This window comes from Marmota monax, unplaced genomic scaffold (genome assembly GCF_021218885.2).
Source record: "Marmota monax isolate L192 unplaced genomic scaffold, Marmota_monax_Labrador192_F-V1.1 WCK01_AAM20220418_F8-fsc00096, whole genome shotgun sequence".
NCBI classification, from domain to species: Eukaryota; Metazoa; Chordata; class Mammalia; order Rodentia; family Sciuridae; genus Marmota; species Marmota monax.
In genome coordinates this window covers 90218-153798 of record NW_026695236.1, presented here as the reverse complement: position 1 = coordinate 153798, position 63581 = coordinate 90218, and the positions used below count along the sequence as shown (strand labels likewise).

The window sequence follows — 63581 nt, the reverse complement described above, 5'->3', positions numbered from 1 at the left end:
CTGCCGCTGCTTGGAAAATCCTTGGTGCGCCATGACCGGCTCGCGCACGTGGCAGCCGCTGCACCAATTCATGCACCCTCCGGTAACAAAAAGTATTCAGTAATAGCATTTTGCTGCAACTTTTTTCCTGATAATCCTTCTTCTTCTGAACTTTCTTTTTTCTTTTTGACTAGAGTTCCTGGGCTCTTATCAACACATGCCCTAACTATTCTTGGTTCCACTGGGGTGCCTCCTTCCCTTAGTAATTTACTTCTCACACCTTCCATATTTCGTCACAAAGACAATACAACATTTCAAGACAAAACAAGACACAAACATACTGTATCAATCTTCTCCATTTTTTCAAAATGGCCATTTTTCCTCTCGCCCTATCTGTCTAGGGACGAGCAGGTTTGCTCCTGTCCTATCTTGGGACGGGCAGCTTTTTTTCGTCACTTACCCCCGAGTGTCTTGGGGCTCTCTGTATGGGCCACCATCTGCCGGAGTCCAGCTGCAGCAAAATAACGGGGGGGGGGGTGACGAACAACTTGTGTACATTGATACAGCAGGAATGGGAGCCCTTTATTGTAGGACAGGAGGGATATATATACATTACACACAGCTTATCTTAATTAACATAAACTAGATACAGCAGTCAACCAATAAGGAATCTCCATACTTAATGGCTAGCTGGCATTACTTCACAAACCACTGCCTCTGGCAAAATGCCAGGCACCATCTTGACTTGTTTACAGACCCTAACACACTGTAGCCTTAAAGGCTGTGGTGGGGTGTTTTCCTCCCCGCTGGAGGGCAAAGAGGTTTGCCGGACAATCAATTGTCAAACCCACCACTGGGTTTAGGACTCCAGGAAGGGAAAACTCACCAATTGAAGGCCAGAGGTGGATAGACTTTTGGTGGTCTAAAAAAATGGGTTCAGGCTATCCAGTGAATGGCACTTCTGAAGGAAGAGGGACCCAAAAGTGGGTTTTAAGTCTCTTCCCGGGTTTTGGCATCAATGAAAGGAAAGTGACCACAACATTCGGAGTGACCAAGAGATCTTTATTGCAACAGTGCAACAGAGGAGAAAAGAGAGAAAGAGAAGTGGGGTGGGGTGGCTGGGAAGGCTTTTATAGCCCTTCTGCTGTGCTGCCTAAATCTAACAGCTTCTCTGGGTTTGCAAGCTGCCTTGTTGGCACACAAGGGGGTTAAGTGCTCAGCCTTGAGCAGCAGGTTGAGTGTTCAGCCTTGAGCAGGGGGTTGAGTGCTCAGCCTTGAGTGGGGTTGAGTGTTCAGACTTGATGCAAACAGGTGATAAAGGACCAGACAGAGGGGGTGTGAGTGCGTGGGCTATCCTGCAGCTAACATTTGTTCAGCCTGCCCTTCAGAAAACATAGTTCAGCCTGTCCTGCATCTAACAGAAAGAATAGGATGTGTTGAGTTATAACAAAGCAGGTTAATGTAAAAGGAAGAGTTACAAATTGAAAAAGAATATCATTGATACAATGCTGAGAAAGGCGTTATATGAAGGACACACTGTGAAAAACAGATATTCAAGGAACTAACTGAGATGGTGAATTAGTAGCTGAAAAGAAAACCTGTGTGTAACAAAAGTAAGCAAAGCAATGATAAGAGCATAAATGGAGTGCTTGCCCTGAGCCCTCAATGTCACCAGCAGAATCCAGTTTATTGCTCCAACTGTGGCTGAGGGTACTGTGGACTTGGAGGAACATCTTCCCACTGTTCTGCTGTCATGTTCACTTTGGTTTATTACTAATGACCAATGATTCAGGATTATGTGTTAAGGATACGGGATAATAGAAACTGTACTACTTTCAAATCAGAAAATGTTATTTTGGCTTCCAGATAAACTACTAATTGTATGTGTTACTGGGGTACAATTTCCTTATTTCTCTTTTTTTTTCCTTATATCTCTGGATGTTGTTAAATAAAATACATCAGAGGACATTGATTTGGACTGAGCTCCTACACTAACCCTAACAGACCAAGCATGGTGCTGTTCTGCATGCTGGTAATCCCCGTGGCTCAAGAGGTCTTCAATTCTCAGGGGATATATATATATATATATATATATATATATATATATATATATATATATATATATATATAATCAGACTAAGTTTACAGAGTTTCACCACAGTATCTGAGCATCAGGTAATCACAGAATGCTCTATAACTCAGTAACCAATTAAGTTGTCTCTATATCTCACTTCCATCTTCTATAAATGCTGTTAGATAAAGTCCTGGGCTGGATTTCCCTGAAATTGTTTTAGTCTAGGGACTGTCTGATTTGAAAACTGCTTTTGTTCTATTATGCATTGCACTGTTTTATTGATAATTGCTCACGTAAATACTTTTGAATTTAATTAAGATTTTTCTTTTGATTCATAGAAAGGCCAAATTTCAACAAATTTGGTCAAATAATCTAATTCACTTTATTTTCAACTCATGAATTTTATTTCATTTGTAAATAGAGAAGTGTAAAAATAAATGAAAACACAGAAATAGAGAAGCACTCTGCTAGGTCTAGCAGATCAATTGGTTTTTATAAGGTAGTTTGAGCAGAAGCTAGGGAAGGGCATAAGAAAAAGTGAACTGATTAACATCACTTTGCTTTCTTTGTAAGGGTGAAAAGAACTGTTAATGTTAACAGAACATTATCTTACTGTGTTGGATAAAACTTGCTTGTTTAGGTGATTGGCCATTCTTTCCTGTTTTATCAAAAGATCTTTTGAACAACTTGTTTTTCATTTAGTGAAGTAGAACATTAGCATAATTGGCTCTATTTTAGTTTCGATTGTTGAGGACCAGTTCAAATAAGGAGACTGCTATCCATTTTATTTTTTTAATTTTTTAATTGATTTTATTTATTTAAATACACAACAGCAGAATGTATTACAATTATTTTTACACATATAGAGCACAATTTTTCATATCTTTGTATATAAAGTGTGTTCACACCAATTCATGTATTCATACGTGTACTTTTTTTCACATTACAATTCTTATTACACATATATAGCACAGTTTTTTATATCTCTGTTCGTATATAAAGTATGTTGATACTTACTTCGTGTCTTCATACATGTATTTTGGATAATGATGCCTGTCTATTTTATTTAACAAATACAATATATATTTTTAAATGTAATTATTTATTATGTACCACTATACCAATTAAAAATATGAGAAAATATTCAAGTGTCAAATTTCTATGGTTTTATTAGGTTAAATTTCCCATATTGGATTCCTGTGATCTTTCCTTTGAAAGGCTGAGGAGGAAAATAATGCTGAGGCCAGTCACCAAGGCATATAATTTTTTGAGACCTCAAAATCTTTCAGTTCAGAACTCAGCACTTTAAAAGGATGCCTTTGGTTTAAGTTGGAAGCTTAAAGTCAGCATTTTCTTAATTGAGAAAAATCTAAGGAAGTACCATTTTGAGAGGAAAAAGAGAGAAGTGGAACTGGAGGAAAATATAATGTGGAAAAGAGATCAATGATAATTATTTCCTTTATTAATGATTATTATTTTTTTGTACCAGGGATTGATCCAAGAGGCACCCAACCATTGAGCCACATTCCTAGCCCTTTTTATTATTATTATTATTTTTAATTTTGAGTCAGATTTGCTTAGGCTGACTTTGAACTTGCAGTTCTCCTGCTTCAACCCCCTTAGCAGCTAGGATTACAGGCATATGCCACTGGTCACTGTTCCTTCAGTACAGTTTTGGAGAAATATCATTTGTTCACTCATGTGTTCCCATACACCATCCCCTTGGATGAATATCTTTCATCTTCTTTGTGCATTGTTATTCCATTTCCAAAGAAATCTGGGAAACATTCATTTCTAAAGATATCTGGGAAACACCCATAAGTAATTTTATATTTCCATAATTCTATTAATAAAGGAAAGAGAAAAAAATCTCTGTTCATGGTTTATTACCATCTTTACTCTGAGGTCAACTTTATTTTCAAGATTGTATATTTGTTTTCATTGCCTGAGGTCCTTTCTTCCAAGTGATTCAGTCTGTTGGTGATGTTATGTATTGAGTTTTTTTAATTGGCTTATTGTTTCTTTCATTTCATGGGTTTCTGTTTTTTGTTTTTTTTTCCCCTCAATATCTCTATCTCTTTCTGGAAGTACTCTCTTGCAACCTGTATTTGCTCTCTTATCTCTTTGTTGGTGTGATCTATCTTTGCCTGTACTTGTTCTCTTATCTCTTTGTTGCCTATATCTGCTTACTTAGGTCATTCTTTAACTCACAAATCATTTTAGTTATGTATATTCTGAACCCCTTCTCTGACATTTCACCTACTGCCCTATCTATGGATTCTATTGTAGCATCTTGGTTTGGTTGGGGCACTTTCCTCCCTTGTTTTTTCATGATGTCTATGTGTCTTCCTCTCTTGCAGTGTAGATCAAAGGTATTACAGCTTCTTCCCTATTGTCTTATGGTGTCCCCATAGATTACCAATACCTCACTTCTAAGGGAGAGATCAATATCACAGCACTCTGCCGAAAACTAAAAAATAAATATTAAAATTCTCTCTCTCTCTCCTTTAAAAAAAAAAGGGGGAGGGGGGTTGGGGATGTGGCTCAAGCGGTAGCACACTTGCCTGGCATTCGTGAGGCCTGGGTTCGATCCTCAGCACCACATACAAACGAAGATGTTTTGTCCGCTGAAAACTAAAAAATAAATATTAAAATTCTCTCTCTCTCTCCTTTAAAAAAAATATCACAGCACTCAATTTACCCAACGTGCAGTCATATATCATTTAGCTTCTATTTTTACATTTACAGTTTTGTCATTCTAATAAAAAATGATGAGTTTGGTTACCTTCTACCATATAGTTGAAAGGTTTGCATAATGGTTTACAGTTTCCAATGATGGAAGGGGAAATGTGGGGTTGGCTGAGATGTTTATGAGATAAAATGGTGAGAATATTGAGTATTAGATTATATAAAAAGTGAGAGGGTAATCATGAGAAGTTGGCTATTAGTAGGAGAAACAAGAGACAGGCAACCCCATGCAAGACCCTATGTTACCTCAGCAACAGGATAACTGTTAGCACCCCTAGTAGAGAAACCTCTGGTGTAGCCAGGTCCCCAGGGACCTTGGTGATGTATTACCAGGTCCTTATTGTTATCCCTTGATAGAAGTGGTGATATCCCAGTTTTGTGGTGATGGCAGCTTCAAGCCTATATGTACCCTGATGTTGGGCTGTGGAGCCACGTTTTGGTGAATAAGGAACCCCAGCATGGGTGGCTCTCCATGTATGGACATGACCTCTCTTCAGGTCTCCTGGTGTGGGGTGGCAGGGCAGGCAGGTCTCTCCTCTGGATCCAAGCATCTCTTCTTTTACTACTTCTATTCAACATCATCCTTGAAACTCCTGCCTGAGCAATTAGACAGAGAAAATAAATTAAAGGGATATGAATAGGAAAAGAAGAACTCAAACCATTACTATTTGCTGATGACATGATCTATATTTAGAAGATCCAGGAAATTCTGCCAAAAATCTTCTAGAACTAATAAATAAATTTGTCAAAATAGCAGGTCATAAAATCAACACCCTTACATCAAATATATTCCTGTACATCAGTGGTAAATCTACTGAAAGAGAAGTTCGAAAAACTACCCTATTCCCAATAACCTAAAGAAAAATACTTGTGAATCAATCTAATAGAAGAGGTGAAAGATCTCTACAATGAAAACTGAAGAACAATAAAGAAATTGAATAAGACTTTAGAAGATGGGAAGACCTCCCATGCTCCTGAATAGGCAGAATTAATATGATCAAAATGGCCATACTATCAAAAGGGCTATATATATTTAGCAAAATTTCTATTAAAACCCCAGTGACATTCTTTATAAAGAAAGAAAAAGCCATCATAAATTTATTGGGCAAAATAAGAGGCACAGAATAACCAAAACAATCTTTATCAGGAAGAGTAAGGTAGGCACCATCACAATACCAGAACTTAAATTATGCTAAGAGATCACAACAAAAATGGCATGGTATTGGCAACAAAACAGACACATAGGCCAATGGTTTAGAATACAAGACAATGAGTCAAACAAACATAAATATAGCTATCTCATACTAGACAAAGTTTCCCAAAGTTTTCACTGGAGGAAAGATAGCCTATTCAACAAATGGTGCCAGGAAAATTGAAACTCTATCAGTAACAAAATGAAATTAAACACCAATCTCTCCCTCTATGAAACTCAAAGAGGATTAAAGATTTAGGCTCTACAGAGACCCTATGCTTAATAGAAGAAAAAGTAGGTCCAAATCTTGACCACGTTAATCTAGGCTCTAAATTCCTTAAAAAGACTCCCAAAGCGCAAGAAGTAAAGAATTAATAAATGAGATGTATTTAAATTAAAAAGCTTCTTAGCAAATGAAACAACCATGAAGATGAAAACAAACATGAAGAGAGAGGCTATAGAATGGAAGAAAACCTTTATCATATGCACGTCAGATAGAGCTTTAATCTCCAGGATATGAAAAAAAAAAAAAAAAAACTCAAAAACTTAACACCAAATAAACAAATAACACAGTCAATAAATGAGCTAAAGAACTGAACAGACACTTCACAGAAGAAGAAATACAAATGATTAACAAATATATGAAAAAAATGTTCAACATCTCTAGAATTAGAAAAACGCAAATCAAAACTAATCTAAGATTTTATCTCACTGTAGTCAGAATGACAATCATCAAGAATACAAGCAAAAATAAATGTTGGTGAGGATGTGGGCAAAAAGGTACACATACATTACTGGAGGGTATGTAAATAAGTGCAACCATTATGGAAAGCAGTATGGAGATTCCTCAGAAAACCTGACATGGAACCACAATTTGACCCAGCCATCTCACTCTTTGGTTTATACACAAAGGAATTAAAATCAGCATACTAAAGTTATATAGCCATATAAGAACTCAACTCTCAGGAGCTAAAGGATGGAAACAACCTAGTTGCTCTTCAACAGATGAATAGATTTTAAAAAATATGGTATATATACACAATGGATATTATTCATCCTTAAAAAATGAAATTACAATTGCTGGAAATGCATAGAGCTGGAGAATATCATGCTAAGTGAAATAAGTCAATCCCCCCCAAAACAAAGCCCAAATATTTTCTTTGATATTAGGATAGTAATTTACAATAAGGGGAGGGGGCTGATAGAATGGATTAGGCAGAGAGGAGTAAAGGGAGGGGAGGGCATATGGACATAGGAAGATCAATAGAATGAATTGGATATTATTACCCTATGTACATACATGACTACTCGACTGGTGTGATTCTACATCATGTACAACTAGAAGAATGACAAGTTATACTCCATTTACATATTATGTGTCAAAATGTATTCTACTCATATATAACTAACTAGAACAAATTAAAAATTATTTAATTAATTCCTGTAGAATGAGTGATTCCAGATTTCAGCAGAGGAAAAAAAGAAAGTTATTCTCATTCCATGGGATAAATAGAGAAAAATCATCACATCTCACTTGCAATATGTCCCTTGTTGTAATTTATTTACTGTTAGTAATATATATATATATAAAGTGAGTCCTTCTGATTTGAGTTTATACTCCTTCTGATTTGAGTTTATACTTGCCTTTCATCTGCTGGTTTTGAACTATTCAAAATCTTCACCTACTCTTTCATTCTATCTACTGCAAAATATCACTGAACCTATTAAATAAAACTAAAAAGGACAAGCATTATACCTCTTAAAGGATGATGTATCTCAAGGCCTTAGAAAAACCAGAAGAAACAAAACCTAAAGTGAGTAGATAGAAAGATATAATAAAGATCAGAGCAGAAATAAATGAAATAGAGATTAAAAGAACAATACAATATATATATGGAGCAAAGAGTTGGTTCTTTGAAAATGTAAACACAATTGACAAACTTTAGCTAAATAATCAAAAGAAAAAGAAAATACCAAAATAAATAAAGTTAGAGAAAATGGAAACATCACAACAAGATGCCACTGGAATTCAAAGGATTACTACAAAATATTTTTTTAAGTTATATGCCAATAAATTGGAATATCTTAAACAAATTTCTGGAAACATGTCCTACCAAGATTGAAACAAAATAAAGGGTAGCTATAAACACTGTGTGAAATAGAGATGGAACTTTCCACATAAAGACCACCCAGGAACAAGGATCCTAAACTGGTATTAGTAAAATATCAACTGAGAATGTGTAAATAAACCTTGAAAATTTGATTGTGTAGATTTTGGTCAGTCTTAATTGCCCCCTCCATCTGGTATTCCCACCCTTATCCAACAGACACACTGGAGAAGGCCTGAGTTTAAAACTGTCAGTTTGGAGTTTTACTTTGAAAGATAATGAGACCAGAGTCACACTACTTTATGACCTGCAAAATAATAGCACTGATATAAAGAAAATATATCAAAAGAAGGCAAAATTCATCCAGATGTGCTAGTGTACACCTTTAATCCTAGTGGTTTAGGAGGCTGAAGTTAAAAAGACCACAAGTTCAATGCCAGCATCAGCAACTTAAGGAGACCCTGTCTTTGAACAAAATATATGAAAGGGCTGAGTGTGTGCCAATGATTGAGCACCCCTGGGTTCATTCCCTGGTACAACAAAACAGCAACAAGAACAAAAAAATAATGTAAACTTCAAAGCAAAATTACTTTCATCTTACCGAACTCTCCCCTTGGAGCCACCTTTGGATAGTTTGGAGTTTACTTGACTTAGTAAAGCCAACATACTTTCTATTCTACATTTGACTAGAAGTTTGTCCAGGAATACAGTGACACAAGAATTAACTTATTTCCCCATTACTGAAATTAAATCTTTTATACAGACACATTAATAAAATCATAACTGCTCTTTTATTGTTCATTGTGTAGAAAATGTATGCTTTCCAGGTAAATAGACACATTTAATTGTTTGTTTGGTGGTACTAGGGATTTAAACCAAGGGTATGCTACCTCTAGGCCTTACCTATTTTTTTAAAAATTGATATAGGATCTTGCAGATATCTGAAACTTGTGATCTTATAGCCTCTGTCACCCAAAACATTGGACTGCAAATGTGTGCCACTGCCACTGGCTCAAATATATAACAAAAAAATGTGTCTATGTTCAAGTCTTGGAGAGTTTTAATCATAAAAAAATTGTCTCTAAATACATCTATAAATTGAAAATATTTCAGAGTCTGTATCTTTTTATTCTTATTTTAGTTGTTTTTATTTTGATGCATGAAATGCAATAAAATAAGCCAAATATAGAAAGACACCAAAATACCCTTCAAGAATCTCGAGTCTGAGTATAGTCCAAGAAGATATTATTGTTGAAAGAAGTTTTAATGAAATGAAGCTACATTATTATTATATTTAGTTTTTTGAAAGTTTGACTAGTTATACTCTCCAAATCTTGCTGAACATATAGAAATGTTGTAGGTATTTGCATACAACAAAAATGTGTCTTTCTTTAATGTATAAATTCTATAAAACTTATCACCAATCACATTATAGGCTGACAGAAAGTTATCACACCATGAAATTCTCCCTTACCTCACAAAAAAATTTATTAGTGAATGGTTTGAAAAAGGTTATTTTTATTATAAATGAGAGATTCTAGGTAGAATTTTTCAAAATCTTAATTAAGGTAGTTTTAGAAAACAGATATTACACATTCAAATTTTTTATCTTTTTCATCTCTATGACAGGGTCTGCTTGTTCACTACACCTTATTATTGAGCATTTATTTATTTATTAAGTTTTAAGAACCATTCTATGCATCAGTGAAACAATTCATATCAATAACTAAATAAACAACAAAACGAGTTAAGCCAGCAGTTTTCAAAACTCTGTGGTTGTTTAGTGGGTGTAGTAGGGTTGTCCAAGAAACCAAATAAGTCTATATCTCTATGTTCAAATCTATATCCATATGAATATGTATATAAAAATGTTAACTAGGTTAGATTGACTTATTAGATTAGATTGACATATTAGATTATATTAGATTTATTACATTAGATTGATTTATTAGATAAGATTGACTTATTAGATTAGATTGATTAATTTCCTTTGATCTGATCACTAAATATTGTTTTTCTTTTTCCCCTCCTTAGGTAATAGGGAAGAAAGCATTAACTGAATTACGCTAAAATAAGAATAGTTGGATAATATCATGATTCAAAGATTATTAACAGATGAAGAAATTTTTTTTTTAATGGTCATTAAGCCCTCTGTAATGGCACACACCTGTAACTTTAGCAGCATAGGAAGCTGAGGAAGAAAGGTCACAAGCCAGCCTCAGTAAATTAGCAAGGACCTAAGTAATATAATGAAACTCATGTTAAAACAAAAAATAAAGATTTGGGTATGTGTTTTTGTGTTTAAACACTTCTGGATTTGATGTCTACTTAAAAAAAAATTGTTAATAAATTTTAGAGAAACAAAATTTGAAGCAGCATAAATTTAAAAAGAAATCACTTGACCATTTTACATTGGTACTAATATTACCTGTATTATTTCTTTTTCTCCCAAATTCATACCCTCCTTATTGTTGCTTTTCAATCTTCCATTCTGTGCAATCACCATTTTCATATTTCCAAAATGATATTCACAGTTTATGTGAGGGGGCAGGGAGATACTAGAAATTAAACCAAGAGGTACTTTACTACTGAGTCACATCCTGAGCCCTTTTTTATTTTTTGAGATAGTGTGTCTTGCTAAGTTGCTTAGGGCCTCTCTAAGTTGCTGAGGCTGGCTTACTCTTCCTGTTCGGCCTCCTGAGTTGGTGGCATTGCAGGCATGTACCACCATGCCCAGTTTCATGTGTTATCTTTATACAGAATGTGGTTCCAGGATGAGCAAATTTTCTCTGGAGTGGAGAAACCATTTGCATTGTCAAATTTGCTGGGCAGATGATTTCATATTCTTGGACCAGATGGACAAATCCAATGTTAGTTTTGATAAGAAACATCTTTTTTGAACATAATATGCACATATGTTTCTGCCCTTCATTCCAAATCTTTACTCAATGCATGCAGTAACAAGGGTAGCACTCTGGAGATCCCTGCATTTTCATCGTCAAGGACTTTTCCTCCAGTTAGCAAGCTGCCATCAATAAATAGTTTAGGCATGGGGGAAAAAGTTTCTATTATCAACTGGATATCTGGAATATACAAGACTATATAGCTGAATAATTGTTGAAAGCTTGTTTAATAAAACATGCTTCAAGGCTGGGTTATGGCTCAGCGGTAGATTGCTCGCCTAGCATGGGTGAGGCCCTGGGTTCCTTCCCTAGCATCACATAAAAATAAATAAATAAAGATATTGTGTTCAACTGCAACTAAAAATAAAAAATAAAAAAAAAAGCATTGAATTAAAAAAATGCTTCAATATTTTACTATATGCATCTATATGAGTTAGTTTCTGTTTCTGTAATATAGATAGCTTGCTTTTCATAGCAAAAAATTGTGATACAAAGAACATCTAGGTAAGCATTTCTGCACCTCTCTCTTAATGAATGTAGTGTACTGCTTGGAGTCTTCTTTGTACTCTGGGAGACAGAGGAACCCCAACTTTATCTTCTTCATGGTTCTGGCCTGCAGGCTTGCAGTGGGGAGGGAAGGTGAGATCTGGCAGACTAGACCCTTCACCCTCCATCTTCTGACAGAAAGAAGGGCAGGCAGAGAGGAAGACTGACCTGGGACGGACAGCCTTACAATTAATGCTGAAGGTACTTTAGTCCAGAGACCCCATGGAGGTGACAGCAGAGAAGAGGAGGGTTAGCAGGCGGGCGCCTTGCTGCTGGGATGTTACAATCTGCCTCTTCACAGTCACTGTCCAGGCCTCAAGATCTCTCATAGGCACAAGCCTATTGTTGTGTGTCTATTAATATTTTTCCGTGCTGTTTGGGAGATCTGCTACTGAAAAGATCGTTATCCTTTTGGATATCCTTTAAGATTTCTAAATCTTTATTGGAACAAGGTTTAACCCAGACATAACTATTAACCATTTCTGAGGCAAATATTTTATTTTATCCTATAAAAGTTATGAATATTTTCTAATAATATATATTATTTTGTTAGAAGATACTATCATATACCAAGGAAAGGATGATAGTAGAAAAATTAGTAAAACAATAGAAAATAAATTTGGGGGGTCATTTTTAAAAATTATGGTCCCCAGGAAAGATGAGTTTTGCCTTTGGAATCCAAGATAATTTGTTAAAAGCACAATTGTTCAAACCCAATACAATCATTCTCCTGAAATATACAAGACATTATCATAAAAGGTTTAGAGATCAGGTAACAATTCCCATGTATCCCAAAAATGTGGCATAGTCAGAGCTAAATCATTAGTTGAGGAATGCATAAAAGGGTTGGGGTTGTGGCTCAGTGGCAGAGAGCTCACCTAGCATGTGTGAGGCACTGGGTTTGACCCTCAGCACCATATACATATAAAAAATAAAGGTATTGTGTCCACCTATAAGTAAAAAAATAAATATTAAAAAAAGAATGCATAAGAAAATGGAGGTATCCATGTTAAATTCAATTATCAAGTTTTGGGAAAGTTGGGACAAAAAATATTTCTTTTAAAGTATTCCTTGCTACTTTATACACTACTATAATTTTGTTGTTGTTGTTGTTGTTACAATGCAATTTGTGTAAGTAGTTAAAGAAATTTTGGGACACTTTCTTGGGAATAGGCTCTAGACTCAGAAAACATGGGTGTCAACACATGCTTTCACTTTACAACTTGTGCCCATAGCACCAGGCTCATAATTTTGACTAGTACCTTTCAATGAGATCTTTTTAAATTTTAGCTGATATTTCATATTTGTGGAGCCAAAGTAAGAAAACAAGTCGAGGCCCATATATGTAATGTGCACGTTTGAAATGTGTAACTAGCTAGTAAAATGTTAATGAAATTTTTTATTGTTCTATTTTGAGACATATTGTATACTCTCATAACAAGAAAAACTTGCCTGGAGTTTGCCAAGGAATAGTGAGCCCTGTCCACTGTGGAAGGAAAGGAAGAAAAAGCTGTGTAGCCCCTGGCTCAGGCAGGGAACTTGGGACTCAAGACATTAGGAGGAAATTTAGGAGCCAGAAAACCTTACAAACTTCTATGCCAGTGGGATCACTGTGGTTAGACAGGATGTGTCTGGAGTGTCAGGATGTTTCAGGAAGTTTGTGGGAGGTGGTGTTATAAAGGTTTGTTGATCAAGATTAACCAAAGTGTTAAATCAGTCTTCTCTATTTTGAAATTAAAAACCCATCCTAGCCTAATCTACCTTACTAATCTAATCACTTATACAATCTTAATCACTCATACTAATTCCTATTGGAAGCTCTTGAAATCTAATCACTTGGAGAACTGGGTGTGGTCTTCAGAGCCTCTATAAAAAGAAAGTGCAGGAGGAGCTAGTCTCATTCCTCTCCAGATCAAAGTAGTTTCAGAACTCACCTGGCTTTGCAGACCCCTGAAAGACATCAGTTCTACTATGTGAAGCACTGATCCCCAGACAGACTTCATATTACCTCTACAGTAAGCATTGGTGAGACAATAGACACATTCCTTGGGTGAGTATATAATTTACAAATGAGATGTTCCTATTATTATTATTATTTCTTTTTTGTACCAGTGATTGGAGCCAAGGGTGCTTAGCCATGGAGCCATATTGCCAGGCTTTTTTGTATGATTTATTTTGAGAAAATGTTTCCCTGTATTGCTGAGGTTTTCTTTGAATTTTCCTTATGCCTGCCTCAGCTTTGGGTGTGGCTGGGATTACAGGCCTGCACCATCATTCCTGTGCAACTATTTTCTGAAACAAACAGATCTTCAAAAATGTATAAATCTGTGAACAAAAATCATTGGAATGAATTGATGTTTTTTGCTTAGTTAGGAAAAGTACCTCCTTTTCTAGAAGCTATTTTTAAATTAAACAAATTGGTCATCTAATCTTACTACATGAATTTCCTTTTTTTTTTTTTTTTTTGTATTCCTTGGTTTGTGCATATGAATAGTAAGGGAAAAAAAAAAAACTGCCAGGCATCTTATAGTTTTGTATTTGGTATAGATTCTATAAATTGGTTAGGAAAATTTTGTTCTATAAACAGATCTTACATGTATTATATACTACTTTAAAAATAATGCAAATGTATTCTCAATATATAACTAAATAGTGCATAAAATGACTCAGAAAATATTCCTCTTGGTTGTGGTAATATTATCTCTTCAGAGGTTGGTTTCTTTACTTAAATTCTAAAGAAGCAAATAAATGTATAGGCCTGCAGGAAAGTGACACTGGCTATCAGAAAGAAACCTGAGTATAAGGGGAAAGGCACTTTATAATTATATAATATAGAAATTATGACATCAATTTTTAGTTTTGCAAAATTAATTTTTTACATGATAATTAATGGTTTTTTACAATGTGCTTGGGGGAATATTTTAAAGGACTGAGAGATATTACCATTCCCATTTTCTTAATTATTGGTCTGTTTGAATTCAGGCATGTAGATAATAGACATATAAAGAGAGATTCAACAGTTTAGTATATTCAAATATAAAGATGCTGGATGAAATATCCAATTTGACAAAGTTCACTTTAGTGTTTATTAATTTTTACATATCCAGAAGTTGATTTTTGGGTGGGGATCCATTTCAGACAACAAAAGACATCAAAGGGAAATTTTGGTCATAGTTTTTTTTTTTTTTTTTTGCATTCTTATCAATGGATTACAAGAAAAATATTTTCTGGATTATAAGTGAAATAACACATGCAGATGAGTGGCATTGTGCAGTGCATTTTATTAATGCATTTTTAAAACTTATAATTTATTTATAAGGATGTAACCCTAAACATGATAACCTCAATTTGCTAGACAATCTCTGAAACAATCAACACAAAAGAGAATTATTGGTGATTGAATTACCATTAATGATTAAAAAGATAATGTGTTAGTTGTTACCTTATTTTAATGTTAATCAAAAATTTGTGTTCTGGCTACAATACTTACTAGTAAAGATGTCAGAGGCTTCATCAAAATAGAATAGTTATGAAGTTAAAGACAATAACAAGGTTAAAGCTCAGGCACATGCCCTTTACTTAACCAAGGACTAGAAATGAACATTAGGATTATTTCATTTCACTTCAGACTTATGCCCTGGAGTTATATATTGAATCAAATTCCTAAAAGTCAAACAATTAGGGAGAAATTGTACCTCAAGAAATAGGGTACATTTATGGGGGGAGAATAGGGCTTGGCATAATACAATAGGTAATCTATTCTAATTATGTATTCTGATCCAAGTAGATGTGTGTTACTGAATGAGAACTTGAGCACAATTTTGTTCAGGCCTTTCTCTCTTCAAGAATAGATGAAAAAATTCTCCTAGTTTTCTTCCCTCAGAAAAATGGAATCAGAAATCCCACGACCCTTCCAAAAAGAACTCACCTGCTCTCTCTGCATGAACTACCTTATGGACCCAGTCACCATAGGCTGTGGGCACAGCTTTTGTTGGCCCTGTCTCTGCCTTTCCTGGGAAGAAGCCCAAATTCCTGCCTGTTGCCATGTGTGCCAGAGGCCATCACAGCAGAGAGACTTCAAGCCAGATATTTGTGTGAAGAGGATGTCTTTACTTGCCAGACAAGCCAGTCTAAGGCAAATCCTGAGCTCCAAGGAACACATATGTGTGACCCATCAGGAGACAAAGAAGATCTTCTGTGAAGAAGACAAGAACCTGCTCTGTTTGCTTTGTTCCAACTCTCAGGAGCATAGGGGTCACAGACACTGTCCCACTGAGGAGGCTGCTGAGGAGTACCGGGTAAGTGATGGTCCTCATGATGATTAATCCAGTCTTTACCAAGGGCCTAATAGGAAGCAGATACCATATAAGACAAAAAGATAGAGATATCAATAGAATTTCTAAATATACCTGTCTTTGTGAGGCTAGCATTCAATGGGAGGCCAATAAAGTCAACAAATATCATTTCAGTGTAAATTTAGCAGAATTAGGCTAAGACATCTTAAAGTCCCCATTTTCAAAAGGTCACTGGTGACCAAGAGTATATAAAAGATGATTTTTTTTTTTTTTGATACTGGGAATTTAACACAAGGTTGCTTTACTGCTGAGTCATATCCCTAGCCATTTTTATTTGTTATTTTTGGGATAAACCCTCACTAAGTTGCTTAGGGCCTTACTAAATTGCTGAGGCTTGCCTCAAACCTCTGATCCTCTGGACTTAGCCTTCCAAGTCCCTGGCATTTACAGACATGCAACACCTTGACCAGCTGAACAAAACCTTTATATTGGGAACACATTTAGTAATACTAGACAAATATGAAGGAGATCAACAGGACAGAAGCATTAGAAGATACAAATGATGAGACAAAATGCCTATCTGACAGGTAGCCAACTTCATAAAATTTCTTAGTCTGTTACATAATAGAAACTTAGGAGGTGAAACAGGCACACAGGTGAATTTTATTCTCATTAAAGTACTTTTATTTTACATCCCTTAACTCTCTCCATCTGTTAGGGTCTGAAATGTGTATATCTGCTTTACATTGATATTTCCCTTACAGGAGAAGCTATTGAAGCAAATGAGATCATTATGGGGAAAAATCCAAGAAAATAAGAGAAATCTGAATGAGGAGAAAAGAAAAATTCTAACATGGGATGTAAGTATCAGAGTTATTGCCTTAGGAAACAGCTTGAGACAGTTGTGCTACAAATTTCCCCTTTAAGAACATGGGCAGAGGGCTGGGGCTGTAGCTCAGTGGCAGAATGCTTGCCTAACATTTACTGGGTCTTGGGTTCTATCTCTATGTAAGGCAAAATGAACTAAAGTCATCATGTGACCTAAGGGTCCTCTGTACAACAACAGGAGAAATAATTTTGCCTTTCAATGTGAGTTCACACTTACTATTTCTAGACCCTGTATTAACAGCCACAAAAAGTGACATCAAAACAAGCTCAGCAAATGGTAATATGAAGGAACATACAGGGATTTGAAGACATTCAGTAACCATTAAGGAGCTCAGACAAAATTTCTTAAATCTAAGATCAATCTGAGTTTTGACAGTTGAATCAGTATTGAAGACCTGTCATAGTTATTTAAGGCAGAAGCTGAGGTAGGAGACGAATTGTAGAAATTCAAGAGCATATAATTGTGCATTCAATGTATTTCTTGCTGATCAGGACAATGGGCTCTTGGAGATAGAAAGGAGGTGTGAACAGCAAAATGGGAAGTGCACCTGTGCTGCTGAAAAGATTGCACAGGAGCCAAACAGTATGGGTTCAAGGAGAAAATAGAACATATTAAAAAGCTGGGGAATGGGGAGACACAACACAAAGGCCTGGTAAGTGGGAGTGGATACTGAGAGGAGATAGGCAATGAAATGAGGATTAATGTTCTTAATGTAACAGGGCAACCGCAGGTAAGAGCCTGCAACCTCAGGTAAGAAGGTAAAGTTCAGGAGGGTACTAATGCTTTTGAAACCTTAGGCTTAGATGCTTTAGGAAGACCTTATTGTGTAGCTTCTAATCCTGAATGTAATATGCAATATTTCTGAAAGTTCTACATGGTCAGGTTATAGACGTGGAGAGATTTGAGATTAGAAACTAACATTAAATAAAAATCTCACGTAATGATAACAACGTCAATGATTTAAAAGTAGTCTTTCAGATTTGAAGGGTATATAAAGGAATTACCTATTAAAGAGAATTTTCCAGGTATCTCAGAAACTTGCTAAAGATAAGCACTTTTAAAAAATTTCTGGATGGACACATTTTGAGGAAAAGTAGATTGCTCTTATTTATTAATAGAGGAAAATAAATAAAAAATCGTGGATTCTGAGAATTGGGAGGACCTGAATTGAGGATATATATAGCTGATTGGTAGAGGAATGAGCCAGAGAGAAACAGGTGAGGGTTAAGGAAGGAAGGAGGTTACAGTTGTCCTGAGTGTGTGACCCAGGAAATTCACATCCCTGCAGAGTTATGTACGTCATCAGGAAAACATGATCAAGACCGAGTACAGGAAGCTGTACCCGGTCCTCTGCATGGAGGAACAAAAGCATTTGGAGAGACTACAAAAGGAAGATGAAAATATTGTAGAGCAACTCAAGAGAAGTGAAGCTAAAATGGTTCAAACTGAGAAACACCTAAAAGGAATGTATGAGGAGCTGATGAGAATGTGCCATAAATCAGGGGAAAGGCTGCTCCAGGTAAAGACTTTGTTGGTTTTAAACTCCATCTTCTACACATCTTTAGTCTTCATTGTCTCTTCAGTACTAAAAATATATTTTGCCACCTTCCATACTTCTGATGGAGGCCATTCCAGAAATGGGCATAATAAACTAATTCCTAACTATGAACAAGTTGTACAGAATTGTAAGAGTAGCATCCCCAGAGAATAATCTCTTCTAAAATTCTGATTTATCTTATTTCTAATAACAATATTATTGTGGACATTTTATTTTTGTCTCAAATGAGCAATATTTGGGGAAAGGTAACATTTCCTTGGCCATTGTCTTTGCATATCCTGAATTTAAGTCGGCTCTATTTTGGAATACCTCAGCTGTTAGGAAAAAGTCCTTGGAAAGACCTATTGACAGAGAGCTGATGGTCACAGCAGTGCCCACTTACTGTGGTTACCATGTCTTTTACTCACTCCTAGGGTTCCAAATGCATCAAATTTAGATGATATCTATGTGTTGTACTGGGATTATACTTTAGAAAGGAAAAGAAAATCCAATTTAAGGGGCTTGAGCATGGTTGTGATTGGTATTTTGGAAGGATTCTTATCTTTTTTTTTTCTCCTTACAGGATTTGGGAGACCTATTGATAAGGTAAATTTGGCTTTCAATGTGAACTGAAATGATAGGAGGGCTGTGAAAGATATAAAACATTTTTTCTAACAAAATAAAGCCATTATATATTAGATGAGGTTTAATTATGACGCATAAGCAAATACTAAGAATTATCTGTAAATACTGAAAATGACCCTCCATTAAGAAATGGATATTCTGCCACAGACCCATGTGGAAAATAAACATCGACTGGCAGAAGAGAGGATAAGAATTCATCAGAAGTTAGAATATTGAGGAAAAATGATTTTTCATCCATACCTGTCAAAGTGGTATCACTGGTTCCATAATTAAAGAACATTTGAAAATTATATCAAATATATGTATTATATTGCATTATAAATGTATATGCATAATTTTAGTATATAGCACATTATCTAGTGTTCTCAAAAACTTTTGAATACAAGTATGTGTGTATGTGTTTTACTGCACATAATTTCTGCCCTGCAGAATTTGCTAGAAGGCAGCTACTTGCAATTTTAGGATTCAAAGCCATAAAAATCTTTAGCTACATAGACTATTATTTTCCAGGTAGTAGATGAGTGAGGCAAGTACCTTTGGGTGCATGAAAGCAAAGAGAAAAGAAGGAATAATACCCTAAAAATGGTACAGTTGTAGAAGATATTTATGGGAGTAATTCACAAGGGGGGAGCATTATCAGTTGCATGCGTATGTCTTTCCTCAAGCACTGTGGTGAATTCTTTAGCACTCAAATGACTAACTACATTCTCCTTCTTCTAGGAGTGAGACAGTGCAACAGCATATGCCCCATCCTGTGAGACCAGTGCTCAGCATAAAACCCATCACAGGACTGATAGACAGGCTCAACCTCTGTCGTGGTGAGTGTCAGCCCACTGGTTGGACTGACTATGGAGAGTGCAGTTCAGGAATAGTTTTCTATTGAGATTGTTTCCCCCTTTATTGATCTTTCATTTAAGAGAGAAAAGGCATCTGTCCAGGACAGGTATTTAAATGATAGATGATGATAGAATAGGTATTTATAAATAACCGTGCTGCCATAATGTAGACAAAAGTAAGAGAAAGTTAGTGGATTAATAAATCCATTCGCATTTCTAATGAATTACTTGTAAAAAAAAATGCACTTTGTGCAGTGGCACATGACTGCAATTCCAGGAGCTTCGGAGTCTGAGGCAGGAGGATTGCAAGTTCAAAGCTACTTGGGGAGGCCCTAAGGTTCTATCTCCAGTACCCAAAAAACAACCAAAAAAAAAGCCTCCCTCCTCTTTATAATTCATGGATTTTTCACAAATTTTATTATTATACATATATTTTTATATTTTGAATTTGAATCTGTTATTTTTCCAGCTAGAACAGCCTTTGTAGTCTTGGCCTACTTCTCAATGAAATGCTAGACTGTCTTATCAGAGATAATTTAGTTTTACTTTTTAAACTTAAATTTGTTTTTAACTGATACACAAAAGTAGAAATTAGAGATATCTATGGACTTCTGTGTGATATTTCAATGTATGTATATATATATATATATATATATATATATATATATATATATATATATATATATAGTGTAATGTGTAACTCGAGTTAAACATATCTATCTCCTTAAACATCTATCATTTTTGTTTTTGGTAAAAACATGCAATCTACTTTCTTATAGCTTTTTTAAATGTACAGAACATTATGGTTTTCTAAAATCATACTACTGCATAATACCACACAAGAAGTTACTGTTAGCTAATTATAATTTTATACTCATTGATCAGTCTTTTCCCCTGATTTTTTACAATGAATTTTGACTGGAGTATTCTTTTCTTTTCACAGTGGAAATTTCCCTCAGTAATGAAATAAGCAATCATGATATCAGGCTTTTTGAGGATGTGAGAACATTTGTACTTAGACAAGACCATCAAGATGCATCTCTGAATTCTGACAGATCCAACTATTTTGCTGCATGGGGAGCACATATCTTCATCTCTGGGCAACACTACTGGGAGCTGGATGTGGATAACTCTTGGGACTGGGCGGTGGGAGTCTGTAAATTGTCCTGGAAAAATATTGGCACTATGCTTGCCACTAAGGAAATATTCCTCCTCCTGTGCATGAAAGAAGGTGATCATTATAGAATTTTGACCTCTCCCCCGGTGACTTGCCAATATATAGAGAAGCCTCTGGGCCGGATTGGTGTGTTCCTTGATTTTAAGAGCAAAAGTGTGAGTTTTTTGAATGTTGCCATGAGTTCCCTTATATGGACATACCCTGCTGGTTCCTTGAATTTCCCTGTCAGGCCTTTCTCTTTAACTGGCCACATGATCAGGAATAAGTCAGGAGCTTGATTGTCTGGGAACTCCATGCCTAAGCAAGTCCTCAGTTGAAGAAAATAAATAATACTGTACACTCTTTTACTGTTTTTCTACTTTATTGTAACCTCATTTTATTGTTAACTATGAAGATAATGTGAAATGCAAATTTTGGACTATTTTAAATTCAGAGCATCTCTTTTGGCCCATTATCTAAAGTATAATCTGTGCTCGCTCACCTGGTTTGTGAGCTTACTGGTGTTCTAAATATACAGAGATGTGTATTTCTAGTTTAAGGATCTAATAAAAGGAATGAAGTTTACACATTGTGAACCATCATGTTTTTTCACAATGCAAATGTCAGTCTAAGATCTTATCCCTCATGTAGTAAACACTGCACATCAATTCATCCTTAAGTGAGAGAAAAAAAAAAATCTATTTTACAGGGAAATCTCCTGACTGCGAAGATTAGAAAAAAAAAATCTATTTTCATAACTCAGAGTAGCTGGTTCTTTTCTCTTATAATAGAATATAGTGCAAAAAATAAAATGCCTTATAGTTAGTCTACATTCCTAGCAGTTTCACAATGTCTAGAACATAACAGGAACTTAACAAATATTTGATTTATTATTAATGAGTGAACAATTGCTATGTTTTATACAATGCTAGTTTAGCGGGGATGTGGCTCAGGGGCAAAGCAGTTTCCTGGAATGTGTGAGGCCCTGGGTTTGATCCTTAGCACTGCATATAAATAAATTAATTAATTAAATAAAGGTCCATTAACAACTAAAGAAGTATTAAAAAAAAAAAAAAACAAAACAATGGTAGTTAACATTGTGCTGTCCCATAATCTCTGCTATAGCATCACATAAGACTTAATATCTTTACTAAATAACATTTATGAAAGGAAGAAAGCTATTTCTTAAAAAATATTCTTCAAAAGACCAACTAATAATAGAGAACGGTAATGAAAATAAATGCTATGAAATATTAAAAAGGCTTCTAAAACACAGGGTAAACCAATTGAATAAGACATGCTAAGACAATGTGGAATAAACCAATTATCCAGGTTTGTGGTTCTCAAAGTTTGGTGCTTTTAGAAATGCAAATACGTGATGCAAGTGTGGTGTTGCAGACCTTATAATCCCAGGCACTTGGGAAGCTGAGGCAGGAGATTGGAAGTTAGAGGTCAGCCTCAGCAATTGAGCAGTATCCTCAGCAAGTTAGCAATATGATAACTCAAAGTAAAAAAGTAAAAAGGACTAGGGATTTAAAGTGGTGGTAAAGCACCCCTGGGTTTAATCCAAAAATGTTTCAAATTATTATTAATTTTTTTAAATGGGAATCAAGTGCAACTGATTTCATACGGAATCTTTTCTCTCTTCCTCTCAATACATACAGAAGCAAACTTCCCAGTCAACCCCATGCAATTTTTTGGTGTGTGTGTGTGTGTGTGTGTTTCTTTTTCTTGTTTTTTTTTTTTTTTTTTTGCAAATAGCAAAACCACTTGTGCCTACTTGTACTGGACAAGTTGAGGTAGATAGAACTCTAAATGATCAATAACAAAATTCCTTTATAGAAGTCAAGCTCAGAATCTGCCAAGGTGCCCTGGAGGTAAATCTCCAGGGGCAGATGCAGTTCAAATATAACAGTAATCAGAAGCCAGAAAATCTGGTGAATACAGCTCACTGTACTTACTTTGAAGTTTGTACTTCTCCTTGAGAAACCTCTACTGTCTGATCCTGTCTGCCCCACACCCCCAACACCACCAGAGCTGAAATTCTGTCAGACCAAACCATTCAGATCTTGGAAAAAGAGGACGCAGCAGAGAGCCAAGGGTTTTCCTTACCATCTGTCCAGTGCTTTGCATCTGAGCTGGAATCTTTCTCAGATGAATATCAAGGTAGACGACTTACCTAGTATATGCATCAGAACCACCTGCAAAAGTTGTTTGAATACTTATTGCTGTGCTTTGACCACAAAGAGTCTTTATTCAGTAGATCTGGGATGGGAAAAAAGTTCAAATTTTAAACAAATTATAAGATGCTATTACTGATACTGATCACCGGACCATAATTTGAAAAATCTTTGATTTAGCCCAATATTAAAGATGATACTTTTATATTGTACTTGAATAGAAAACTTTTAAAAAATACATACATAAACACATATGTGTATGAATATGCACATAGTGTGTGTATGTATTTGTATGTATATATTGAGAAAACACAAAAATTGAAATATAGGCTATAGACTTACTGCTGTAGCTTCTTGTTGCCTTTATTTGGGAGAAGAAAGTGATGAAAAAGCATGAAAAACAGCCCCTTTTTCCCATACAGCTGCAGCATCTTGGGAAGGCATTACAATTCTAATACACATATATACCACATTTTTCATATCTATGTTTGTATATAACATATGTTGACACCAAATTCAAATCTTCATACATGTAATTTGTATGATGACGACCATCACCTTCCACTATTCTTGCTATTCCCCTTACCCCGCCCTTTATCTCCAACCCCTTTCCTATCTAGAGGTAATCTTCCTCCCATGCTCTCCCTCCCTACTCCACTTTGAGTCACCCCCCTTATATCAGAGAAAACATTCAGCATTTGATTTTGGGGATTGGCTAACTTCACTTAGCATAATCTTCTCTAATGCCACCCATTTACCTGCAAATGCCATGATCTTGTTCTTTTTTAGTTCTGAGTAATATTTCATTGTGTATATATGCCATATTTTTTAAATCCATTCATCCACTCAAGGCCATCTAATTGGGCTCCACAGTTTAGCTATTATGAATTGTGCTGCTATAAACATTGATGTGGCTTTTTCCCTGTAGTATAGTTTTGGGGACCTTTGGGTAGTCTGAGAAGAGGAATAATTGGGTCAAATGGTGGTTCCATTCCCAGATTTCCAAGGAATCTTCATACGGTTTTCCACAGTGGCTGCAACAATTTGCAGTCCCACCAGCATTGTATGAGTGTACCTTTTCCCCCACATCACCAACACTTATTGCTGCCATTCTGACTGGAGTGAGGTGATATCCTAGAGTAGTTTTGATTTGCATTTCTCTGATTGCTAGAGATGATGAGCAGTTTTTCATATATTTGTTGATTTATTGTGTATCCTCTTCTGAGAAGTTTCTGCCCAGGTTGTTGGCCCATTTGTTGATTGGATTATTTATTTTTTTGGTGCTTACCTTGTTGAGTACTTTATACACCCTTGAGATTAGTGCTCTAACTGATGTGTGAGGGGTAAAAATTTGCTTGCAGGATGTAGGTTCCCTGTTCACCTCACAGATTATTTCTTTTGCTGAGAAAAAAAAAAAAAAAAACATTTTAGTTTCAATCCATCCCATTTATTGATTCTTGGTTTTAATTCTTGTGCTATAGAAGTCTTATTAAGGAAGTTGGGGCCTAATCCCACATGATGAAGATTAGGGCCTACTTTTTCTTCTATTAGATGCACAATTGAATTCCTAGATCCTTGATCCATTCTGAGTTAACTTTTGTGCATGGTGAGAGATAGGGATTCAATTTCATTTTGTTGCATATGGATTTCCAGTTCACCCTGCATCATTTGTTGAAGATGCTATCTTTTCTCTAGCACATGTTTTTGGTCCTCTGAGGCCTCTATTCTGTACCATTGGTCTACCAACCTGTTTTGCTTCCAGTACCATGCTGTGTTTGTTACTATTGTTGTGTAGTATAGTTTAAGGTCTGGTACAGTGACACCACCTGTTTTACTCTTCCTGCTTAGAATTGCTTTAGCTATTCTGGGTCTAGCTATTCTTATTTCTATGAGGAATACCATTGGGATTTTTATCAGAATTGTATTAAACCTGTATAGTGCTTTTGGTAGTATGGTCATTTTGATAATATTAATTCTGCCTATCCATGAGCAAGGTAGATCTTTCCATCTTCTAAGTTCTTCTTTGATTTCTCTCTTTAGTGTTCTGTAGTTTTCATTGTATAGATCCTTCACTGCTTTTGTTAAGTTGATTTCCAAGCATCTTATTTTTCTTGAGGATATTGTGAATGGTGTAGTTTTCCTCATTTCCTTCTCAGAGGATTTGTCACTGATATACAGAAATGCCTTTTATTTATGGGTGTTGATTTTATATCCTGCCACTTTGCTGAATTCATTTACTAGTTCTGCAAGTTTCCTGGTGGAGTTTTTTGGGTCTTCTAGGTATAGAATCAGATCATCAGCAAATAGTGCTTGTTTAATTTCTTCTTTTCCTATAGTTATTCCTTTATTTTTTTTTCTTCTGTCTAATTGCTCTGGCCAGTGTTTCAAGAACTATGTTGAATAGAAGTGGTGAGAGAGGGCATCTCTGACTTGTTCCAGATTTTAGAGGGAATGACTTCTGTTTTTCTCTGTTTAGAATGATGTTGGCCTGAAGCTTAGCATAGATAGTCTTTACAATGTTGAGATATGTTCCTGTTATCCCTAGTTTTTCTAGTGTTTTGAACATAAAAGCATTTTGTCAAATGCTTTTTCTGCGTCTATTGACATGATCATATGATTCTTATCTTTAAGTCCATTGATGTAATGCATTACATTTATTGATTTCTGTAAGAGATAAGGATTCATCCCAGGTTGGTTGAACCAACTTTGCATCCCTTGGATGAATCCCACTTGATCAGAGTGCACAATCATTTTGATATGTTTTTGTATTTGATTTGCCAGAATTTTATAGAGAATTTTTGCATCTATGTTCATTAGAGATATTGGTCTAAAGTTTTCTTTCTCTGAAATGTCTTTGTCTGGTTTTGGAATCAGGGTGATATTGGCCTCATAGAATTAATTTGGGAGTACTCCCTCTTTTTCTATTTCCTAAAATAGATTGAAGAGTATTGGTATTAGTTCTTCTTTAAGGTCTTATAAAACTTGGATGTATGTCTGTCTGGTCCAGGGCTTTTCTTGGTTGGTAGTCTTTGGATGCTTCTTCTCTTTCCTCATTTGATATTGGTCTGTTTAAATTGTGTATATTTTCCTGACTCAATCTGAGTAGATCATATGACTTAAGGAATTTATTGATGCCTTCACTATTTTCTATGTTATTGGAGTATAAGGCTTCAAAATAATTTTTAATTATCTCCTTTATTTCTGTAGTGTCTATTGTGATATTTTCTTTTTCATCACATATGCTAGTAATTTGAGTTCTCTCTCTCCTTCTCTTCATTAGCATGGCTAAGGGTCTGCCAATTTTATTTATTTTTTCAAAGAACCAACTTTTTTATTTTGTTACTTTTTTCAATTGTTTCTTTTGTTTCGATTTCATTGATTTCAGCTCTGATTTTAATTATTTCTTGGCTTCTACTGCTTTTGCTGCTGATTTGTTCTTTTTCTAGGGCTTTGAGATGTAGTATGAGGTCATTTATTTGTTGACTCTTTCTTCTTTTAAGGAATGAACTCCATGCAATGAATTTTCCTTTGGTACTGCTCTCCTAGTGTCCCAGAGATTTTGATATGTTGTGTCTGTGTTCTCATTTACCTCTAAGAATTTTTTAATCTTCTCCTTGAAGTCTTCTGTAACCCAATGTTCATTCAGTAGCATATTGTTCAGTCTCCATGTGATGCAGAGATTTTTATTCTTTATTTTGTTGTTAATTTCTAATTTCATTTCATTATGATGTGATAAAATGCATGGGCCACATCAATGTTTATAGCAGCACAATTCAGAATAGGTAAACTGTCGAACCAACATAGATGTCCTTAAGTGGATGAATGTATAACAAAAAATGTGGCATTTATACACAAGGGAATATAACTCAGCATTAAAAAGAATCATGGCATTTGCAGGTAAATGGATGACATTGGAGAAGATAATGCTAAGTGAGGTCAGCCAATTCCTCCCCCCAAATGCCAAATGTTTTCTCTGATATAAGGGGGTTGATTCATAGTGGTTTAGAGAGAGAGAGCATGGGAGGTTTAGAATAATTCTAGATAGGAAAGAGAGGTGGGAGGAAAAGGAAGGGGGAAGTGTCTGAGCAAGGATGGTTGAATGCGATGATCATCATTATACAAAGTACATGTATGACAACTTGAATTGGGTGTCAACATACCTTATATACAGAGATATGAAAACTTGTGGTATATATGTATATTAAGAATTCTAATGTAAAAAATACATGTATAAAATGGCATAAATTGATGTGAACATACTTTATATAGAGAGATATGAATAATTGTTTTCTATATGTGTAATAAGGATTGTAATATATTCCACTGTTGTTGTGTATTTATAAAAAATAATAAAATCAATTAAAAAATAAAAAGTATCATCAAAATATTTACATATTAATGATGGTCATTGAATTAATTTTGTGTTTTATTTTGCCAAATAGAAAAAAGGATTAATAGGATATTGAAAATATTAAGGAAATAAAATATTTCTTTAACAACAAGAACAACAAAAAAGATAGAATACTAATCTCTAAGGTATGTAAAGAACTCAAAAACTAAGCACCAAACAAAACAAAACAAAACAAAACAATCAATAAATGGGTTAAGGACCTGAACAGACACTTCTGAGAAGAAAATATACAATCAATCAACAAATATATATAAAAAAATGTTCATTATGTCTAGCAGTTAGAGAAATGCAAACCAAAACTACTCTAAGATTTCATCTCACTCCAGTCAGAAGGGCAGCTATTATGAAGACAAACAACAATAAGTGTTGGTGAGGATATGGGGAAAAACATACCCAAATACATTGCTGGTGGGACTGCAAATTATTGCAGCCAATGTGGAAAGCAGTATGAAGACTCATTGGAAAAATGGGAATGGAACCACCATTTGACCCAGCCATCCCTCTTTTTGGTGTATAAAAAAAGCATACTACAGGGATACAGCCACATCAATGTTTATAGCAGCACAATTCAAAATAGCTAAACTGTGGAACCAACCTAGATGCCCTTCAGTAGATGAATGGATAAAAAAATGTGGCCTATATACACAATGGAATATTACTCAGCACTAAAAAATAACAAAATCATGGCATTTGCAGGTAAATAGTAAATAATGAAAATAATGCTAAGTGAAGTTAGCCAATCCCCAAAACACAAATGCCGAAGTTTTCTCTGATATAAGGAGGCTGATTCTTAGTGGGGTAGAGAGGGAGATCAAGAGAGGAATAGATGAACTCTAGATAAGGTAGAAAGGAGGGAGGGAAGGGGAAGAGGAAGGACAGGGGGTTAGCAAGGATGGTGGAGTGTGATGGACATCATTATCCAAAGTACATGTATGAGGACACGAACTGGTGTCAACATACTTTATATACAACCAGAGATATGAACAATTGTGCTGTATATGTGTAATAAGAATTGTGATGCATTCCACTGTCACTTATTTTTTAAATATGAATTTGAAACAATTTAAAAAATGTTAATGTTTAGACATGACAGCCATTGCTGCCTATAATCCAGCTACTCTAGAAGTTGAGCAGGAGAATCTCACATTCCATGCCAACCTCCTCAATTTAACCATGCTCTATGTAATTTAGAAGATCCTGTCTCAAAAGAACAAAAAAAGTAAAAGTGCTGGGAATATAACTCTTTGGTTAAGTGCACTTGGGTTCAATTCTCAGGGTAAAAATAAATTTAAAAATACATACAATAATGCTATTTTTATTCAAAAAAATGTATCACCCCCTGAAATTATATGATAAAATCCATATGTACTGGAGATTGATAAAGTTTGATGTGGGCTGCTTTCACTGAAATTGTAGATTTTTTTTGTTGGATACTATGTATTTTATTCAGTGACTCATGAATTGGAATGCAATTTTTCATTCCTTATTTATTAGCAACATGTGCTAGCCATCAAGGACAGACCAGGGAGAAAGCAGATTACTACTCTATGGAAAGCTTACTGTACTCATGAAAGCAAACTTGTACTTCTAGAGTAAGGTGTTGAAGAGATAGGTGTAAGAGTAATCACTTGCTTTCAATAAGGTTGAGTGTTATGAAGGAAAATACTAGTGCCTGTGGTCATAAGTGCTGAAAAAAGTGTACTCAGGTGACTGGAAGAAAGAAAAATCTGACCTTAGAGATAAACATGATTAGAGTGTGTTTGGCAGAGATAATTAAGTGGGAGAAAGTATAAGTTGAAATGACTAAAGAAAACCATTGAGTCTGGAATGACCCTGACACAAGAGTGAAATAAAAAGGATATAATGTTAGACACCAGCCAGAATATTCAGGACAATGGGAGGTCCAGAAAGTCTTTTTGTTTGTTTGTATTGGGGGAGGGGTGATCCCAGGACTGAACTCAGTGGCACATGGACACTGAGTCAAATCCCCAGCCCTACTTTATATTTTATTTAGAGACGGTCCCTTGATCTTAGTGACCTTCGTGCCTTCATGTTGCTGAGGCCGGCTTTGACCTTGCAATTCTCATGCCTCAGCCAACCCAGTCACTGGGATTACAAGTGTGTGCCACCATGACCATCAAGAAAGTCTTTTTATTTTGAATACATTTACCATTTTTTTACATGTATATAAAAATAATTTTTTTATATAATTGTAAACTAGAAAACAATACAGCATATTACAGGTTGAGATCCTTTAACATTTAAATAGTTCATACAAAGCAAAAAGTTAATTGAAATGGGCAAAGGATATGAAAAAAATTCCAAATACAAAAAAAAGATGTTCCATCTAATTTGGGAAAGGATTCAGAATTTTCAAACTCACAGAACAGCATAGAGAAAGGAGGACAGTGCAAAGCATGGTTTCCAGTGTCCAGGTGTGCACAGAGTGCGGGCAGAAATTGCACCCTTCTCATGGACCAGAGATTTGATGCACTTCATCCAAAAAGCTGGGATGGCTCCCCAGTCATAGCTCTGTGAGCCCAGAGGAGCCCCTCTGGCTGTAAGCTTCAGGTGGGAGAATCCTGGAGAGCTCCCGGCAGGAGAGCAGTGCTTGGTTGTAAGATTTAGCAGGGGGGGAAATAGTAATAATAATAATACAGGTAAAGGTTTGACAAGAACATTGCCATATAACAATCCAATCTTATTCTCTCATTTTTGTGGTGGCAGTAGATACTAGTGAAGTGTTCAAAGGAAAGTGAAATGAACTTGAAACATTTCTCTCCCGCTGTTATCACCTCAGATCGATCTTGGAAGGATCTTGGGTAGATTTTCTGAGGGAAAGGTGGTCCTTATTTCTCCAGACAAAATGAAAAGTTAACTTTAAAAGCTTTAAAAACTTTAAGTGAACCATTCATTGTTTTCTCCCAAACAAGGCAAAAACATATTTAGATTTTACCTGTATTTTTTTCCCCTGCACTTACACAAGAAGCAAACATGAGTTATCAGGATTTTTTAAATAACAAAAACAAAACCAACCAACCAACACAAAAAAACCCCCACAAACTAATAAAATTAAATCCTTTCGTTCCCAATACCGTCAACACCTCTACAGCACCTTTATAAATACATTGGGAAAATATAATTTCTCTCTCTTTCTCTCTCTCTCTTTTTCCCTTTGAACCCCGGGGTACCTTACCACTGAACTACATCCCCACCTCTTTATTATTTTATTATTTTAAAATTCAATTTAATAGTTTTTTTAATTTTTATTTTATGGTACTGGGAATTGAACATGGGGACAATGTAGCACTGAGTTACATCCCCAGGCTTTTTTATTCATGTATTTACTTATTTTTAAATTTTAAGACAGGCTATAGCTAAATTTCTTAGGTCCTCACTAAATTGCAGAGGCTGTCTTCAAACTTGTGGTTCTCCTGCTTCAGCAGCACGAGTGGCTGGGATTACAGGCATGTGCCACAACTCCTGCTCAGATTTTCTTAATAAATATCAATTTTGTACTTTACTGAGTAAAGGATGGTGTTAGAAAATTTGATTTAGTGCTAGAAAGCCCTTAGGTTTACTAATTATGGGTCCCCTGAGTGCAGCTGTGCTTTTAGAATCCAAGATCGTTTCTAAAAAATACTGTTGTGAAAATTTACCAGACTGTGAATTGTATACATACATATATATACATTGGAAAACTAAAAGATCAGGTAAGAATTCTCATTCCTTCTAAAACACTTACATTACCACAGCAGAATCTTGGTGTGAAGTATGCCAGAAAAGGGAGTTACCCAAATTTAACAATCAAGTTTGGTAGAGTGGGAATATGATTTATTCCTTTTAAAAACACTATTTCTCAAAGTCAGTAAACAAAGAAACTATTTTACATTTTTTTTCCATTTTTCTTTACTTTCTGTAATATTAAGCAAATTGGAGCTTTCACAGTGGTGTACACCAGTAATTCAGCCACTCAGAAGATGAAGACAGGAGGATGTCAAGTTGAAGGCCAGCCTGAGCAACTTAAAGTGTATCAAAAAACAAAAATAGGGGCTGAGGTTGTATCTTAGTGGTTGAGCACTTGCTGTGCATGTGTGAGGAACTGATTCAATCCTTAGCACCAAATAAAATAAAAATAAAATAAAGATATTTAAGTAACAAATAATTATAATGTGATTTATAAATTAAGTTGCCCATAAATTCCCTCAGCTAGGAATTTTTGGCCTTTTCCCCATGTATTCTTGAGATGGGGCAGGCAGAGCCAAACTAAATTACTGAACTTACTGGAGGCCTTGGGAAGTGTGATCTACAATGAGAGGCCTGGAGAAATTTCCAGTGTAGAGTGGGACCAAAGATATTCTTATAATCAAATTTTAAAAATCAATAACTGCATCACTCTATACAGGACAGGAAAGAATTAAAGCCAATCTGAAGCAAAACAGTTTTCCTTTGAAGCTGGTAAGATAACTATACAGGCACACTACCTAGTTTCTATGCTGATGTCCTTGTAGAAAAGGGCTCTGTGTTTTAATTAGCCTGTATTTTGTTTCATGTGCAAAATAAATCTTATTCTTTTCTAGACATATGCTTATTATTGGTAATAAGTTGAGTAAAATTTTGCTTAGTTCTTTGTCTTTCCAGAGTAGAAAAATGAACTTGTTCTCATTCTCTTCCCTTTAAAAAATAGAAAAACAAGAAAAAAATGGACTATGTATTTAAAAGTCTTCTATAGAGGATACAGTACACTGAAACTCACAGAACATTAGTGACAGTAGATCCAAATTCTGAAACAAACTACCAAATTACCTAAAGATTTAGTAACCTTTTGTATTTGCCATTTTTCTCCAATAAAATGATTTTATTACATTGTGATCTCATAGTCTGAATCTCTGAATCTCCTAAAATTGAAAATACCAGGCAGGGGAAACACCATCCTTCTGTTGCCCCTAAAGCTTTCTTTCTTTCTTTCTTTCTTTCTTCCTTTCTTCCTTTCTTCCTTTCTTATCTAACATCACTTAAAATTCTCTATCATTGTGGGTGTGAAACCAAAAGCTACTTGCTTGTCTAGTGCTCAAAGTTTGTTCTCTTACAGGAGAAGTTTCTAAAACAAATGAGATCTGTTTGGAAAAAAGATCCAAGACAACCAGAAAAATCTGAAAGAGAAGAGCAGAAACATCAATCAATTGGTTGTAGCATGAGAGTCTATTTCCCTTAGAAACAACTGACAACAGGAAAGTTTGTCATTAATCAGTTCATTATATGAGTTTGAATCATCAAGTATTTTAAGAAGATCTTTCTTGATGGCTTGTACTTGTGGGAATACAAAGCAATGTTGCTAGCAGCTCAGGGAGATTTTTTGAGCTATGGATCAGGGAGGTTTCATATTATTGACATATTTACTAACAGAAATCAAATTGTTGTCTATAATTATATATGCATAATCTAAGGATGTAAAAACCAATATTTTCTCTCCATTTAGAGAGACCTCTGGGTCTGATTAGTGTGCTCCTTGATTTTCTTAGTGAATGTGTGAGTTTTTTGAATGCTTTCAATAATTACTTTAATGTAGATATCCTGTAATGTCCCTGAATTTCCCTGTCAGGCTGGTTTTTATTTTTAATTATTTAGTTTTTTAAATAGTTCATACATAATTAGGGAAATTCAAAAACTGACTTCTCTGCCTCAGAACTCCATATATGAGGGATCCCTTCTCAGGTGAATCAAAGCAATGATACTGCAGATGCATTTTCCTCATATCTTAACCCAACCTCATTTATTAAATTTAAAAGTAGGGTACAATGTAAATATTTTTTGGCTCAATTTCCCTTTAATAAAAATCCTCTTTACTTGCCTATTATCTATAATATAGGATGTGGTTGATTCAATGTTGTGTTACCTTTGTATGGTTACAAAAACATTTGTTTGTGATTCCAAATAAAACAAATGCAGGAACACAAGAGTTTGCACATTTACTGAGATCTGGCTATCCACAATGCACATGTCAGTTTAAAATCTCCCTCTAGATCTAATAAGTCATAATAATCAGTTCACCCAAAAGGAGAAAATGTGTAAGGGTGTGTGTGTGTGTGTGTGTGTGTGTGTGTGTGTTACAATCATGGTGGGCACACATAATTTTTTATGTCAATCTAAGGAGTTGAGGCTATAGCTCATAAGTAGAACATTTGTTCTGTATACAGATTTTGATTTCTAGCAGGGGTGGTTGTGTGGGGAGATTTAAGATTTATGATAATCCCACAGGGCATGAGACATGAGATGGGAAGATAGAGAAAGAGAATACAGATGTGTACTCCCTAATGATTTTCCATAACACCATCATACTATATTCCATTGATTTTTTTTTTGTGTGTGTGTGTATGTGGTTTTGGGGATTGAACCCATGCCCTTATGCATGAAAGGCAGGTACTCTACCAACTGAGCTATATGCCCAGCCTCTCCATTGATTTTTAATTGTTGTCATGTCATAATTAATCATATGCTTATCAATGTATTTCTGACATCAAATGCTCTTCCTGAATGTATTGTAGAAATCAACAAATGTTTAAAAATAAAAAAATGAAAATGTAAAGCAAGGTAGATATTTCTGTCTGCCATACCCAATAATGAGTGTTCACTATTTAACCTTGATGTTCCCTACATTCACTTTGCCTGGATCATTACTTATCAGTCCTAGTGAAAAGATTTATGGAGTTTACATTTCTTGAGCATTTATTGTGTGCCTTACATGTAAATGTATGCTGTATTTTGTATTAAAGAGAGAGTGAGAGAGAATTTTCTTTTTAATATTTATTTTGTAGTTTTCCGCGGACACAATATCTTTGTTGGTATGTGGTGCTGAGGATCGACCCAGGCCGCACACATGCCAGGCAAGCGCGCTACCGCTTGAGACACATCGCCAGCCCTGTATGTTGTATTTTTAAAATACAAAATCACTTATATGGCTGGGCTTGGTGGAGCCTGCCTGTAATCTCACTCACTTGGGAGGCTGAGGCGGCAGAGTTGCTAGCTCAAGACCAGTTTTATCAATTTAGTTAGGTCCTAAGAAACTTATGAAGACCCTGTCTCCAAAGTAAATAAGAGTTGTGGGTGTAGCTAAATGGTTAGGTTCCCTGGGTCAATACCCAGTACCAAAAAAAAAAAAAAAAAAAAAAACAAAAACAAGAAAACCACCAATATTACACTAATTATTAAGAAGAGTCAGGAGGAATTGAAGGGTCTTGAAATAAGGTGATTGTCTCCAAATGAGCTTTAACTTTGGGTTCTGTGTGTTCCCTCTCAGGTGAGTTGGCTTAAGTGATAGACCAACATTCATTCCAATGACTGTAAGCTCAGATAATGTAATGCAAATAGAGTTCACTGATAAACTGAAAAGAGCATCCAAAATAAATATTGGCAGCAAATATTAAAATGTTATTAATTAATATTAATTAATAAAATATTAATAATTATTAAGCCCTTAATATGCATTCTCTTCACTCCTTTCTACCAATGGCTAATCTACAGTGTCAATTCTTACCAGCATGCCCAGTCTCCCATCTTTATTCTCAGTAGATAAAATTGCAGCCTACCCTGCTAATAAGATGACATTGATGCAGTTTCTTCTATTCATGTTCATACTCATGTATTCTTAACCTTGACAGTAGCTTCTTTACTGCATTTCAATTGCATTCACAAAAAAAACCCCTAAAATTAGTTTAAATTTTTCCTATAGAGTGCATATTTACAAAAATTCCTTTCTTATGCTTAACATGAGTTTTTATGTCCTAGATCTACACAGTTTTTAGTATCCCTGTCTCACACTAAGATGAAAGCATAGTGTAAGCACATACTATGGCAGATTGAGGAAAGTTTTCAAACTGCTACAAACATACTAGGAGAAAAAAAAATTGTCAATGAAAGGCAAAAAAGAGATAGATTTCGAAATTTCCATGTTCAAGAGGGTCCACTATTTTGAAATTTGAAATTATTACCTTATTTTATGATGTAAGGTTGATTTTGACATTTACCCAGAGATAAAAATATGTACCAGTGGAATATGAAGATTTATAATGATAAGAAAGCATAAAATTTGACCTAGAATGATGGACACAATCAAGAATGGAATTGACATATTATTAAATCACTTACTAAGCCAAAGTTGCTATAAATTATGTTAAAAATAAAGAAGTTTTACATTTTAAAGACTAATGCAGATGAAAAAGAATACATATTTTATAACAAATGAGATATCTCTGTTTATAAAAAAAAGAAAGAAAATATCTATTGTGGGTGTATATCTATGAGAAAAATAATGATTTGTGAAGGAATTGTATCATTTGTGATATGTTCAATTCCACCATGCTAGTTTCATTTCTCTCTTGCTCTCTCTCTCTCTCTGTTGAAATTGGGACTTGATCTCAGGGTAATTAGCCCCTGAGACACATTACCAGCTATTTTTATTTTTTATTTTGAGACACTGTCTGAAGTTGCTTAGGGTCTCATGAAGCTGGTGAGGCTGGCCTCAAATGTTCTCCTCCTACCACACCTTTCCCAGTTGCTAATATTACAGGTGTGAGCAAATGGTCTCAGGGTTTGTTTCTCACTGACACTCAGTGTAAGCACAGGCTAATAAATGTGAATCTTAAAGTAAGTGGACAGTGTATTGTTTTCACTGGTTTCTGCAAAAATAGGAGATGGTCAAAAGGAAGACTTTCAATGACTGGATTTTTATTTGTGTATGCAAAAATGGGCAATTTGTTGCCATGCTCCATCCAGTAGGAAAGCTGAACAAAGGTTACAAGGGGACCTGACTCAGGAAATGACTTGGTGTTTTCCACAGCATATCTGTTTCCATCCTATAGGTTCAAACTTATCTTTATGGTACACGAAGCATCAAGATATATCTGGGTATACTGCAGACTCAATGACTGGGATTTTATTCATTCAGAAAAAAATAAATAAATGATAGTCTCCACATAATACACATTCAGGAGATAACGTTCAGTGCAATAGGTAATCTTTTTATTATTGTTATTATTCCATGGATTAAACCCAGGAGCTTTAACCATTGGACTACAGCTCCTGTCCTTTCTAGTTTTTATTTTGGGACAGGATACGTGAAAGTTGCTGAGGGTCTCACTACTTTGCTGAGACTGGCTTTGAAAATGTGATCCTCTTGCCTTAGTCTCATAGTGGATGGGAAGACAGGTGTGGGCCACTGTGCTCAGATGAATGTAAGGTAATCTTTATTCAGGGATGTGAGGATACTTTGAGTTGCAACCAGGAGTGAGTACAGTTCATGAATGAGTGAACTCTGCTTTTAAAGTCTGGTGTTGGGGGTTTCCTCATTTATTATCTGGGTAAGAAGCACCTTACTTGTTTTTAATCTCTTAAATGGGTGACTAAAACAGAAAAAAAATTCTCCAAATTATTAATTTGTTCAGAAATATTCCCTTGATCATCTTCTCTGTACAAACCAGAGTTTATAGTTGACTCTTTCTCTCTCTCTCTCCTCCTATTAATTTTATACAGCTCTTTATTAGCTAAGTATATTGTTGAACTTTTTCCTCACTGTGACCAAAATACCTGACAAGAACAACATAGAGGAGGAAAAGTTTATTTGAGCCTCAGACTTTGGTTTCAGAGGTTTCAATCTATAGATGGCTGATTCCATTACTCTGCATTAAAAGTGAAGCTGCTCTTTGGAGGAAAACTTTTCCCTTTTTGGTGGCTGCAAAATGTAAGGAGGGGGAGGGAATGTCACAAGGGAAGATGTATCCCAGGAAGAAATTATATAACTATTTGGTACTTTTTTCCCACCATTATAACAAGGAGTTCTTACTCTAATGATTATTCTGAGTATATTTAATTACATTTATTTCTTAATAATTCTGTGGTACTGGAGATTAAATGCAATGGCACCCTACCACTGAGCATACTGCCCACCTTTGTTTTTGTTGTTATATTTTGTGATAGTATGTCCCTATGCTGCTGTGGTTGGCCTTAATTTTGTGATCTTCCTCCTTCAGACTCTCACATTTTTTTTACAACTTAGGATATAAAACAGAGAAGTAAATTCAAGGCGACAACTCTGGAATTATTAAAAATCCCATCAAAAATACAAGGCTCTCTTTGTTGTTTTCTCATTTTTTTCTTTTTGGCAGAAGTATAATTCTTCATCAGAATAAGAATAAAAACTTATGAAATATGATATGTCAAGAGCTTTGTAATGTTTTGAACAAACAATAATAAAAAAATAAAACTAAAAAAAAAACTTATGTGGCGAACATATCATGTTTGAGTTATAACAAATCAGATGAAATTGTAAAGAACATCATTAATGATACAATGCTGAGAAAGTCAAAATATGAAGGAAACACTGTAGAAAAAAAAGTCAAGGAATTAATTGAGTTGGCAAATACAGTAGCTAAAAGAAAACAGTGTATAGCAAAATTAAATAAAGGAATGTAAACAGCATAAATGGAGTGCTTCCCATGAGCCCTCAATGTTACCAGCAGTATCCATTTTATGGATCCAATTGTGACTGAGGACCCTGTGAACTTGGGGGAAAATCTTCCCACTGCTCTGCGGTCATGTTCACTTTGATTTACTCCTAAAGACCAATGATTCAGGATTATGTGTTAATGTCATTAGATGGTGGAAACTGTACTACTTTTAAATCAGAAAATGTTATTTGTGCTTGCAGCTCAACTAAGTTTAGTGTGTGATTGGGGTCCAATTTTCTCTTCTCTCTCTCTCTCTCTCTCTTTCTCTCTCTCTCTCTCTCTCTGAAAAATACACACACACTCTCTCACACACATACATATATTTTTTCTATATTTCTGGATATGTCTGTTAAATACAATTCATGGGAGGCCATTGATTTGGACTGAGCTCCCACCCTAAACCTAACAGACCAAGCCAGGCACTATGGCATGTGCTGGCAATTCCAGTGGCTCAAGAGACGTTCAACTCATGGAACCAAATGATAATAACAATAACAATAAAGAAGACTAACAGACCAAGTCATTACAGAGATTTACCACAGTGTCTGAAGTTCAATTAATCACTGAAGCCTTTGTTGCCCATTAACCAATTAAGTTGTCCTTATACCTCACTTCCAGTTTCAATAAATGCTGTTAGATCAAGTCCTGGACTGGATTTCCCTGAATTTGTTTTAGTTCTGGGGATTGTCTGATTTGAGAACTAGTTTAGTTTTATTTTGCAGTGTCCTCTTTTATTTATGATTGCTTATTTAAAGATTTTTTAATTTAATTAAAATTTTCCCTTTGATTCATTGAAAGACAAAATTTGACCAAATTTGGTTAAATAATATAATTGGCTTATTTGCAACTAATTAATTTCATCTTGTTTATAGAGAGCTGCAAAAAAGGAAAAAAGAAAAGGAAAGAAAACACAGAAATGAAAATAAAGAGGCTCTATGCCACATTTGGCAAAACAATTATTTTTATAAAGTAATTTGATCAGAAGCTAGGAAATGGTGTAAGACAAGGTGAACTGGTTAACAATCTTATTTTCCTTGTAAGGGTTAAAACACAGAACATTCTCCTCCTGTATTGGCAAAACCTGGCCTGTTTAGATGATTAGCTGTTCTCTCTTGGTTTCTCAAAATGTCCAATGAACAACTTGGTGTTCATTTAGTGATGTGGAACCTTAGCATAAATAGCTCTATTTTGGTTTTGATTTTTGAGGAGTAGTTCAAGTCAGTGGACCTTTATCCATTTTATTTATCAAATAAAATATATATTTTAAAATTACAATTATAATACACCAATTAAATATATGAAAAAAAATTAGTTTCAAATTTTCTATGATTTTAAGCATTTCCTTAATTGAGAAAATGTAAGGAAGTAACATTTGAAAAGAGAGAAAAAAAATAGAGAGAACTGGAACTGCAGGGAAATATAATGTGAACACGAGATCAATGATAAGTATTTTCTTGAATTATTATTATTATTTTATTGTACCTAGGATTGAACCCAAAGGCACTCAATTGCTGAGCCCCTTTCCTAGCCCTTTTTATTTATTCTTTTTTTTTTTTTTTCAATTTTGTGACATAGTCTTGCTAATCTGTTTATGCTGACTGTGAATTGCAATTCTCCTGTTTAAGCCTCCTTTGCAGCTGGGATTGCAGGCATGCATCACTGTTCCCAGTTTTGTTAATTCAATCTTAGAGAAAGATCATTTGTTCACTCATGTTTTCCCTTACTCTCATGCACTTGGATATCATCTTCTTTCCACATCACTAGTCCATTTCCAAAGAAATTTGGGAAACTTCCATTTCCAAAGGTATTTGGGAAACACCCATGAGTATATTTTCATTATTGTAATTCTTTTTGTTGTTGTTGTTTGTTTGTTTGCTTTCTTTATTTTTTAATTTTTTTATTAGTTGTTCAAAACATTACATAGCTCTTGACATATCATATTTCATACATTTGATTCAAGGGGGTTATGAACTCCCATTTTTACCCTGTATACAGATTGCAGAATCACTTCGGTTATACATCCACGTTTTTACATACTGCCATACTAGTGTATGTTGTATTCTGCTGCTTTTCCTATCTTCTACTATCCCCCCTCCCCTCCCCTCCCCTTCCATCTTCTCTCTCTACCCCATCTACTGTAATTCATTTCTCTCCCTTGTTTTTTTTCCCTTTCCCCTCATTTCCTCTTATATGTAATTTTGTATAACGATGAGAGTCTCCTTCCATTTCCATGAAATTTCCCTTCTCTATGCCTCATTTATACTATCACAAAAACTCAATTCATTATGTTGAATAAGTAAATGTTGAAAATAGTTCAAATCTAAGTTATGGGGTCTTAGTAATATCTATTTCCCTTTTGTCTACATAGTGCAGCCTATAGAACAAACTGACCTCCTATGTCACTCTACAGCTTTCCAGTTGCAAATGTGGGCAACTTGATAACCTATTGTATCTTCTGTATGCCATTTATAAAGTGGAGCTATTTGTGGGTGCAGAGGTGCACACCTGTAATCCCAGAAACTCTGGAAGATGAGGCAGAAGGATCACAAGTTCAAGACCTGTGTCAGTAACTTAAGAAGGCCTTAAACAACTAAGTGAGATCTGTCTCAAAATTTCAAATAAATTAAAATTAAAAGGTGTGGGGATGTTGCTCAGTGGTTAAGCACCCCTGAGATCAATCCCTAGTACCAAAAATTAATTAAAATCAGTTTGAAAATTATATTTTAAAAAATAAAGTTATTTCCTTATCCAACCTGAAGGATTTCCCTGAAGATTAAACATAATATGTTAGCACTCAGAACAGTAAGTGATTACTAAACACTATTAAAAACAACATAAAAATTAAAAGAAAATTAAGCCAATGAATAAAATAATTATTCCTTTTCATAATGATTATTTCTCCTTTGTTAATTAAAGTATGACACAAGTAATATACTGAGTTCAATAATCATTGTTTAATTATTCATGTTTGTTAGATTAATTTTGATTATATTGAATCATTTTTTTATTACAACAACAACCAAACACCATCCTCTGGAATGCAAGCTTTGTGACAGTGTTGGATAGTAGGATTTTCACTACCATTGAAAGAACAAAAAGACACCATGTCTTATCCTCATGAGAAATAATCTTTAATAACAAGAAAATATCATGAGTTGTCACTTGAAAAATATTTATAATTTTCCTAGCACCCAAAAAACATTTTTAGATTGTTTCATTTAAATATTGATATGACTTCCATGAGTAGATAATTAAGATTCCTAAAGTGAAAAAAGTCTTCCCTGCATTTATATTCTTAGATGTATCACTTACTATTTCCACTTACATAAAAATTACTATCACATGATTCCATTGGCACATGTCACAGTATCAATAGGTTCATAAGCCTCAGCAAAACAGAATTTTGCAGGATATCAAAACTATGATAATTACCTTGCTTGTTCTTAATTTGCATATTATAGAAATTTTAGTTTTTTTTTTTTTTTTTGCTGGCTAATTAACACACTTTCATTTACTCATACCTACATTAATTCTCTTTTAATCACAATATTATTGAGGATTATGAATGATCAACTGCTGGGAGCCATTAGCCAAGTAGGTATGACAATTTCCTTGCCAGCGTACCCCATGTTGCAGTGACATTGAATGTAGGTGACCTTGCTCAAGGACCAAGGCGGATTAGGGTGTTCCCGGTTTAAGATAATGGGGTTTAGGGCGTTCCTTATTTAGGTTCCAGGTTTAAGGTTTAAGATTATTCCTGCTGGGAATAGGGCGTATCCTGCTGCCTGAGTTCCCCTTGAGTTCTCACGGGATTCAGACAGTATTTTTTTGGGGGAGACAGAAGCCCAGTGGAGGTGGATTTGGGCAGAGAATGTGGATTTCCCCAGAACGTGATTGTAGATGGCTGGTGTGAGTTTGGGAATAAAGAGTTGCTGTTTGAATCTACAAGCTGTGTGGTGGCTCGTGATTTGTGCCCAGCCAGACTGCGGCATTTGGCGTCCCGTTTGGGGAACTTCTGAAGCTTAGAGGTAAGTGAAATTTCTCACCCTTGAGGAAGAGAGAAAGAATGGGTGAACATTTCAAAAAACAATGTGTTATTGTTTTGATTTATTTTGTTTTTATTTCAAGTTGCCTGTTCCTAGAACTTTCTCAGGCAAACTGGGGAAAATGGTTGACTCAAGGTTTGAAGTTGTTCGCCTCCGAGCAAGATAAATTGTTAGAGGAAGGAGGCGCCCCAGTGAGACCAAGAACAATTAGGGCATATGTTGATACAATACAAAAATGTAGCCCATGGCTTTTTAAAGATGAGTTATTAAGTATATTAATGAGACCATCATGGTATCCTGTAGAAGGATTTTTCTTCAACAAGAAAGAGATGGCTAGTTCTGTTTACTACACTTGTCTAAGATCTTGGTTTTTACAGACATCTGATTAATTTACAAAGCTAAAGTGTTAAAATATCAACCACTAAATATGAAATCAAATACTCTTTACTTATTAAGTTCCATAAGGTAATATATTTAAACATTATGTGTGTTTTCATAAATTGGTAAATGGAAAAATGTTTAATATTGCTTTGTGTCTGTGTCTTTGCTAAAACAAGGTTACTAAGTGTTAAGATTCTATCATGTGTAATTTATATACAAAGAGTAGAAAAATTTTCAGTTGGGTTTCAATCATAGTATTATAGTACCATAAAAAAAAAATGAAAGTCTTTCATCTTATTAAAGTGGAGTAATTTGTCTAAATCAGAAAGTTTATAAGAGTTGTTTCAAAATGTGAATTTATAAAAAGGGTTAACGGTTAAAAAAGAGATAGAAAAAGATTCAAGATGTGGAAATATATTTTAATATAAAAGGTTAAAGGAAAAAGAAATGTTTCTAGATGAGATAATCTCTGTGTGGTAAAGTAAAAAGTTGTAAAATGCCATTTAAAAAGATTTTGAGGAAACTATACTTACTTTAAAAGCTTGAGAAAGGAAGAAAGAAGAAAATGTATTTGTACATGGCAGATTGAGACAAAGCTTCTCAATGGAGTTAAAAAAAAAAAAGCCTTTGGTTGAAGGGCAGCCATGTAAACTAACATTGAAGCGATTTAAACAAAATCTAAGCCTTGTTTAAAAGAGTGAAGTTGTAGGTGGTGAAAAAGTACATTTAAAAGTACAGTATAGATGATAATTAAAAGGCTTTAAAAGGTTAAATTAAAGGTGGTTAAAACGCCTTCATGATGGAGGAAAGAAGCTTAATCTTAAAGGCATTACTTTAAAAAAATGGGAAGATAATAGGATAAAAGATATTTAGATAAAGAAGATTAAAAATTTAAAGTGAAAAACTTTAAAGACAGAAGTATAGAAAGTTAAAAAGAAAAGATAAAGAAGATGTAGAAAGATAAAAAAGATGTAGGAAGACAAAAATTTTAAACCCACAAAATAGAAAAAAAAAAAACTAGGAGGAAAATAAGCAACTAAGGGTAAAAATACAAACCTTAAAAAAAAAAAAAACTGGAAGATAGAAATAAGATAGAAAATGGTTGAAAATGTCAAGTAAGGTATTACACAGATAGAAAATGCAAAAAGCTAAGACAACTATTAGATACAGACATACTTATTAAAGCAAAAAGAGGGAATTGGAAAGGGGTATATATCCCCCATAGATAAACTTAAAATAACCCTTTTTACTCTAAACTTTTAAAATTTGGATTCATCAGGACTTAGTGCTGCGGAAAGACATATGTATCCAAAAAATGTACATAAGCCTAAGGTACTTTGGAAAGATATTCTAACAGGACAATGGAAAGGTCCTGACCCAGTGATTGTCTGGAGTCAGGGTTTTGTTTGTGTGTTTCCACAGGGAGAACAGCAGATGATTTGGATTCCAGAGAGATTAACTAAAACAATTTCTACAGATCGAAAAGATGATTTGACTCAAATCCATAACAGCCGATATCCAGAACTCCAGCTTGGCCATTCTTACATCTGCGACAGTGATTAACCAGTGATGCAATTTTTATTTCCTTGCCAGTGCACCCCATGTTAGTTGTGGTAGTGCTGGCATATCTTTGCTGATGGTGTCACCAGTGATGCAATTTTTCCCAAGGAGCCGTCAATTGGCTTGGTGTCAAGCCAATTGGCATTTCTGTATCCTCCTCCCTTCTACTAGTGATGGTCTAAAATTTGGGGGCCAATGGCTTATGCTGGACCGGTAGTCAGTGACGGGTATGATCCAATTGCAGTGGTATCAACCTAAGACAGGAGGCTGACGCCTAAAGGTCAGTTTTCCGATGACGGGTAAGAACCATATGTTGAATTGGACAACCTACCAGGCACGGTCCTTAAGCCACATTAACCTCACTCTCCCACTGGCACCAAGGCCAAATTTGGGGGCCAACAGAGGTGAGGCAAAGAACCTCACCCCCCACTGGTGCATAGACCTATCCACAAGTATGGCTGTATGCTGGACCGGTAGTCAGTGACGGGTATGATTCAATTGCAGTGGTATCAACCTAAGACAGGAGGCTGACACCTAAAGGTCAGTTTTCCGATGACGGGTAAGAACCATATGTTGAATTGGACAACCTACCAGGCACGGTCCTTAAGCCACATTGCGTGTTGTTTAATTAATCAGAAGGGGGGAGATGCTGGGAGCCATTAGCCAAGTAAGTATGATAATTTCCTTGCCAGCGTACCCCATGTTGCAGTGACATTGAATGTAGGTGACCTTGCTCAAGGACCAAGGTGGATTAGGGTGTGCCCAGTTTAAGATAATGGGGTTTAGGGCGTTCCTTGTTTAGGTTCCAGGTTTAAGGTTTAAGATTATTCCTGCTGGGAATAGGGCGTATCCTGCTGCCTGAGTTCCCCTTGAGTTCTCACGGGATTCAGACAGTATTTTTTTTGGGAGACAGAAGCCCAGTGGAGGTGGATTTGGGCAGAGAACATGGATTTGGGCAGAGAATGTGGATTTCCCCAGAACGTGATTGTAGATGGCTGGTGTGAGTTCGGGAATAAAGAGTTGCTGTTTGAATCTACAAGCTGTGTAGTGGCTCGTGATTGTGTGCCCAGCCAGACTGCAGCATTTGTGCCCAGCCAGACTGTGGCATCAACTGATGTTTCTAAAAATGCATTCATTGATCCTTTATGGTTACCAGATATGTCATTCTCTTGGTAAGAAAGAAAATATGACTCTTCATTCTAATATAATTTTTAAAATGTTGTGCACTGTGGAAAAAATATCAAAATTGATTTTTTGCAAGATAATAGTATATTTTAAAATATATGTAATAAATAATAAAAATATACTATATTGGCTTTTCAAATAACTTAATATGATCCTGAGAAATATTTCTTTTTAGCATTTTGTTCTGATTAAAAAAATATTTATCTTAGGAAATGTAAGAGTTTCAGGAAGACACCACCAGAAAACAAAAATCCCCCAATTACAGTCAAATATAGAATCCAATTTATATTTTTTATATATAATTTTAGCCCTTGTTCTACTTTTTTTATATATACATATGATAAAAATAAATTTTATAAATATGTATAATGTGTAATGATTATATATTTACTCCTTAAATTTGATATCAAATATTTCCCCCCTACATTTTGGCACATGTGATTATTTCTGAGAAAATACCCACTGACCCCCAGGTTGCCCATACTCTGAGGACTGCAAAATGGATTATGTTATGGAACAGCCAGAAGTGGAGTCACCTTTCCCTGTAGGGACAATCAAAGGGTCAGGGGTTGGGAGAAAAGGGCATCATCCAACCAGAGTAACTATTTTGCCAATGGTAGCATGGTTGTGCCTCTTTATTTCTCTACCTTGTTATTTTGCAAGTTATCCACTTTCAGAGCTAGCACATGACCTAGCTTAGCCCCTTCAGTGAAACAGTCTTCTTCTTAGGTATTGTAAACATCACAAAATGATTTTAATTGGATCTTCATGCATTAACCTAAGCATTTTAACATAAAATATGACTTTTGGAATAATAGTAAAACATTGATTGGCTGGTTATAAATGGAACTTTAATGACCACAGCAGTGTTGTAATTCCAGGAGCAGTGTGATTTAGTAAAAGTTAGTACTTTTTTCCCATGCACATTGGGACAAATAGTTTAATTATAGTCAGTTTCCTCCTCTGTAAAATATTAATGTCAACTTTGTAGAATTCACTTTTAAAAATTAGAAAAATTGGCCAGGCATGTTTGTTCACAACTTAATCCCAGCAATTTAGGAGGCTGAGGTAGGAGAATAACAAGTTAAAGGCCAACTTCAGCAACTTGGTGAAGCACTAAGCAATTAAATAAGGTCCTGACTAAAAAAAAAAAAAAAAAAAAAAAAAAAAAGCCAGGGTTGTAAAAAGCTATTTGGATTCAATCCTCAGTACCAAAAAATAAAAATAAATTAAAAAAAAAAAAAAGAATTACACAAATTGTAAGTAAATTCTTGAAGAATACCAAGCATAGTCTATAGAAGGTCATCAGCAGTTGTTATCATTGTTGCTACTGGTATTAGCTCTGAATCACTTTGAGCTATCTAGGTAAAGTAAATGTAATCAACACATATTTCATAGACTAGTCTTTGGAGACTATTGAACTTGTAAGTTTGCTTGACAAATGGCTTAATCAAAGTATAAATTTAGGAATATGAGATCCAAGATTGTAGGGTGCTCCTGTTTTGTTCTTATATGTCATTTGTGCAGCTAACACCAAAGTATTTTCTTAAAAAGCATGCCATCTATGCTCCTAGCAGCAACAACAAGTATGCAGGGAAGTCATTCCCAGGAATTGTTGATGCTTTGTTTGACATTGAAAGCAAAATGAACCTTTCCAAGGCCTGGGGAGAAGTAAAGACACCGATTCTTTTTTTCTTCATGGTGCAGGACCCTGCAGGGACTTTGAGACAAGTCACCTAAGAGAGATCTTTAGATACCCCATGTTGAATTGGTATAATATATTCATTAGTGCATTGATAAATTAAGAAGTAAAAGTGGGATATTTAGTCTCTCTGTGTGTGTGTGTGTACATGTGTGAGTGTGTGTGTGTGTGTGTGTGTGTGTGTGTGTTTTACCTGGTTTCTCAATTTTCTCCCTGGGGATCAATAAAGAAGAAATGAAAGATTTTTATTGTATAATTATGCAATTTTGAAATTGAAAAGTTGAACTATTAAAAGTAAAGAGAAAACCTTAATATAAAAAAAATGGGCTGGGGTTGTGACTCAGTGGTACAGTGATTGCCTAGCATGTGCGAGGCCCTGGGATCGAGCCTCAGCACCACATATAAATAAATAAAATAAAGGTATTGTGTCCATCTACAACAAAAAATTAAAAAAAAATTATCCTCCAGTATTAGGAAATCAAGTCTAGTGAAGCACTTTCAGATCTAATCATGTTACTTCACACATGAAATAACATCAGTCTGTTATGGAGCACATGGGAAAAGTGCATGAGGCTGCTCTGCCCTCAAGCCTTGACCTGCTTCTTATAAGATTCTGATCTAATCATGTTTCTAGTAAATGTAGTCACTCTATACCACACTGGACAATTACTTTTGTATTAGTATTATCATATAAGTATATAAATAAACAAATGAGCATTTGTAAATCCAACAAGATATATTAAGAACAGACCACTTTCAATACTTTTGTAACCCATGTTCTGCTGCCCGGTTGTGCCTTTTGTGTCAAAAATAACCGCTTTTTAAAATTTTATGTTTACCTTTTCTCCCTCTCTCTCCACCTTCCTCTTTCCCTTCCTTACTTTTTCTCTGTTTTTCTTTAGTTCTATTGAGGTTTGAAACTTGAACTCAGGGGCATTCTACCTCACTGAGTTACATTCCTGGCTTTTTTTTATTTTTCCCAAAACACCTGTTTGGGAACAGGTGTCCCTCAGTTTCCCAGGCTTGTGTTTGTTTCTGAGAAATATCTGAATTGAGTACCAGCTCCAAACCACTGAAAGCTGAATAAAGTGACCATGTATTTTCTTCTCATTCTTCTGCTGATCCCCAAAAGTTGAGAGAATATCTTCCTCTTATCACTATAGACTTCACATTTCCTATGGAACAGACTTAACTATGCCCTGACAAAAGATGAAGCAAAGAAGGTCTGTATGACAGCTCATTAAGACTGATGACAGTGTCTGAACTGATGTGACTTACCCTGATGATTTTATAATATCATCAGCAGTGACAAGATTAGAGATGATTTCTGTCTGATCTGTAACACCAGGGATCACCTTGCTATTCATTGCATTACACCTGAGGAAGCCCAGTATAATTTGTTCAAAGTGAGAAAGATCTTTGTGGGCAAAAAATAAATCCCTCAACTGGTGACCCACAATACTCACATCACTTGCACCCTGATTCTCCTCATGGAAGAAAATGGCCCTGTTCAGACTGATTTGGAGTACTGAAAAGAATACTAACTCCAACAATTTGACACTGGTTATCTGTGTATAGTGCCTGGAGGTTCTAACCCAGGAAGTCCTGCTGTGATCATAACAGAGATACATCCTGGCTTTTCTGATATGGATCATATGAGTGATGCCACCTATCTTGCCAATATTTTGTTATTGAAAAAGTCAACAAATTATGGATTTTTCTACCCCAAGGAACAGCAATCCTCTGTCCATTCCTAAAGAAAGAAACTGATGGCCAAATAAACCAAAGGGTAAAATGATTTCTGTGTGGAATGTTGGGGAAGTTGCAATACTTAAAGATAATACAGTATGATTAATTGCAATTACAAAAAAATAAAATATAAAGTATATTGGTCAGAAGAAGCCAAAACCATTCTGACCCCAAGCCCAAAGCAAAACTTTGTGCATGCATGTGCATGTGTGTGTGTGTGTGTGTGCATGTGTGTGTGTGTGTGTTTGTGAGAGAGAGAGAGAGAGAGAGAGAGAGAGAGAGAGAGAGAGAGAGAGAGAGAGATTTTAAAATCTCAAAGCTTTATATTAGCTAAAAACAATCATGGTTTTTACTGTAAAGTGGCACCATCACTAAAGGCCAAAATTATAGAAGAAAAAGAGAACATTTTACTACACAGCCTCCCTAATGCACATATGGAACCTGGTAGTATTGCTTCATTGAAAGAATTTTATGCTAATGCTCAAACCTCCATAAGTAATCAAAATAAATATGGATGATTCTCCATTAAACTTTAGAACAGAAATTTGAAATAAATTCTCCAGGAAGTTTTATGCATGTGAAGTTTTCTATTGAATAGTTTGGCATATGCCAATATTGTCTTTTCTCTACCAAGGACAACAATGCCACTCCTGAGAACAGTGCCTCACTCAGAGCCAGAGCAACCTATTTTCTTGGTTAGATCAGGTCATAATTTTTTGCCCTTGAGTCCATTGATTCTCATTTTCCCTTCTGGAAAGGGTATGAGTGAGCAGTACACCCACATCAAGAATAGTACTTCACTACAACACAGATTCTCAGAAGGGGAAGTTTCAGATTCATAACCATAAAGGATGACTCTGTTTATTAATTATCACACAGCACCATCTTCAGAGGTCTCTGTTCTGAGAATCAACTAAGAACCCTTGCTGGATTCTTTGTCCATTAATTGATTACATGACATGTAACACATTTTGGGTCAGCAAATTAATGGCTTTGTAAATCTTTTAGTAGACCACTATTATTTTAATAATAGCTAAACATTAATTGGGTAGGCACTTCTTATATGCCAGGTGTTGAGTTCCTTGACTTTTAAGTACTGCAAGCATAACCTTTCCAAGGTAACTGAGGAACTATCTCCTTCCAGTTGACAACAGGCTTCCAGAATCCTCCTTTGCTTATGGACTTAACTAGGGCATCCTTTGTTAAGCAAAGCTACTGGCCTCAAAGGATTTATAATTCCTGTTCACCCAAAGGTGGAAAGTATTCAAATAGGTAATTAAGTTAAGAAAATATCTTAACTTAATTACCTATTTGAATGCCATTAATTTTGTCACTGAGAGTCCATTTCTAACCTGCACCATACCACCTAACAGACCAATATTTTCACAAATTGAAGTCTCTTCCTATCATTTACCATGCTATTGATGATGCTGAGTGTATTAATTTAGTTTTTCTTCAACACAAGACACTGAAAATTATGCTAAGGTGTTGGAGATATAGCTTAGTTGGTAGAGTGGTTGCCTTGCATGCACAAGGTCCTGGGTTCAATCCCCAGCACCACGAAAAATAAATAAATAAAATTGTGCTAAGGACAAAGCATTTTGTGTAAATTGGAGGATCATGTGGAATCAATTTGAAATACAGGTAATGAAGTACACTTTATGTATCTTTAAAACCTTTAATTTGTAGATGCTAATTGGAAAAAATATTTTAAATCTGTTGATTGACAGATCATACTCATGTATAAATAAAATCTCTGAAAAGAAAAAGGGAAAAACAGTGCTTTCCTCTCATAAATGCTAATGGGTCACACTCCCTTTTAAGACAATTTACTACTTTATTTATTTCATTTTTAAAGGGATAATTTGTTACTTGCTTTTTAAATATATATATAACTTGTGGTTGTGGGACTTTTAAAAATATGAAGTGGGGGACTTGTATCAGTATAATTTAATGAAGAAAACTGAAATCATGCAGTGCATTTAAAACAGAGGCAATTTAATGCCAAGAGTTGGTTACACTGGAGAAGGAAGAGCTGAAAGTAAAACCAGACAGTGGGATAAGCCAGAAAGTAGCATCATTGAGGATCCACTACCACCCAAGATGGGAGTAAGAGTGTGATATTAACTACCCCCTGGGCCAGAGTGGTGGAGAGAGGCATGGAGGAGATGGTGCCCTGTACAGGAAAAGGAGAAGCCCAGTGACTTCTCCTTTTTTTCACTGAATATTCTGCCAGTCCCTGTTAAAATCAGCTTATAGAGAAAACTGGCAAACTCAGCCCTCAGGGTCAGGCTACCAGTGACACAGGGCAGAGTAAACTTCTGAGGTCTTACAACTCATTGCCTTGTTCAGTCAATCCTTATTGACACTGGGCACCTATTCTCCCCTTCTAGGTAATTCCCATGCAAACACATGCAGTAAAGAAAAATGAGGTGATATTCTTAATTGACTAATATTAAGAATGTATCAAAACAAAATAAGTGCTTGAAGAAAGTACACAATATTTAATGCATCAATTGTGGGAGATAAAAAGGCTGACTGGATGCTTTCTTTCAGGCACAGTGCTAGGCAGAATTGCATAGTGGAAGTGACTGTCAAAAGACCATAGGATAGATTTGGAATCCTGAGCTAAGGTTTCCTGGTATTCAAAAAACAGAAGTGCATTTCAAGTTATATGTCAAAACAGACCTTTCTCAGTGCCTGCTTGTTGTCTTTTATATGTGTGGATTTTATAAATTCAAATCTTCCTTGTTAGGTTTCTTACATCTTTTTTGATATTTCTGAGATATTGGGAATTCACTTTCCTCTTTCTACCTCATTTTCCTACATATTAAGTTGAATTTTTCATTAAAGGTGGCCTCTGTCCTATGCTCTAAGCCTCCCAGTTCTCAGGTGGGTGGCCCTTCAGGTGCTTTGCTCCCATACCACAGAAAGCTCTTGGCTTACCTGGATTAAATCCACATGTGTGTCCAAGAGGGAGGACTAAGAATTTCTTAAGAGAAAATAAAGTGTTTGCTAACCATGGGGAGAGGGTCCATCACTCTTGGGTTTTTCTTTGCTCATTCTATTGCTACGAGCCCCATTTCTTCTGTGCTGGAAAGTCAGAGTAAACCTCAAAGGCAGCTCTAACTCAGGCAGGAGGGAAGAGGAGGATAAAATAGGCACCAGGAGGTCTTGATTAGCAGAACTCTCACCACCTGACAGAAGCCAGAGGAAAGGGGACTCTGAACTAACAGTATATGAATACTCATTTGCTGAACCCCAGATCACACACACATGTTAATTTTTAAAATTATATTCTTCTAAATTTCTAAAAAGAGTTTATAAGTGTGGAGGTGGAAAATATATCCCAAGCTTATTTAATGGATCCATATGGGTTGGGACAAGCTCTTATGTGCATATTTTCTAAAATGATGGAACAGAGTTGAATTGAACCTGGAGTCAAAAAGTACTGAATTCTGGTTTTGATCCTATCCCCCTACTTGTGGTCTTGGTTGCTGGACTGTATACTAACCCCTGTCTCCCAGCAGAGTTGTGAGGTGTGATGTGACTTTGGGTCTCTCACCTGTGTCTGGTGCTTAATAAAGGCAAAACCTGAAACATGAAGAAAAGAAAAGAAGGAGGAAGTGTGGGAGGAGGAGAAGAAGGGCAGAGAGGGAGAAGGGAGATGGAGAGGAGGAGACATGGCTGAAAGAGTTAAAGAAAAGCAAATCCATGTCAAACAAAGTAAAATTCTGCTAATCATTTCAGAAAATTCTAATCTATCTATCGACTTATTTACTTATCTATCTATCTACATACCTATCAAAAAAGACAAAATCTGGCACTTCAAATAGATTAATTCATTGCTAAATCTCTAGTACTCATCTAACAAAGGGATGGGAAATTCTAATTAAGAATATAGGATCAAGAATAAGAACAAAAATGTACATGCCCTCACATATTAATAAATCAGTAAGAGGAGTTTTGAAGTATTGTATGCCTACACAGTTGACAATTCAGATGAAATGAGCAAATTCCTTAAAAATATATGAACAAAGCTGACAAAAACCAGAAGATACTAGTGGCATATTTTTTCATAAAGAGAATAGAACCACTATTTTAAAACAAACAAACAAAAAACTCACAAAAAAAATTAGTGATGTATTTCAGTGAATTCTTCCAAACATTTACAAATTTAGAGAAATTCTTGCAGAGAATGGAAAATGAAGTAATAATTCCCTATTTATAACTTTTATATCTTAGTCTGCAAAGGTATTACAAGAAATAAAAACTATTATACAGAGTCTCATGTAAATATAAAGGTAACATTATAAAATAAATTATTACATCATCAAATTTAGTTACACATATAGGATAAAGATGCTATGATCAAATGGACTTTTTTTCATAGAAAAATTAACTAACCATCAGAAAGTAGAATCAATGCAAATAACCACAATCACAGGAAGAGCAATTGATATGATACATTGTTAGTACATGATAGTGAGCTTTAATAATATAACAAAGAATGCCTGTAAAAATTCACAGCCATTTATCATATTTAATGGAGAATTTGAAAAATTCTACATAGACTGGGGATGACAGGAGGGTACCCTTATTACCAACTGGGTTCGGCACTATTCTGGATATCTCCATCACTGCAACTAGACCAGAAACAAGTCAGGAGAAATAAATCATGTAAGGACCATAAATAAATAAATCTACCATAATTTATAATTTGTAATATTACAAACAGCTATCATAATTTGTTAAATGGTGGTGCTGGTGTCATTAGATTATATCACATGCTTGTATTATTATAAAATTTACCCAAATCCATAAACAATTTATTAGAGAAATTAGGAAACAATTTAATCAAGTCTATTCTTACAAATAACAGAAATAAAATCCAAATACATATAAATCTTACTAAGGATATCAAATACATAGAAATAAATATAATGAAAGATGTACAACTTTATGAACATAAAATACACAATATTATATATATATATATATATATATATATATATATATATATATATATATATATATATATATATATTTGTTTCTGATGATTGGCCCCAGGATCACTCATAGAATTTAAGATCCTCCTGCCTCAGCCTACCAACCTCCTGGGATTACAGGTGTGAGCCACCACAACTGGCAGCTTGAGAGAAAATTTTAAAAGTAGAACCTAATGAATAGATATCCCATATCTGTGGAGTAGAAGACACAATATGGTCATTCTCTTTAAATGGGCCATTCCAATAAAGGCTCACATGGAATTTTTTGTTTGTTTGCATGTGTATGAATTTTGAGAAGGTGAAGTTAAAATCAAAGTGTGACTGAGTCTCAGAAGAAGTTTTATAATCAAGAGTAAGGTTCTGATCACAACACATAAGAATTAGTACTGCATTTATTAAGCCTTATCACCTCAATTTTTTTCATACCCAAAAGACACAAACAAAACTGCTACCACACTGTGGAGAACAACATTGTAGAAGAGAAATAAATTCTAGTAGGATTTTGGCATAAAAATCTGTCTTAGAGATCTTTGTCAGGATGGGCGTGGTAGCGCATGCTTGTAATCCCAGGGGCTTGCGAGGCTGAGACCTGAGGATCTTGTGTTCAAAGCCGCACTCTTCAACTTACTGAGGCACTCAGGAAATCAGTGAGACCCTGTTTCTAAATAAAATACAAAATGGGGCTGGAGATGTGGCACAGTGGTTGAGTGCTCCTGAGTTCAATCCCTGGTACCTCAAAATAAAATAAAACAAAATAAAATAAAAGACCTTTGTCAGCTTTTTGCTCTTTCAACAATGAGCCTGAGGTCTTTTAGAGCATGGTGGCTTTAAAGTCTGCAGTGGATTTACATTCTCATGAGTTAACAATTTCATTCCTCATACATAGCCTAACACATGAAATTGTTTTTAAGCTCAAAGAGTGTTGAACACCTTTGTAGTTCTCAGAGAAAACAGAAAACCTAAGACAACTCCCAAGTTTCCCCCAAGTGAAGAGTCTTTCACTTCATCCGCTTCCTTATCATACCTTCTCCAAATTGGGCTTTTTGAGTATCTCTGAAACAGTTGCACTTTAAAACTGGTAAGTACAATGTGGTAGACCATGTTCCAAAGAAGCTGAGCCATAAAATACTACGTATTTTAAAAGGCCTATGGCTGTGGATTTGAGTTCTTGCTATTCAGCCCATCAGTGATATCAAGTTGATTACTGACCTAGGTTATAGTTTTTCCTAAATCTTTTAGTCAAAAGTTATATACAGTAGCTGAAATGCAGATGACCAGGTGAGTCTGAATGGGCTATATTTTCTAAATAAGAGTTCATAGATATTTTTCATTATCTAGGCAGCACTGTTGACAATTTAAAACTTCTTGATTTCTGGTAAAAACTTTGCCAACACCATATAACCAACTACAATGAGGTGATCCTGAGATTCATCACTCCTTATCAGCAACAAGCTTGTATTCCTCCACTGAAGATTTTAAGATGAAAATGATTGATGAGAGTCTGTCAGCATCTAACTGTCAAACTCCATGTTGCAGGTGCGATGAATGTGTTCATCTCATGTCCTGACTCCTCATAATATCCCCCAACTGTCCCAGTCTGTGGGATTTGAATAAATGCAAGATAAATTGAGAGTTGCCAGGAGAAGGCAGAGGATCAGTAGAGTATAAATATTAATGGGCATGGGGTATTTTCTGGGGAGGTGATGAAAATTTTTCTGGAATTAGATAGTTACAGTGGTTGCACAACTTTAGATATGCTAAAAATTACTAATGAAATACATTAGAAGAATGATCTTCATGGTATATGAATTTATCTCACTAGCATTATTTTTAAAAGCAATTGCTGACATTCTAGTAAATGCTCCATAGTAAACATGCTTATCAAAATGAAATACAATAAGCAAATTAATGCATTCAATGTGATAACTTGTTTTGTAACCATAGAATAACTATGTTTCCTAAAGTTACAAGTGGCCACAGATCTCAGATATACACTTGTTGTCTGACATGAGTGGGTCTCAGTTCTTCAGTTTCCTGGTATGAGAGCTCACCAATTAGTACTCATGAAACTTGACTTCATGGAGAACCAAGGCTGTCCTTGTGAGCACAAGCCTTTTTAAGTTTTTCAAGAAAATGCAGGCTTAATTTTTTGTAGACACTCTGGGTTCCTTCCTGCCTAGGGGTGAACTCCTCATCCTCTGAGTCCTGATCTTCCTCTTGCCCTTCCCCTGCTTCATCCCCTTGATCCTCCTCTAAGTCTTTGTCCTCAGTCTGGGCTTATCTTTCTGACTGCGGGTGACTGGGAAGGCGAGAACAGGCCAATGGCGATGGCGCAGCTTAGCCTTTGTATTAGACAGCCTTGGGCCAGCTCAGGTTGACTCCATGCCTAAGGCTAATGAGCAGAGCTCAGAGTCAAGGGATCTTAATTCTTTTAAAAGTTGGATCTGTTCCCGTCTATGTTGGAGAGACTCTCGCAAGGGAGCCAGGTTAGGCAAGGGAAGTGGAGAAAAAATATCTGAGGGGGCAGTTGGCCCCTGAAGGGCCAGAGCACAAAAGGCAGGAGGGATATAGGAGGGAGGTGGATGTGTAAGTCCTATAGGCTGTGGCAGGGTCCTGAGAGGTGGCGGGTCTTCTGAATGGTAGCGAGCTGCTTCCTTCTCCAAGGTAGCCTTCTCCCCAGGGGTCAATGTGTCTCCGGGATTTAAAACTGGATAAAGGTGGTTGGTAACCCTTGGAGCCTTATTCATTAGGGTGGGATTTTGAGGGGGACCAGGAAGGTTCCCAGGGTCCTGGGGAGACTGAGAAGGATCTATGTCTATACTAACTGAAAGGCATGCTGAAGGGGGATGAGAGGGATGGGAGGTCTTTTGCATAGCCTCCTCCCCAATCCTGACAAGTTTTAAGGTACCATTGTCAAAGGGTGAACTTTTAAGTATTTCATTAATTAAGTTCCAGTAAGAAAAGGTGGGAACAGGTACCTTTCCTGGGCCAAAGGATTCATAATACTCTTTTAAACAGTCTCCTACTCTAAGCCATCTTTTACCATCAATGGTCCCTTGAAGGGGAAACCACGGACACAATTCTCCTATGTATGAAAAGAATAATTTTAAGTCCTTTTTCTTAACACACGCCCCCCATGTCTTGAGGGCTTCCTTGAGGCCTGGCAAAAACAAATCATGTGATGAGACTGCTTGTCCCATGGTGGGTCACTCACCGTGCATCATCCCCACTCTCCTCCTGGATCTGTCTCTCGGTGGTGTCTGCCTAGGCGATCGCGAGCTCTGCTTGGCCAAGTCTTCCCGGAGGATGGCGCTCCCCCTCAGTCAAAGGCTCGAGCACACAATGTAGGGGCCAAATTTCCTGACTGGCAGGACACATCAAGGAGGACCACGAACCTAGTTGGGGAGGAATGAAGGGACAAGAGACATGAGGGATGACAGCAAGACAGGAGTTCTGATCAAGCTGCAAACTTTTATTGTTCACACAGGGGTATTTATATGCTGGGGATGGGGAAGCTCTCTAATCAGCAATTGCTGGATATGGGTGGTAAAACTGCCATCTGCAGGATGTCTGATGATCCTGATAACCACAGGATGTTTCAGGGAGATAGGTAGCTGCAGGATGTCTCCCAGGCAGGATGTCTCCCAGGGGGCTATTTCTTGTAAATGTCAGGCTATTCTTTGAAGGAGAATTTCCTTCTAGCCCCTGACACAAGGCAATGGACAGGGTTCAGAGGAGAGGTGAAAGATAAAGGAAGGGAACTATATATGAGGGATCTTTTGTGAACATCATACAAGCTCACAGTTCCATTGTCATAATCCAGAAACACCCTAACCCTACCCAGAGGCTGTCGCCTATACTGACTTAGTGGAGAGGAGATGGTAGACAGATTATAATGATGTTTCTCTTAAAAAAAATAGAAGTACTTCATCAAAATCAACACTTTTATCAATATTGCTTGCCCTGGAATCTTTACAATCACCCAGAATCCAGTTCGCAGGGTGTGGCACCTCCACCTCCTAGTAGGCTTGCCTGAGTTGAAGGCCTTAGTCCCCCATGCAGCATAACTCTGCACTGTCTGGGTCTCCCCAGGTGCACTATGCTGGTCATCCCCAAATGTCACACGTCTGACATACTTAATACAGCTTGTGTAGTGTCAGCCACTTCCTATGTCACAGTATTATTCACTGCAGAAGACAAAACTCCAATTGGCAAATAGTACTATGTTACCTTTTTCTGAGGGAAAGAAGATTTCTGTTTAATTATTTTATTTTTCCCTCATCCTCACTAAAGAATGTTGAATAAGAGGAGCAGAGTTCAACCTCACTCAGGTGTGAAGCAGGATTATGATGACCTCTGCAGAACTCCCTCACATCATGAAAAGAGAGAAAGAAGAGAGAGAGAGAGAGAAAAGGGATGAAGGGAGGGAGGGAAAGTGGAAAAGAAGGAAGGAAGGTAGATAAGTGTGAGAAGCATCAATTTATTTTTATTGTTTACCTCTAGCTGATTTGTTTCATGAAATACTAAATGTTTCTTCTTTACTTTTGTAGAAAACTGTAAGTCTGTTATTTTTAATACTGTTACAAAATAGACATCAATTTGCTGTGAAATAAGTAGGATCAGAAGGATCAGCTGTGATTGTTACATTTCCAAACATCAAAAAATAGATGAAGGACAATATGTACACAGTTGAGAAGTTTCTGAAAAGAATGTTCTTACTTTGCCTTATCGGAGACTCTGATATTCTCCTAACCTGGGTTTCAGCCTTCTGCTGTACAGACCTGTTTTCTAGTAAGGGCTTAACACAATTTTGATATGTTCACAGATCACTTCACTTTCATCTGTTTAGAAATCTATCTGATAGCATTGGGATTGTTCTACTTATGAAAACTGTGTCTCTTTTTTGTGCATATCCATTATTTTGGTCAAAACTTTGAGATATCTGAATAATTTATGTTTAGTACAATTCATGATAAATTGGAATATTGGGCAAATTAAAAACCTCTATGCCACACTTAAAACTCCAAAACTAAACTCTATAAACACAAACTTTTAATTGCTACTCTGAAAAGTAAGCATTGAATCTCATCATATTCACAGAAGCTAATATTCTGTTTTTCCTTACTGTGGCTGTGTTCAGATGTACCTAAAGTGTGGTCTTAATTTTGCATTCACAATCTGTAGTTAAAAGGTCAATCTTGGTCATTGTAATATGAGTATACAAGGAAAGAAAGTACAAATATTATAGAAAATCATATATGCTTTCATATCAATTTTTTAAATTAAAAATTGGGATTGCTTCTTTCAGAGAACCACTGAAGAAAGAAATTGAGGGCTGACTGCCAGAGGACTGTTTCTTACCTCTGAAGCTATTGACATGTGCAGGATTCCAGTGATGTGCCTTAAAGTGAGCTCTGGACTCATTGCCTGGATCATTTGCATCTGCAACAACTCAGTCCTATAAATATGACAAAAATTCTCATTTTAGATTAATTGGATATACATTTTATTCTACACTCCTAAGGATATAAGAACTGTTGATATTTTTTAACACTTATTTTATATGAAAATCAAATTTCCCCATTCTTCTCTGACATTATCTAGCTTCTAAAATTATTGAATGTCATTCTCTCTGTATCTCTTCCTCACTAGACCTTGGGAAATACAAAGATCCTGGTTATCTTAAAGAAAGAAGAAAGTTCAGCCTTTGGGACTTTAGTCCACAGAAGTCACCAATGATATAGTCATTGGTTTCTAAAGGGGAATGTTCCTTTGATCAGAGGCTTTGATGATCTCTGCTCATTGAGAGGATCTAATATAGAATTGAGTCCATGATCCTGTGAGTTCTCAGGCAAACTTCTGCTCTGAGTTCTGCCTATACCTAGGGTGTGCTGTGATAGAACAGAAAGTTTCTTCTGTCATGTATTAGTCTTCATCTCTGGAAAGTCTTGGGAGAACCATGGAATATAAGTTTCATAAGTTGCATGATGGATGAATGCTACCCCCCCACACACACACCTTTTGGTAGTAGAATTAAACCCAGGGATACTAAACCTCTGAGCCACATCCCCAGTCTTTTTTTTTGTTGTTGTTGTTGAGGGACAGGGTCTCACTGAGTTCCTTAGTGCTTTGCTTATAGCTAAGGACTCCCAATTCTTCTGTCTCCACTTCCCAAGCCATGGGGATCACAGGTGTATGCCACCGCACCTGGACTTTATATTTCTTTTTTTTTTTTTATTGGTTGTTCAAAACATTATTAAGCTCTTGACATATCATATTTCATACATTAGATTCAAGTGGGTTATGAACTCCCATTTTTACCCCAATTACAGATTGCAGGCTGGGGGTGTGGCTCAAGCGGTAGCGCGCTTGCCTGGCATGCTTGTGGCCCGGGTTCGATCCTCAGCACCACATACAGATTGCAGAATCACATCGGTTACACATCCACATTTTTACATGATGCCATATTAGTGACTGTTGTATTATGCTACCTTTCCTATCCTCTATTATCCCCCCTCCCCTCCCCTCCCATCTTCTCTTTCTACCCCATCTAATACAATTCATTTCTCTCCTTGTTTTTTTTCCCCATTCCCCTCACAACCTCTTATATGTAATTTTGTATAACAATGAGGGTCTCCTTCCATTTCCATGCAATTCCCCCTTTTTCTCCCTTTCCCTCTGACCTCATGTCTCTGTTTAATGTTTGTCTTTTCCTCCTGCTCTTCCTCCCTGCTCTGTTCTTAGTTGCTCTCATTATATCAAAGAAGACATTGGACATTTGGTTTTTAGGGATTGGCTAGCTTCACTTAGCATAATCTGCTCTAATGCCATCCATTTCTCTGCAAATTCCATGATTTTGTCATTTTTTAGTGCTGTGTAATACTCCATTGTGTATAAATGCCACTTTTTTTTAATCCATTCATCTATTGAAGGGCATCTGGGTTGGTTCCACAGTCTAGCTATTGTGAATTGTGCTGCTATGAATATCAATGTGGCAGTATCCCTGTAGTACTCTCTTTTAAGGTCTTCAGGGAATAGTCCGAGAAGGGCAATAGCTGGGTCAAATGGTGGTTCCATTCCCAGCTTTCCCAGGAATCTCTAAACTGCTTTCCAAATTGGCCACACCAATTTGCAGTCCCACCAGCAATGTATAAGAGTACCCTTTCCCCACATCCTTGCCAGCACTTGTTGTTGTTAGACTTCAAAATGGCTGCCAATCTTACTGGAGTGAGATGGTATCTTAGAGTGGTTTTGATTTGCATTTCTCTGACTGCTGGAGATGGTGAGCATTTTTTCATGTACTTATTGATTGATTGTATGTCCTCCTCTGAGAAGTGTCTGTTCAGGTCTTTGGCCCATTTATTGATTGGGTTATTTGTTTTCTTATTGTTTAATTTTTTGAGTTCTTTGTATACTCTGGATATTAGGGCTCTATCTGAAGTGTGAGGAGTAAAAATTTGTTCCCAGGATGTAGGCTCCCTATTTACCTCTCTTATTGTTTCTCTTGCTGAGAAAAAAACTTTTTAGTTTGAGTAAGTACCATTTATTGATTCTAGTTATTAACTCTTGTGCTATGGGTGTCCTATTAAGGAATTTGGAGCCCAGCCCAACAATATGTAGATCAGAGCCAACTTTTTCTTCTATCAGGTACAGAGTCTCTGATTTGATATCAAGCTCTTTGATCCATTTTGAGTTAACTTTTGTGCATGGTGAGAGAAAGGGATTCAGTTTCATTTTGTTGCATATGGATTTCCAGTTTTCCCAGCACCATTTGTTGAAGATACTAACCTTCCTCCATTGCATGCTTTTAACCCCTTTATCAAATACAGACCCTTAGCCATGCTAACGAAGAGAAGAAGAGAGAGAACTCAAATTACCAACATACGGGATGAAAAAGGCAATATCAAAACGGACACTACAGAAATACAGAAGATAATTAGAAATTATTTTGAAACCCTATATTCCAATAAAATAGAAGATAGTGAAGATATCGATGAATTTCTTAAGTCATATGATTTGCCCTGATTGAGTCAGGAATATACACACAATTTAAACAGACCAATAACAAAGGAGGAAATAGAAGAAGCCATCAAAAGACTACCAACCAAGAAAAGCCCTGGACCGGATGGCTATACAGCGGAGTTTTACAAAACCTTCAAAGAAGAATTAATACCAATACTTTTCAAGTTATTTCAAGAAATAGAAAAAGAAGGAGATCTTCCAAATTCATTCTATGAGGCCAACATCACCCTGATCCCGAAACCAGACAAAGACTCTTAAAAGAAAGAAAACTACAGACCAATATCTCTAATGAACCTAGATGCAAAAATCCTCAATAAAATCCTGGTGAATCGAATACAAAAGCATATCAAAAAAATAGTGCACCATGATCAAGTAGGATTCATCCCTGGGATGCAAGGCTGGTTCAATATACGGAAATCAATAAATGTTATTCACTACATCAATAAACTTAAAGATAAGAACCACAGGATCATCTCTATAGATGCAGAAAAAGCATTCGACAAAGTCCAACATATCTTTATGTTCAAAATACTAGAAAAACTAGGGATATCAGGATCTTACCTCAACATCGTAAAAGCTATATATGCTAAGCCTCAGGCTAGCATTATTATGAATGGAGAAAAACTGAAGGCATTCCCTCTAAAATCTGGAACAAGACAGGGATGCCCTCTCTCACCACTTCTATTCAATATAGTTCTTGAAATACTAGCCAGAGCAATTAGACAGACAAAAGAAATTAAAGGCATAAAAATAGGAAAAGAAGAACTTAAATTGTCACTATTTGCGGATGATATGATACTATATCTAACAGACACAAAAGGGTCTACAAAGAAACTACTAGAGTTAGTAAATGAATTCAGCAAAGTGGCAGGATACAAAATCAACACACATAAATCAAAGGCATTCCTGTATATCAGCGACAAATCTTCTGAAATGGAAATGAGGACAACCACCCCATTCACAATATCCTCAAAAAAAAAAAATAATAAAATACTTGGGAATCAACCTAACAAAAGAGGTGAAAGATTTATACAATGAAAACTACAGAACCCTAAAGAGAGAAATAGAAGAAGACCTTAGAAGATGGAAAAATATACCCTGTTCATGGATAGGAGGAACTTACATCATCAAAATGGCGATATTACCCAAAGTTCTCTGTAGGTTTAATGCAATGCCAATCAAAATCCCAACGGCATTTCTTGTAGAAATAGATAAAACAATTATGAAATTCATATGGAAAAACAAAAGACACAGAATAGCAAAAGCAATTCTAAGCAGGAAGTGTGAGTCAGGTGGTATAATGATACCAGATTTCGAACAATACTATAGAGCAATAGTAACAAAAACCGCATGGTACTGGTATCAAAACAGGCGGGTGGACCAATGGTACAGAATAGAGGACACAGAGACCAATCCACAAAATTACAACTTTCTTATATTTCTTATTATAAAATTATATTTCAAGAATTTGCTTAGGACCCTGTTAACTTCTGGCTAATTTTAATATTGTAATCCTCCTGTCTCTGAGTCTGAAGCAGCTGGGGATTACAGGCTTGCCCCACTGCACCCAGCTTGGATGAATTTCTTAAATTTGCACAGGAAAGGCTGGGGCTGGGGCTCATTGGTAAAGAACTTTTGTAAATTAGGGAGCGCTGGTTTCTAGTGGGACTAAGTTGAATTCATTCCCAGCACCACTAAATATATATATATATATGTAATTTTTCCATTGCATAGAATGGCTCCTGAATGAAAAGTAATGGTTTGATGTAGTTGGAAGCATGACATTTTCTTTATTATATTTCTCATCCACAGCTTTTCTAATCATAAATTGGAGATCATGTTTTCATTGTCATCCCCTACCATTATTTAAATGATTACAAAATTAGATTGTTGACACTGTTTATTTTAATGTGCTTATAAAGCACT

At 35.8% G+C, this 63581-nt stretch overlaps 1 protein-coding gene across 1 annotated transcript; it reads left to right on the top strand.

The window, feature by feature from the left end:
• The first annotated feature begins 15437 nt into the window (after positions 1 to 15437).
• LOC124089319 (tripartite motif-containing protein 43B-like) lies at positions 15438 to 21342 on the top strand. Its single transcript, XM_046439305.2, has 6 exons — positions 15438 to 15848; positions 16610 to 16717; positions 18041 to 18253; positions 18855 to 18877; positions 19637 to 19734; positions 20696 to 21342. The coding sequence occupies exons 1-6, from the start codon at positions 15438 to 15440 to the stop codon at positions 21205 to 21207; spliced, it is 1365 nt and encodes a 454-aa protein (XP_046295261.1). The 3' UTR covers positions 21208 to 21342.
• Positions 21343 to 63581: the final 42239 nt, after the last annotated feature.

Coding starts and splice junctions, on each gene's coding strand:
- LOC124089319 (XM_046439305.2), top strand. CDS start 15,438: ATGGAATCAGAAATCCCACGACCCTTCCAAAAAGAACTCACCTGCTCT. Junction 15,849..16,609: donor AGGCTGCTGAGGAGTACCGG/GTAAGTGATGGT, acceptor TTTCCCTTACAG/GAGAAGCTATTGAAGCAAAT. Junction 19,735..20,695: donor CAGGCTCAACCTCTGTCGTG/GTGAGTGTCAGC, acceptor TTCTTTTCACAG/TGGAAATTTCCCTCAGTAAT.